The sequence below is a fragment of the Rhinopithecus roxellana genome, chromosome 15 (assembly GCF_007565055.1).
Source record: "Rhinopithecus roxellana isolate Shanxi Qingling chromosome 15, ASM756505v1, whole genome shotgun sequence".
Classification (NCBI taxonomy): domain Eukaryota; kingdom Metazoa; phylum Chordata; class Mammalia; order Primates; family Cercopithecidae; genus Rhinopithecus; species Rhinopithecus roxellana.
The window spans coordinates 84865375-84936993 of NC_044563.1; the positions used below are offsets into that span (position 1 = coordinate 84865375).

A 71619-nucleotide genomic window follows, 5' to 3' on the forward strand; every position below is an offset into this window, starting at 1 on the left:
AAACCATTTGTGCAGTTAACTCAATCATCACAGGGTCCTGAGGTGACATATATCCTCCTCAGCTTGCAAAGAAGATGATGGGACTAAGAGATTAAAGACATAGGAAATTACAAAAGTATTAAAGTAAAGACAGACATAAGAAATTAAAAAGTATTAATTTCGGAGAACTAATAAAATGTCCATGAAATCTTCATATTTTATGTTTTTCTGCTGTGGCTTCAGCCAGTCCCTCCATTCAAGGTCTCTGACTTCCCGCAACATTCTCTCTCCCTTTTTCTCTATATAAATGTGCCATGGCGATGAAGGCTCGTTCATTCTCTCGATTGTGGCATAGGATTCTTTGGCTGGTCCAGCACACTAAAAACAAACCGATTAAACAGAGACACATAATTCCAAAATTTACTGCAGTAGAGTTCTTAATAGACTTAATCCAAGTCGTGGGGTTTAATCCATAAAGAATTTTTTTTTTTTCACTTGATCTAATGCCTCAGTTCCAGGCACAATATTTAAATGACTTTGAGAGGCTTCAAAATTTGTTGTTCTAATTTAGAAATGTCTAAAGTGAGATTATCTCCTCTTCCCTGTAGATGGCGTTTTACCATGTCCCGGTGATGTTTAGACTCATTATAAACTTGGGGTGTAATACAAAAATCTGAAGTATTCCAGTCACACTGTAACTGGAAACAATACCTAATGGAAATATTTATCATCAATTCTTTTTCCTCCAGTTAGGCAGGGCAACAATCATCTGTGGGACCAGGTACCTACACACTATTATTAACATATATTTTAATAGGATTATCCATCCTTGTGACTGCCTGAATTAAGGGCGGGAAAGGCACATAAGCCCAGTAGGTATAATTAGCTGCAGCTGCTCCTGCAGGCATGGGGAGACTTACCACTGTTGATACAACCATTAAAGCTGCAAGCAGCATTTTTTTTTTTCTGAGGTTTGTGTCACCTTTGTGCTGGCTAGGCTTTTTCTAGCTAAGAGTGTCAGCTTCTTTAACTGTGCCCAGGTCGGCAGCTCTGCCTTCCTGGTGCGTGGTGACTTTATCTGTTTTTCTAATATCACCACTTGATTTATCCTGCGAGTCAATGGTGCTCGATTGCGGTGTTTCCGTCTCCGTGGAGGCGCTTTTCTTTGCATCTCCGATGGGTTCATTGTAGAACTTCAAATGTTTAGTGGGTATCCAAATAGGAAGCTGATTTTCTCCTAGTGAAACACAAGCAAAACTTCTTCCCCAGGTTATTACCTTCCTCTATTTCTCATGTCCTATTTTTGTTGTAACAAAGTGAACAGCTGGTTTAACTGATTATCTATGCTATATTTGATTAGAGCTGTCTTAACATCCTTTGTAGCCTGTACTACATATGCAGAATCTGATATAATATTAACAGGTTGATTAAAATCTTTTAACACTGTAATGACTGCAACCAACTCTGCTCTTTGAGCAGATTGATATTGAATTTTGATTACTCACTCTTTTGGCCCTCTGTAAGTCACTTTTTCATTGCTGGAACCATCAGTGAATACTGTCAGAGCATTTTCTAAAGGTTTATGTCTGGTAATTTTAGGTAAAATCCAAGTAGTCAATTTTAAAAACTGGAAGATTTTTGTTTTTGGGTAATGATTATCAATAGTTCTTACAAAATCTGCAAGGCCAACTTGCCATGCACCAGAAATGATAAAGGCTCGTTTAACTTGTTCCTTGGTTAAAGGAACAACTATTTTGTCTGGGTCATTACCACACAATTTTATTATTTGTAATTTTGTCTGACTAATTAATGTAGCCATTTGATCCAAGTACAGTGTAAAAGTTTTAATTGTACTGTGAGGAAGGAATGACCACTCTACAAGATCAGTATTTTGAAAATGATGCCTTTTGGAGAACGCGCAGTGGCGAAAATCAAAAGTTGGAGTGGGGCTAAAGAATCTATTTTACTTATTTGCGCTGACTGAATTTTTTTCCTCTTCCACAATTTTAATTTCTTTTGTTGCCTCTGGGGCTAATATTTTTCTATTATCTATTTGCATCCTTAAGTAATGAAAAGGAGCAGAGGTTTGGATCTTATTAAATGCTATTGTTAGTCCCGCGTTGGCAACCTCTGCTTGCAGAAATGTGTAACAGTCAATTAATTTGTCTCTTGTTTCTGCAGCACATAAAATATCATCAATACAGTGAATGATATAACAATCTGAAAATTTGTCTCTAACTGGTTGAAGGACTTGACCTATGAAAGCTTGACAAATAGTTGGACTATTAAGCATTCCCTGAGGTAAAACTTTTCACTGAAACTTGGTGGCTGGTTCTTTATTATTTATGGCTGGTATAGTAAAGGCAAATTTTTCACAATCTTGCTCTGCCAGAGGAATGGTAAAGCAATCCTTTAGAGCAATTATAATTAAAAGCCAGTGTTTTGGGATCATGGCCGGAGAGGGCAATCTAGGTTGGAGAGGCCCCACGGGTTGAATTACAGCGTTTACGGCTCTTAAGTCCGTTAACATATGCCATTTGCCTGATTTTTTTTTGAATTACAAATACAGGAGAATTCCAGGGTGAGAATGAAGGCTCAATGTGTCCCTTTTCTAATTGTTCCTTTGCTAATAAGTGTAAAGCCTCCAGTTTTTGCTTTGGTAGCGGCCACTGATTTACCCATACCGGTTTTTCTGTTTTCCAAGTTAATGGAATGGGTTTAGGAGGCTCTACAGTGGCCGCCCCTAAAAAGGATATCCTATTCCTTTTCTTTCTTAATTTTTCTCAGTCTCAATTGGGACTTTAATGCCATGTTCATTTTTTCCTAATCCCTTTCCTGGTATATATCCCATCTTAGTCATGATTTTTTTTGACTCATGGGGCTGTATAATGGAGCGGGCATAATGATTTCTGCACCCCTTTAGACATAAGGGAGTGGCTGGACAATAGGATCATTGTAGGGAGGAAATCAGCAGTAAGACGTATAAACAAAAATTCCTGTAACATGAATAAGTTTAAAGGAAAATGCTGTGCCTTGAGATGCATATGCAAACATCTCCATAAACCTTTTAGCAGCATTGCTCCAGCAAGTCCCACCTTATTCCTAAAGGCGGTTTTCTCCTTGCTCCATAAACAAATCACACAATGGGTTTTACACCGAGATGTTCCATTGCCCAGGGACGGGCAGGATTTTTAACCAGCAAGTACTTGCCTTCAAGTACTTGTTTAACAAAGACACATCCTGCACAGCCCAATATCCATTAAGCCTTGAGTCACCACAGCACATGTCTCTTGGAAGGACAAGTTTGGGGGTAGGGTCACAGATTAACAGCATCTCAAATACAGAACCAAATGGAGTCTCTTATGTCTACTTCCTTCTATATAGACACAGTAACAGGCTGATCTCTCTTTCTTGATTATCTGACCCTAAACAATGTAAAATCATTGTACTTTCATACCCTTCTGAAGCTGTGCCTACGCCGACAAGTCTTGTAACAGCCTTTTGTTTAGGCCAATTTTTTTGGCCACTGATTTAAAGCAATGACAGAGATATCTGCTCCTGTGTCTACCAACCCTTCAAACTGTTTTCCTTGAATAATGGCCTTACACACAAGTCTACTCTCAGAGACCAGACTTGCCCAATATGCAGCTTTCCTGCCAGATCAGTGCTTCTGAACCCTCCTGTTCTTGATTATTGTCAACATTTTGCATTGACCGAGCCATTACCAGCTCTGCTACACATTTACAGTGTGAACTTTCTTTTCCTTTCCGGGATTCTATCCCTGCCTCTTTTTCACAATCTACTGCACAGCTTTTAGGGACCTCAGAAACTGGAACGCTATCTTCTTCTGTTTGCAACGGTTCTAAAGCTACTTTACTAATGACCCAATCATTCCATACTGTAAGTGGGATGATTTTACCTTCCCTACTTGCTTGTTTTAATTCTTTGCCAATTTTTTCCCAATCTTTTAGATCTAAAGTTCCCTGTTCTGGAAACCATGGACAAAACTGTTCTATTGTTTGAAAGAGCATATTTAGATTTTTGCTAGACACTTTAACTCCCCCTCTTTTTAAGAGAATTTTTATAAAGCTGCGATAAGAGGCATATTTACTTTTAGTTTGCCCCATTGTTACCCTAGGTTCTTCCGAGCACACAAGCTTACCACAAGGCTGACTGTAGACGTACTCGGGAGTCTCTTGTCGACTTGTCCTCAATGACCACGCTCCAGCGTACCTTCACCTTAGAGAAAAGCTTCCACGTTGGACGCCAGATGAAGGGGTGGTCTGCCCTTCCACACCTGTGGGTGTTTCTCGTTAGGTGGAACAAGAGACTTTAGAAAAGAAGTAAGACCCAGAGACAAAGTATAGAGAAAGAAAAGCGGGGCCCATGGGACCAGCGCTCAGCTTACAGAGGACCCACGCTGGCCCTTCAGAGTTACTTTCCCTTTTAGTGGGTCCGGGTGCGCTGGCCGCCTCCCGTCCGCCTGCTCCCTCCCGTGGCTCAGCCCGGGGGGGCTGAGGCCTGCGGCCCGGAGAGTTACGGAGGGGGTTCTGTGGACAGTGGGTCCCCGCTATCAGGTAAACAGGTCCTGCAAGGGAAAGTGAGTTACAGAATATCAACAAGTTATGTCAGTCGCAGGCGCGCTCCAGAAATCTGGGTCAGAATACATTCAGACAAGAATCAGATGAGAGCCAGGGGACGTCTCCCACCGGTCTCCGCTGGCTGTCCTATAGCGCGTCCGCCAGGACTTATGCCAGCCTTCAGCTTCAGTTACAGACCTCGCGAGTCACAGATTCAGAAAGGAGTCAAACGGGCTAACAGCCTCAGATTCAGAGCGGACTTAAAGAGCCGCAGATTCAGACAGGCTAACAGCCTCAGATTCAGAGCAGACTTAGAGAGCCGCAGGTTCAGAACGGACACAGACAGACAAACAGAGACAAGCCAACTCACCTATTAGCAGATCGATCCTAGTAGATCCGTTGACCAGGGGTCTGGTGGGCTTGGGGAATCCCGGGAGAGCCCCCAAATGTTATGCCCAGACCATTTATTCCCCGAAGAAGGCCACCAGAGTCCAGAGTCAAAGCCAAGCGGCAAGGATCTTTAATGCAAGTTCGAACGTGGTCCCTCCATTCTACAACATACAAGAGGGCGTGGAACAATGCGTGCGCTTGCTTTTTATAGCTCGAGGTAAACAGGACTTGTCAGGTTACAGAGGAACAAGGCATTTCTCTAGGCTACAGCATTACAATTGGTTTACATTTTAAATTATACTTTTAGCAGCTTTCTTACTGGTTCCTGCGCTTTTACAAACAGTTGTAACCTTATCGGAGATTCTCCAGGTGTTGTTTTTCTTTGAGATATATGGAGGAATGTGTTTGTGTCGGGCCCAGGAAGTGGAGGCATTGCTCAAGGCTGTGATGTGTTTGTGTCGGGCCCAGGAAGTGGAGGCATATGGGGGGATGTGATGTGCTCAAGGCTGTGATGTGTTCTTTCACTCTCTGTTAGAAATCTGAAAAGGTCAGTGTGTGAGCCAAATCCTACTTTGATATCTATTTTTGTAAATGTACTTTATTGGAATATCACCATGCTCGTTTATGTATCATCTGTGACTGCTTTCAGGTTACAACAGCAGTGTTGACTGGTTGCAACAGAGACTGCTTGACCTGCAAATCCTAAAATATTTACTGTTTGACCAGGCTGACCAACATGGTGAAACCCCATCTCTACTAAAAATACAAAAGTTAGCTGGGCATGGTGGCACGTGTCTGTAATTCCAGCTATTCGGGAGGCTGAGGCAGGGGAATCGCTTGAACTCAGGAGGCAAAGGTTGCAATGAGCAGAGATCACGCCACTGCACTCCAGCCTGGGCAACAAAGTGAGACTCCGTCTCAAAAAAACAAAAAAAAAATAGTCAAAGTAATGTATAACGCTCAAAATGTAATTTCAGGCCTAATGAAGGAATAGACTCCTATAATTATATTACTCATAAGTGATGTAAGTAATATTAAAGTTGGGGTCTAGCTTATGTTGACCAAGGTAATGATGAAAACTTCAAGTTGAAAGCTTATGTTGAAAAACAAAATAAAATCATTTCATATGCAAATTTTAACACCACATTCAGGAATATCAATGGATATACAGGGTAAAAGAAGAGAGAAAATTAGCCTATGATAAACTGTATACATTGCATATTGATTACTCTATTATAAAACAATGGCACAAGTACATGATTGCTTTGATTCTTGAGCCTTGATTGATTATAGATAACATCAAATATAGTATACTCTGGGGGAGAAAAGATTGGACTATGAGACGAAATTCTATTTGAAGCTTTGTATAATTATAAGACTTAAGGAGGATACAAATCTCATGAAGGGCAGATTTGGGAGAGAAACAATGACAAAACTAAAACCATGACTTATTTGGGAAACATCAGTGTAGCATGATAAGGACAAGCCATTTTAAATCACTCACATGAGCAGGCTTCATGTTCTTGGGTAAAAATTCGCAGTAACCCTGGAGAAAATTAAGAATGTGTGAATCAATGTATTGTGTGCAGATGGTGATATGATGGTAGCCTGAGTCATATGAACTCCTTGAAAAACAGCCAACTTTGTGTAGCAAGTGGACTTTGTACTCCTGTTTTCTAAAAAGAACCTCTGCATGTACTCATTGACAAAAGTTGACATCTACCCTGCATATGGAATATCTGTCCCTGTTTCTTAGGCATTGTACCATTAAGGCCAAGAGATTGCCATTATCAATAATTTGATGTCCCCAAAACAGTTTCAGTGGTAACCACATGACCGTACAAGAATATACCTCCTTCATTCTGTTACCAGAGAAGTGCAGGAATCTTCAGTTCTTTGTCTTACTTGGAGAAAGCATTCTGCTTTCAAGTCTTTTCCAGTGGAGAGTAGGCCTTTGTTATGGGGGATGCTCTGAACATATTTCAGAACGGTCCTTTTACTCTCTCTCTGCCAGAAAAGAAATGATCTTTTTCTTGGCTTTCCCATATGGGAACTCACTTTGGTTTTTGGAGGTAAATTCCAAGAAAGTGGGGCGGGGGTGGGGCCCTAAGTCTAGGTGCTAGGAGTTTCTCTCTCTCAAGCTAGTCCATAATCAGCTTCCAGCAATTTGTCGGAACTGCTGTTTAAGTGTTTCTACCAGTATATGACTCATGCAATTCCTTTATCAAAAAAAAAAAAAAAAATTTTTTTTTGAGACTGAGCCTCACTCTGTCTCCCAGGCTAGAGTGTAGTGGTGCGGCCTCGGCTCACAGCAACCTCTGTCTCCTAGGTTCAAGTGATCCTTCTGTCTCAACTTCTGGAGTAGCTGGGATTGCAGGCACCCACCACCATGCCCGGTTAATTTTTGTAATTTTGTAGACAGGGTTTCGACATGTTGGCCAGGCTGGTCTCGAACTCCTGACCTCAAGTGATCCACCCGCCTCAGCCTCCCAAAGTGCTGGGATTACAGGTGTGAGCCACTGTGCCTGGCCTGACTCATGCAACTTCTGCTTCAGGTAAGTAGATTTAGGCTACTTATTCTCTGTATTTACATGTCTCTAGATTTCGGGGTGGAAATTTTTTTCCTGTGACTTTAATTATCTGATGAGACTTAGGAAAGTCATTGATTTTAGTTGGTTCAACTATTTTTTTTCCTTTTCTTTTTCTTTTTTTTTTTTTTTTTTGAGACTGAGTCTCACTCTGTCACCCAGCTGGAGTGCGGTGGCGGGATCTCGGCTTTTTGCAACCTCCACCTCCTGGGTTCAAGTGATTCTCCTGCCTCAACCTCCCAAGTAACTGAGACTACAGGCACACGCCACCGTGCCTGGGTAAGTTTTTGTATTTTTATTAGAGACGGGATTTCACCATGTTGGCCAGACTGGTCTCGAATTCCTTGACCAGACTGGTCTCTAATTCCTGACCTCGTGATCCACCCGCCTCAGCCTCCTAAAGTGCTGGGATTACAGGCGTGAGCTACTGCGTCCAGCCAAGCTTTGTTTTTCTTGTGAGGATTGGAGTAATGATTCTCAAGCTCTTTACATGTTGGAACTAAAATTGGAAGTTCCTGGTATTCTTTTCTACTTCTGTAGTAATTCTCTTTCTTTGGAAATCACTTTCTCTGTCTGCCCAGTTAAGTCTCCATTTTTCAGGTTACTGGTGCACATTATGCCTTACAGTGGGAGGGTCAGAAGTACTGTCATGGGCTCCCTCTGCAATGGCATTTGTCAGTGTTCTCTTCCTCTAGATTAGCTTCTTCTTTCCATCGAAGTGAGAGGCTCTGGTAGTCCTCAGGAATGAAGTAAAGCCTGTTCTGCTCCTACAGTGAGATAGCTGGGCAAAAGCTGCTGTGCAGTGTTCACTATGTGGTAGAGTCCCTGTGTCTTTTGGGATTTTTGTTGCCAACTATCCTTCCTCTGCTTCTAAACTGGTAAAGCAGTTTCTGCTCTGCTCCCAGCTTTGCTAGAATACTTTTAGTCCCCATATCTTGGTGACCTTTGGTGGAGGAAGGGATTCCGAGTTAGAGACCCACAGTTTCTCTACGTGTAGACACACATCCCTATCTCCAGCACTCATCCATGGCAACTGGAGGAAATCCATTTCTATCCATTTTGCTTTGACCCCTGAATCCCAGTCACCCCTTTATTGCAATGCCCGAGGCTCTGGATCACTACAAGCTGCTGCACTCTCTTAAATTACAGGTAACTCTTTTGGGATATTTATGTCTTTCATTTTCAGAATCTTCAGCCCCCAAGGTCAAGATAGGAAACTGGTTACAAGGAAACAAGGACTTGAAATAGCAAACACAAAAATTAGCCGCCACCACGCCCGGCTAATTTTTTCTATTTTTAATAGAGACTGGGTTTCACCATGTGAGCCAGGATGGTCTTGATCTCCTGACCTTGTGATCCGCCTGCCTTGGCCTCCCTAATTTTTCTATTTTTAGTAGAGACAGGGTTTCACCATGTTGGCCAGGATGTTCTCAAACTCTTGACCTGGTAATCCTCCTGCCTCGGCCTCCCAAAGTGCTGGGATTACAGGTGTGAGCCACCGCGCCCGGCCAAGTTTTTTCCTTTTTAAAAAACTCATTTCTCTGAGTTCAATGGACATGGAACTATGCTATGTCTTTAATGTCTTTTTGTTATTTTCTTAACAACTGTCTAGTGTGAACTCCGAAAATCTGAACCAGATCTCAGATAATTTAGAAAGTTTATTTTAGCAAGGTTGAAGACATGTGTCCCTGGCAGCCTCAGGACGTCCTGACGACATGTGCTCAGGGTGATCAGAGCACAACTTGGTTTTATACATTTTAGAGAGACATGAAACATCAATCAATATATGTGAGATGTACATTGGTTCCATCTGAAAAGGCAGGACAACTCAAGCAGGGAGGGGCTTCCAGGTCACAGGTTGGTGACAGACAACCTGTTGCATTCTTGTGAGTTTCTGATTAGCCTCTCCAAACTAGTCAATCAGATACGCATTTATGTCAGTGAGCAGAGGGATGACTTTGAATAGAATGGGAGGCAGGTTTGCCCTAAGCAGTTCCCAGCTTGGCTTTTATCTTTGGCCTAGTGATTTTGAAGCTCCAAGATTTATTTTCCTTTCATACTACCAACATGTAATATATTAATGGTAAAAAAAATCACCACTTTTGGAAACTCTTAGGCCTTCTTCTGGTGCCTCGCTCTCAGCTGATCTGTGCTTCTGCGTGGCAGAAATGACCTGGACAGAAAAATGAGCAAGTTTAGTCATTCAAGAATATGCAGATATTTCCATGGGCGTGTACTCAGAGCTCTATGTAAACAGAGGAGGGGCTAACAAGGGTGGGCAAGAGTCATATCCTCAAGACTTGTTTACACAGACAGAGAGAGCCAGCTGGGAAATTATCTAGAGACAACAGTGCAGGCGTAAAGTATCTGTCTTCTCAGATCCCTCTGGCTTTACTCACACCATTCTCCCAGGTCCCAAAGCCCTCCCTGAGCAAGGCACAGCAGGGCTGTCTTCTCTGCCAACCTCCACCTGCAGAACTCATTTGGAAGTCGGGCCAGCACAAACATCAATAACTTGGAAAACATCAATATGTGGAAAATAATTTTACATAGCTTCTAATTTTTTCTTGTGAAATGTTTCTGCCTTTTGGTGAATGTTAAATTTTTATTTTTCAAATAATTTTATTACACAGATTCTAAAGTTTATTAGCATAGAGCTGTGCTTTTAAAAAAAGAATTTTACCGGCCACTGCACTCCAGCCTGGGCGACAGAGCGAGACTCCGTCTCAAAAAAAAAAAAAAAAAAAAAAAAAAAAAAAAAAAAAAAAAAAAAAAAAAAAAGAATTTTAAATACTTTAATTACCTATAATGAACCACTTTTCATTTGCAATTTTATTGGTTATGCTACCTTTTGCCTTGCTTAGATATGTGTAAAATGTTCACTCACTTTGTCTACTAAAATTTATTTTAATGTGTTCTATTCATTATTATAGTCTCTCAAAGAGCAAGTCTCTCCTGTATGAGAAGACAGAACAACTTGGAGACAGAAAAGGCTGAGATAACTTCCCCAATCTGAAATCCTCCAGTTGCCTCCTCTTGTGAAACCAGTTAGTGGTAGTCTGGCTCAGAGAGTGAGAATGGCTCAGAGAGGGAAGGGGCAGGCTCAGGTCAGAGGCAATGCTGATAGGGCCACTAATGCAACAGAGCTTGGACTTTCAGGCCTCAGCCCTACAGATGTAGGTAGCTCCAGCCCATCAACCAGTGAAGAAGATCTTTTGAACCTTTTGTACTCAGCAGTACAGAGCAGCACATTTACTGAATGAGAAGAAAAATCTGGGCCGGGCGCGGTGGCTCAAGCCTGTAATCCCAGCACTTTGGGAGGCCGAGACCGGCGGATCACGAGATCAGGAGATCGAGACCATCCTGGCTAACACAGTGAAACCCCGTCTCTACTAAAAAATGCAAAAAACTAGCTGGGCGAGGTGGTGGGCGCCTGTAGTCCCAGGTACTAGGAAGGCTGAGGCAGGAGAATGGCATGAACCCGGGAGGCGTAGCTTGCAGTGAGCCGAGATCCGGCCACTGCACTCCAGCCTGGGCGACACAGCGAGACTCCATCACAAAAAAAAAAAAAAAAAAAGAAAAAGAAAAATCTGGCTGGGCGTGGTGGCTCACACCTGTAATCCCAGCACTTTGGGAGGCTGAGGCCTGTGGATCACGAGGTCAGGAGTTCAACACCAGTCTGGCCAAGATAATGAAACTCTGTCTCTACTAAAAATACAAAAATTAGCTGGGTTTGGTGGCGGGCGCCTGTAATCCCAGCTACTCGGGAGGCTGAGGAAGACAATTGCTTGAACCCGGGAGGCAGAGGTTGCAGCGAGCCGAGGTCGCGCCACTGCACTCCAGTCTGGGAGACAGAGAGAGACTCCATCTTAAAAAAAAAAAAAAAAAAAAGGAAAAGGAAAAGAAAAACTCTAAGGCCTCTGAGAACACCCAAGGGCCACAGATGCCAACTGTGAAGTGTCATCTGTTAACTTTAGCCTTCCTACAATACATTATAAACAATAAAAATGTACTCATATCCCATATTAAATATTAAAATTCTAAAACTGCATGAGTTTGTCAAAGATGACCACTTGAAATAATGGGCTGTTTAGCAGAAACATTAAATTTATCTCTCTGCTGTAAGGTCCTTTCCTTTCCATAACTTGAAGACAGTAGGAGCTTTGTCATTAAGTCTCCAATATTCTCAAGAATAACTTAAAACACATTTAGGGCTTAAGAATAACCAAAAACTGCCGGGCGTGGTGGCTTATGCCTGTAATCTTAGCACTTTGGGAGGCTGAGGCGGGTGGATCACGAGGTCAGGAGATCGAGACCACCCTGGCTAACATGGTGAAACCCCATCTCTACTAAAAAAAATAGAAAAAATTAGCCAGGGGTGGTGGTGGGCACCTGTAGTCCCAGCTACTTGGGAAGCTGAGGCAGGAGAATGGTGTGAACCTGGGAGGCGGAGCTTGTAGTGAGCCGAGGTGGCACCACTGCACTCCAGCCTGGGCGACAGGGCGAGACGCCCTCTCAAAAAAAAAAAAAAAGAAAAAGAAAAAGAAAAATTAGCTGGGCGTGGTGGCACATGCCTGTAATCCCAGCTACTCAGGAGGGGTAGGAGAATCACTTGAACCTGGAAGGAGAAGGTTGCGGTGGGCCGAGATCATGCCATTGCACTCCAGTCTGGGCAACAAGAGCAAAACTCTGAAAACTCTGTCTCAAAAAAAAAAAGAAAAAGAAAAAACTCAAATGAACAAAATAAATGATGAAAAATTGAATGTCATGCACTCAGAACCGATGGGCTAAGGTAATATACACATCTCAACTCATGCTTTAACAAATCTGTCCAATGCTTTACTATTGTAAATGAAAGAGTATCTGAGAAAACTCTCAATCAATTTAGGAAGTTTATTTTGCCAAGGTAAGGATGCACCCATGACAGCCTCAGGAGGTCCTGACAACATGTACCCAAGGTGGTCAGGGCACAACTTGGTTTTATACATTTCAGGGAGACATGAGACATCAATCAATATATGTAAGATATACATTGGTTCAGTCCGCAAAGGCGGGACAACTGAGGCCGGGAGGGGGGTTTCCAGGTAATAGGTAGACAAAAGACAAACAGGTTGCATTAAGCAATAGGGCAAAGGATATAACCAGATATTCATATTTATCTCACCTGAGCAGAGGGGTGACTTTGAGTTCTGTCTGGAGCTTTTTTTTTTTTTATCGTAGTAGCTGTCTTTTTTTGGAATAGAATGGGAGCCAGGTTTGCCCTAACCAGTTTCCAACCTGTCTTTTCCCTTTGATTTTTGGGTCCCGAGATTTTGTTCCCTTTTACACTATCTAAATGTATTAGTTACCAATATTGAAAAAAGGAAAAGAAATCTCAAAGTATTAGGTTGGTACAAAAGTAATCGTGGTTCTTGCTATTATAATACTTTTATTTATTTTATTGATTTTTATTTTTTTATTTTTTGAGATGGAGTCTTGCTCTGTCACTCAGGCTGGAGTGCAGTGATGCAATCTCGGCTCACTGCAACCTCCGCCTCCCAGGTTCAAGCTATTCCCCTGTCTCAGTCTCCCAAGTAGCTGGGATTACAGGCGCCAGCCACCAAGCCCGGCTAATTTTTTTTTTTTTTTTTTTTTTTTTTGTAATTTTAGTAGAGACGGGGTTTCACCGTGTTAGCCAAAGTAGTCTCGAACTCCTGACTTTGCAATCTGCCTGCCTCAACCTCCCAAAATTCTGGGATTACAGGCGTGAGTCACCGCACCTGGCCTTATAATACTTTTAATTTCAAAAGCCGCAATTACTTTTGCACCAACCTAATAATAATTGACTGTCTTAAAAGTAGTCAAAGCATATTCCAAAGGTATTGGATGTGGATACTTTTTATTGGGAAAGTTGTTAAACCTTCAACAAGTTTATAATTGTCCTGCCTGGGAATTGTCCTTGATCGCCATGCATGAGTCAGATGGAGAGGGCAAAAAGGAAAATTGTACCTTGTCAGGTGGTTTCCAAAGGTGGCACCTTTTCCTATGTAACGTGCTCTACAAGAGGTAGAAGACTAGGATTGTTTTGATGCATACGGCCCAGAAAATGAATCTATCAACTTCTATTCCTCACGAAAACAGAGCATGCTGTTTGTGGAGGCACAATGTGGGGTCATCCTGTGACCAAACGAGTGGCAACTCTTGTTCAAGTTTCCTCCTCGTTAGGTTTGATTTCAAGGTTACCTCAGTTTCAAACCAGCCCTTTCTGTCCAGGGCACAAAACTCCTGATTTACTACTTACAACTAGTGGTTCTCAGCCTCAGATTTGCATAAAAATTACCTGGAAGACTTTTCATTTTCAAATAAAGTTACTGATGTATATGTTATGTGCAATAATATGCACCCATTTACCGTGCACAATTTGATGAGTTTTGAAAAAGTTTTACCCCTTTTAAAGATTTAGAACATTTCCAACACTCCCAGAAGTTCCCCAGGTCCTTTGTAGCCAACTTTTCTCAGCACCATCTACCTCTCCGCCACCCATCCTCCATCTCCTAGGGGGTAACTTGGTACTTTGGTAGGTAGCAGGCAAGTAGCATCCCCCTAGTTAAAACGAAATATCTCTTCAGACATTGCCAAATGTGCCTTCTAGTGCAAATTCTCCATTCTGCCTTCGAGAATCACTGGATTAAGAGCATTACCCTTGGGAGGCCGAGACGGACGTATCACGAGGTCAGGAGATCGAGACCATCCTGGCTAACATGGTGAAACCCCGTCTCTACTAAAAAATACAAAAAACTAGCCGAGTGAGGTGGTGGGCGCCTGTAGTCCCAGCTACTCGGGAGGCTGAGGCGAGAGAATGGCGTAAACCCGGGAGGCGGAGCTTGCAGTGAGCTGAGATTCGGCCACTGCACTCCAGCCCGGGCGACAGAGCGAGACTCCGTCTCAAAAAAAAAAAAAAAAAAAAGAGCATTACCTTCTGTCCAGAGGCTCTAAAGGACTGCACAGTTCATTTCACCTGGACGCTCCTTCCACTATTCTCCTCCCGACAGCCCCAAAAATTTCACTTTCATTTCTCAAGGCAGTTCCTCCTCAGGAGGGAGGGACTTCTTCACACAGAGGAACCTCATTTGTTGAATGAATCCTGACCACACCCACCCTGGCTTTTCTTCACCTCTTCAACCAGGAGCCGAGATTTCTGTTGGTCTGAAGGTGTGTGGTGAGGTTTGTGGGGGGTAGAGGGTATGAGACTCCAGGAGAAAAGTTCTCAGTGAAGTTAGGAGAATTTGATTTATGGCCCCAAGGCTGCCCTGCTCTGTCGGGAGCAAAGGCTGGCTTGCAGGCTTCCTGCTTTGAGTGCGCACTGATAGCAGCCTAGAGTCTGGGGAGGGACAGCCTTGAAAGCAGTGTTAAAGAGGCAGAAGGCCGCCTTTGTTTTCTGGAGTGTCTTTTTTTTTTTTTCTCCAGGCTGAATCCAGTTCCATTCCCTTCCTATTGTATAATTTTGATTTTCTACCTTGCAAAGGAAACTGAATTCTCTCTCTCTCTCTTAAAGAGATGAACAGAAGGTCTCTTATTTTCCACTTCCTCCCTCCTCAAAAGAGAAGTTGGTGAGAAGAGGTCTCTGTTTTCCAAGTGTGTGCAGGGCTTAGCTCCTAGTATGCAGCATGAGATAGAATGGAGCCATGGGTGCATGACCAGGGGAATATTGAAGCGGGTTCTTTCTCTGCCCTCCTGGCAACCACTAAGCGGCTTTCTGAGGCCATCCTCACGTATTCTTAGTCTTTGGCCTGCCTGACTAGAGCAGGTTGAGTGATCTGACTGCTGCACACTGCTCTGTTCCCTCTTACCCTGTGTCTTTCTGCAGGTCATCTCAGGGCTCTCTTTGCACATCCCTGAACATACTGTTTACTTTTACTTCAGTAACCCATGTACCACCAGCGTCTTCACCTGTCTCAGAACTTGTTCCTCATCATTCTTCCTCTTAGACACACCTTTGCATTGATTTATAACCTCAATTTCTTATTGTTTTTCTTTGCTCACAACTACTTAACAGAAGTTGTTTATTGTGGGCTCAGAAGGAGCCCACAGATTTAATCTTCTTGTTAAGAATTTGACATACAGTATGTCCTATCTTAAGCTCACTTGTGAGCAATTTGCACCTTGATTGATATGTTACAGATATTCCAACACATGCCATTCTGGCCTCTGCTCTCACGCCTCAGAGTTCACTGAAACTGCCATCCTCCTGGGTAGAATCCATGTCTGCCTACATACTGACGGTCTCCCAGAGGCGTCTAGTCAGGCACGAGGCCCAATATATGGGACAATATTGATTATAAAGGAGGCTGCTGATGTAAAAATGTGCAATTAGCATCCATTCAGCATTCAGTAAATGTGAAATATATGTGGAAGCCTACATTCTAATTAGACAGCAATCATAGACCATATCAATGAAAGATAGAGTACACAAGAAGATGACTAATACTATGGAGTAACATCTATAAGAAGTTAAATTAGGGTAAGGACTCTGTAAAGACCTCATAAAGGCCTTGCAACTTTAAATAGTTTTTATGAAAGTTTTTAATAGTTTTCATTGTAAGAAGAACACTTTTGAATAGAATCTTAAGAATGTGAGGAAATTAAAGTCTTTAATGGTTTTTCCCTGCGCTTAAAAGGAGAACAGTGTGGATACAGAAGGTTGAGATGGGAGTGTGCAGGGAGAGTAATAAAAGGTGAGCTCTGGCCAGAAGTGGTGGCTCATGCTTGTAATCCCAGCACTTTGGGAGGACAAGGCGGGAGGATCAACAGAGATCAGGAGTTCAAAACCAGCCTGGCCAACGTGGTGAAACCCTGTCTCTACTAAAAAAATGCAAAAATTAGCTGGGCATGGTGGTAGATGCCTGTAGTCCCAGCTACTTGGGAGGCTGAGGTAGGAGAATCGCTTGAATCCGGGAGGTGGAGGTTGCCGAGATCTTGCCATTACACTCCAGTCTTCCAGCCTGGGGGACAAGAGTGAGACTCTGTCTCAAAAAAAAAAAAAAAAAAAAAAAAAAAGATGAGCTCTGAGGATTGAGGCAGTGGGAAGGGATGTGCGATGTGGACCTAACTGGACCATTATGAAGTCTGGCCTCACTCTGGATAGCATGGGTTTGAACAGAAGAGTGACATGATTGACATCTGCTTTAAGGTGATCACTCTGTTTACTGATGTAAGAACAGAGATGAGAGCAGAGTGAAGAAGGGCAATCATGGCTGGGCACAGTAACTCATGCCTATAATCCTAGCACTGTGGGAGGCCAAGGCAGGTGGATCACTTGAGGTGGATCATGAGTTTGAGACCACCCTGGCCAAGATGGTGAAACTCTGTCTCTACTAAAAATACAAAAATTAGCCAGGCGTGGTAGCAGGCACCTGTAATCCCAGCTACTCGGGAGGCTGAGGCAAGAGAATCATTTGAACCCGGCAGGCAGAGGTTGCAGTGAGCCAAGATCACGCCACCACACTACAACCTGGCTAACAAGAGCGAAACTCTGTCTCAAAAAAAAAAAAAGGAAGGGCAATGATAGTATCAGCAAGACTAGTTGAAGAACAATTTCCTGAATTCAGGTGATTTCTACCGGAGTGGTGGCAGTTGAGGTGGTTGGAACTAATTTGAAAAAAAAAAAAAAAAAAAACTCTTTCAGCATATTGACCAAAATATATAGATTGAGCCCTGGACTCTAAGGAGTAGCTGAAGCAAGAACTCAGTACATCGAGGAATGGGGAGGAGATGTTACGATGTTTCTGAGCTCTCCAGGCCTCTGGATGTCAAAACAGGCTCTACTTTCCTTACTGGCAGTTCCTGACCAAGGAACCAGAAGAAGTGTCTAGGATATTGTCTAGAAACTTCAAAAGACATCCTCCCCTAAAAGTCACTCTTAGACATACTCTAATTTTACTATCTACCTGCAAAGAGACTTAAAGTTTGCATTATCATATCCAGATGTTAGGAGTCCAGATGTTAGGAGAAGACTCAAAAGAAGGGTACAATCACCTGGCAGCTATGGTAACCAGGTAACCTGGGAGTTCTGTCAGGCCCATGACACTCATGTTCCCTTCTCTACCTCCCTGACTGCTGCTGGGCTTGAGCCACATTGGGAAGTGGTGGGGTCATTTCTCACACGTGGGACCCTGGTCCTCTGCACTTTTCTTATTCTTTTGTTATTATGGTGGCAGCAGCTTTGGCATCAACATGCAGCCTCACTGTGAACATGAAGTCACAGCCCGTGGCAGAATGCATGTTCTACTGCTTCCTCTCCTGGAGTCCCCCAGTATTTCTAACTATTGGTTGGATACTGATTGGAATAAAAGATAACAAAGAACCCCACATCTGTGGTTGGCTCATAGCTTTAGCCATAACCAGGGGTGAATATTATCATATCATGTAAACTCCTGGTCTTACTAGTCATCAGATCCTGGTCTGACCAATGGTCATTGCAGCCAGGGGCTACCAGTATATCTCTTGTATGATTTTTAGTATCTGTACCATTGGCTGGATGACATTCGCCAGCCTACTTTCAGCCTTTTTTCCTCCTTAAGGTCTTTTGATGGATGGTTAGAGGAATAGACAGGTCTCGAGGCCTAGATTTATCTCCATATAGCTTTTTATCGTACCCCATCCTTTTGCCAAGCATAGGAAAGATTCCTAGGTTGTCACATATCACAGATCTTTCTTTCACTATCAAACCTGTTCAATTATATTAGTTTCCTAGCACAGTTGTAACCAATTATCACAAACTAGATGACTTAAATAATAGGAATCTATATCACAGCTCAGGAGTCCAGAAGTCCAAAACCAAGATGGTGGCAAACTTGATTTTTTTCAGAAGGCTCTATGTGAAAATGGGTTCTATTCCTCTCCCCTAACTTCTCGTGGTTTCTAGCAAACCTTGGCATTCTTTGGCTTATACCTGTGCTACTTCCGTCTCTGTCTCTATTGTCACATGGCTTTCTTTCCTGTGTGTTTGTATGTCCTCTCCTCTTAAAAAAACACAGGTCAAGGCCGGGTACAGTGGCTCATGCCTGTAATCCCAGCACTTTGGGAGGCTGAAGCAGGTGGATCACCTGAGGTCGGGAGATTGAGACCAGCCTGGCCAACATGGTGAAACCCCATCTCTACTAAAAATATAAAACTTAGCTGGGCGTGGTGGCATATGCCTATAATCCCAGCTACTCAGGAGACTGAGGCAGGAGAATCGCTTGAACCTAGGAGGCGGGGGTTGCAGTGAGCCGAGGTCGCGCCATTGTACTCCAGCCTGGGCGACAGAGCGAAACTCCATCTCAAAAAGAGAAAAAAAACACAGATCTTTAAATTTAGGGCCTGTCTTTATCCAGTATGACCTCATCTTAACTTGATTACACCTGCAAAGATGTAGTTTTCAAATAAGGTCATATTCATACAAGCAAACATATTTTTGTGGAGGGTATAATTCTATCTACTAGAACAAGTATCAAAATGTTACTCACTGCCTACTGAGAGCCACCCTTTTTCCTTTTGCCTCACAGTTCCTTGTCTAAACTGACCTCAGGTTCCGAGAATTGGCATTGTATCATCATGCCACTACTCTGTGGTGCACCCTCTGGCTGACCACAAGCAATAATTGCAGGTTTCTTTTGCCATTTGCACTCATTTAGCTTAACTCCGCAGGCGGAATACAGGACAGGAGATATAGCATGCAGGCAGGGCTGCTTCAGGTAAGCTCTCAGTGAAGATTTTTTTTTTTTTTTCTTGACAGAGTCTCTCTCTGTTGCCTAGGCTGGAGTGTAGTGGCGCCATCTCGGCTCACTGCAAGCTCTGCCTCCCCTGTTCACGCCATTCTCCTGCCTCAGCCTCCCGAGTAGCTGGGACTACAGGCGCCCACCACCATGCCTGGCTAATTTTTGTATTTTTAGTAGAGATGGGGTTTCACCTTGTTAGCCAGGATGGTCTATATCTCCTGACCTCGTGATCTGCCAGCCTCAGCCTCCCAAGGTGCTGGGATTACAGGTGTGAGCCACCGCGCCCGGCCTCAGTGAGAATTCTTACATTGGTACAAGACCATGTGGATGTGTGTGAAACTAACGTAGCTTAGATAAATCTTACATCAACAGACTGATTCCCTTGTAAAGACCATGAACATAGCTTCCAGAGCCCTACAGAGAATATTTTGTTACAAGAGTCTCAGCCCTCTTACGGAAGATGAGGTCTGTGCTTACCAAAAAAATAAAAATGAAATAATATACCAGGGGATGGTGATGGGGATGTCTTTTTTATAGGAAGGAAGGACTTAAGCCTAATGATATCCCTTTTTTCCCCCACATGTCTAGTCTGACTTCCAATCTTATTTCCTTTACCTCACCCTATTTCCCACCCTCATCTGCTTCTCTCTATTTCCTCTGTTAACTTGTCCTGCATCCTCCCATCCCTGCCCTCACCTCCTATTCACTGGAAAGAGACTGTCACTTTTACTTCATTTAGGAAGTGTCACATATCCAGGTTCCTCTAGGCTCATGTGATGCCAAGGCCTAGGGCTTTTTGCATACCAACCACACATTTAAAAACTTTCGAAGATGTTATGATGCTACGTCCTCCATGAATGGGGCATTCACTTACATAATTCCTTCTACCTAAAATATTTGTTTTCTTTCTCATTCTGTATTCCTTTCTCATTATTCAGCTTTCATTAAACTCTTACTTATCCAGCAAGATATCTTGGATAGTTCTCTACTTAGCAAATTATTTGATTTTCTAAAAACCTATACCTCTCTATGATGGTGTTTTTTACACCTTCATAGGTGTAATTTTTACTATTTTACACTTTATGATTATATAATTAACTTCTATCTTGTTTAGGTGACTATTTACTTTATTCTGGCTAATACCATCTGTTCATACTCAACTTTGAATTTTAATCCATTTCCTAGATTTTAATCACGGAAGATAATATGTCTTCAGTGAGAATTTCCAAAATAAACACAGGAATAATTGGCATTCAATTAGTGGATGTGGATTTAACACAGACAGAACTTCATTGCTCCTAAATGTAGTCTCCCCTTATATATTGGGACATCTCTCCCATGACCGACAGCCATCTCCTTGGTATTTCTATTCCTCAATGATCTGACATTGGTATGAATCTGTAATCTATGTGTAATTCAGCTGGTTACACCCCCTCCCCCAACAAATACACACCTTTGGGTTCCTATCAACCTCTGTAACATCCTTCATGCCAAGATGAAATCCTACCATCTATAAACACAAGACCCCCTAGAAATTATCAGCTTATGTGGTTTCCTCCATTTCTACACTCTCATAACACTGGATCCCAATCTATTTCTTTCAGGCTTTACCTCTGCTTTTCTTTGTTTAAATAAGTGGAGTAGCATGGCGACCTCTGAAAGAGAACTCTGAGGATATTATGGTCACTCCAATTCTACCTATTGAATTGGATGATCTTTGTAAGTCATTTAATTTTATTTATTCATCTGAAGAAAGGGAGTACTCTTATTTCTCAAGAATTTTTGAAGGAGGAACAAATAGGCCAAAGTGATTTTTAAATTGTAACTGGTAATGAAATCTCCATATTATGGTCATTGCTGTTTCTGTGAGTATCTCTGGAAAGTGTGTGAGGGCATGGGAGGATTTTGTGTGGGTGGATGTGTTAGAAGGTGAGCACTTCTTCACGGGAAACCAAATCTGGGGTTCCAAAGTTCAGCTATTGAAGAATTTCCAAATAATGGGAAAGAAAAATGAAACACTGATAAAGTTTTAGTCGTCTATGGAGAGACAGGGATTTTTTTTTTATATATTTATCAAACATTGTGCTTCTCTGTGTTCTAAACACTGAGGCTATAGCAGTAAAAAAAGAAAGTGCCTAATCTATGTGTAGATTATATTTTAGAAAGAAGACATAGACATTTTAAAATAGATAGTGATAATAAGAGAAAGATGGCAAATGTACACTGAATGATGAGTTTGTGGTTGTGCTGTAGTTAAGTTTGTCTTATCAGGCCCTTCTGTGAAGGGACATGTAAGGAGAAAGTTGAAAAATGTATAAACGAAAGTTATGCAAATAGCAACAGGAGGGTAATTCTAGGCTGAGTAATGAACAAGTGCAAAAGCCTTGAGGCATTAACAGCTTGCCCAGACCACTTTCAGCCATTGTTGGTTTCTCTTCCTCATCTTTGTTCTTTAATGTTGCAGTCTTGGCCAGTCTTTGATGTGTGCGCAATTAGAATGCTTTTTATTTGTACCATTCTTATACCATCCCCTTTCAATCTTCTCAGCCATCCAGGGGTCTTTAACCAGAAGAGAGAGGAGAGCCTCAGGAGTTAGGAGCAGAAGAAGCCAGGGAAGCAGTGCAATGGCTTCAAAAATCTTGCTTAACGTGCAAGAGGAGGTCACTTGTCCCATCTGCCTGGAGCTGTTGACAGAACCCTTGAGTCTAGGCTGTGGCCACAGCCTCTGCCGAGCCTGCATCACTGTGAGCAACAAGGAGGCAGTGACCAGCCCGGGAGGAAAAAGCAGCTGTCCTGTGTGTGGTACCAGTTACTCATTTGAAAACCTACAAGTTAATCAGCATCTGACCAACATAGTGGAGAGACTCAAGGAGGTCAAGTTGAGCTCAGACAATGGGAAGAAGAGAGATCTCTGTGGTCATCATGGAGAGAAACTCCTACTCTTCTGTAAGGAGGACAGGAAAGTCATTTGTTGGCTTTGTGAGCGGTCTCAGGAGCACCGTGGTCACCACACAGTCCTCACGGAGGAAGTATTCAAGGAATGTCAGGTAGGGCCCTAGATGGAGGGAGTTGGGGCAGAAGATGGTAGTTGGTGGAAAGTCTCACCCTTTCATCCTTCTTTTTTGTTGTTGTTGAGACGGAGTCTCACTGTGTCACCCAGGCTGGAGTGCAGTGATGTGATCTCTACTCACTGCAACCTCTGCCCTCCAAGTTCAAGAGATTCTCCTGCCTCAGCCTCCCGAGCAGTTAGGATTATAGGCACCTGCCACCGCGCCGAGCAATTTTTTTTTTTTTTTTTTTAGTAGAGATGGAGCTTCACCATCTTGGCCAGGCTGGTCTTAAACTCCTAATCTCACAATCCACCCACCTCAGCCTCCCAAAGTGCTGGGATTCCAGGCGTAAGCCACCACACCCAGCCTTTTTTTTTTTTTTTTTTGTGAGCAATAAAGGTTTTTAATCACCTGGGTGCAGGCGGACTAAGTCAGAAAAAGGAGCCACCCCTTTTCATCCTTCTTTACCCCTTGTGGAATCATAATTCTGAGTCCCTTGATCATCTCCATGTATATCTTTCACCCTGTGCTCAGCTTCCAATGCCCGGGGTACATTCCTGCGTATTCCTTTGGTTTACATAACAGATGATCCTAGAGTACAGTCTCTTAGCCAAGAGTGAGAGATTTTTGTTTTGTTTTTTCCTTTTTCATTGTATAGGTGATAAATTCCTTCCTAAGTTAGCTCTCTTGCTTCTCTAAGCAGGATAATTGCTCAGGAACATTGTGGACTGAACGAGGAAAGAGCATTGATAAGAGGAAAGGACTTTCCTTTCTGCAGGGTAAATACTTACTCTAAGGAAAGAGAGAATCAGGCTACTCCTCTTGAGGGGTATTGATTTTCTTTTCTTTTTCTTTCTTTCTTTTTTTTTTTTTTTTTTTTTTTTTTTTCTGTTGTTGTTGAGACGGAGTCTCGCTCTGTCGCCCAGGCTGGAGTGCAGTGGCCAGATCTCAGCTCACTGCAAGCTCCGCCTCCCGGGTTTACGCCATTCTCCTGCCTCAGCCTCCGGAGTAGCTGGGACTACAGGCGCCCGCCACCTCGCCCGGCTAGTTTTTTTTTTTTGTATTTTTAGTAGAGACGGGGTTTCACCTTGTTAGCCAGGATGGTCTCGATCTCCTGACCTCGTGATCCGCCCGTCTCGGCCTCCCAAAGTGCTGGGATTACAGGCTTGAGCCACCGCGCCCGACCGAGGGGTATTGATTTTCATCACAATGAATAAACAATACATTCATCTCCTCAAATTTTTCCCCATGTCATAGATTCTAATCACCAGCTTCACAGTTTCTGTAAATTGCTTTTTTTCTGGGATCAACTTGATTTTTTCTCTGTTGTCCTCTATCCAGATACTGAGAAAGCTCATAGCTTGACTCTAGTGTGATTCCCTTCTCATAGGAGAAACTCCAGGCAGTCCTCAAGAGGCTGAAGAAGGAGGAACAGGAAGCTGAGAAGCTAGAAGCTGACATTAGAGAAGAGAAAACTTCCTGGAAGGCAAGAGGAGATTCTGAAGGATTTCTGAGACAGGAAGCTTGACAGGACCTTAATCCGAGGAGGCCTCATCCTTTTATTCCTTGACATTGCATGAGTCCTGAAGCCATCTGATTAGTTCTCTTCTCTGTCCTGTCCCTGTTGGGGGTGGAGGCTAGAAAGTGGACATGTTACAATTACACACACATACTGGAACTAAGCACAAAGATGGACTCTATGATGAGGAAGGCTAGCAAATACTGTGTTCCATTGCCCTTTTCCTGTGAGGCTCTACTACTTCTGGTGGAATACACCATATAAAGGACTACAGTTTTCCTCAAGATTCAAGTTAGGAGTGTGGTAAGGCAGGCAGTCATGAATATCCAGGAAAGTGGTCTAGAAGCTAAGCCTTATGTTTTACATTTTGTCTGAGGGTTAGCCTAGATAAGACAGTTTGAGGTCATTGTTTTGGCAAGGACTGAAAGGAAAATAGTAGGAAAAAATAGCTTCCCTCTAAGTACCTCTATTGCTTCTACTCCTTGCTGATTTGAACTCCCTGAAAAAAAAAACATATCTATATATAGATAATATAGGTATATATATATACAGATATACAGATAATATAAATACACACACACATATGTGTCTGTGTGTGTGTGTGTATTTCCCTACTGGCTCCTAATCCCTTGCACAATAGGCCCTTAGCCTGACAAACTTATTACATCTCTCTCTTGTCCATCCTTGCAGTATCAGGTACAAACTGAGAGACAAAGGATACAAACAGAATTTGATCAGCTTAGAAGCATCCTAAATAGTGAGGAGCAGAGAGAGCTGCAAAGATTGGAAGAAGAGGAAAAGAAGAGGCTGGATAAGTTTGCAGAGGCTGAGGATGAGCTAATTCAGCAGAAGCAGTTGGTGAGAGAGCTAATCTCAGATGTGGAGTGTCGGAGTCAGTGGTCAGCAATGGAGCTGCTACAGGTAAGAAGGTTCACTCAATCTGAGATTCTGGGAACACAGTTCCCTTCTGTGTCCTTGCGTTCTCATGCTGGTGGTGACACTAAGGGGTTTCTTTGGCCTTGCGGTGCTGCCTTGTCATCCATTCTAGATGTCATGCACATGAATGACATTTTTATTAATTTATGAAGTAAGGGAATATATTTTACCTTGCAGAGAAGATCCATGATATCTAGTTATAGCCTCTAGGCCCCTGTTATATGTGATCTAGTGTCGGGCATTCACCAGACTTCTCTTTACTCGGATTAGTCACAGGTAAACACATGGATTTTCAGGTTTAAGAGCATACACATTTAAGGAATGTGTTCTATTTAAGTTTAAAATATGCTTATTTGTTATTGTAAATGTTCCCTGTTAATTTTTTTTTTTTTTTTTTTTTTTTGAGGCGGAGTCTTGCTCTGTCGCCCAGGCTGGAGCGCAGTAGCATGATCTCGACTCACTGCAAGCTCCGCCTCCCGGGTTCATGCCATTCTCCTGCCTAGCCTCCCAAGTAGCTGGGACTACAAGTGCCCGCCACCATGCCTGGTTAACTTTTTTTGTATTTTTAGTAGAGATGGGGTTTCACCGTGCTAGCCAGTATGGTCTTGATCTCCTGACCTCATGATCCGCCCACCTCGGCCTCCCAAAGTGCTGGGATTACAGGCCTGAGCCACCGTGCCCAGCCCCCTGTCAATTTTTTTAAAACATAAAGTGATAGAATATTGAGCCTTTTGGGGAGACAGATGGACAAATTTATATAGACAGACAGTGCTTTCCTTTCTTTGCTGAATTTCCAAATATTTCCTTTTTAAGATTTGGAACGAAGCAGCAGAGTAACTGATTTTCATTTGTTGAATTGTTTCCTTTGTCTCTGGTGCTTATATCCCAGCTTTTTAAAAATTCCTTTTTCCTTTTGTCTTCTTTTCTTGTTTAAATTTCAGATTACTCTGGAACAGAAATTTCTAAACATATTTTACACTCATTAGTATGGCTATAATTTAAAAAGATGGACAATACCAAGTGTTGGGGAAGATGTGAAGAAATTGAAACCTTCTTGAATTGCTCATAGAGATGTAAAATAGTAAAGCTACTTAGAAAAACTGCTTGGCAGTTGCTCAGAAACGTAAAGAGAGTTCTCATGTGGCCTAGCCGTTCCATTCCTACCTATATACCTAGAAGAACTGAATACATATATCTGTGCATAAACTTATATATGAAAGTTCACAGCAGTATTGTTCAAAAATAAAAACAACTCAAATCTCCTTAACTGATGAATGAATAAGCAAAATGTGTTATATCCAAACAATGTAATATTGTTTAGCTATGAAAAATAATGAATTAATAATACATGCTATGACATGGATGCACCTTGAAAACATTATAAATGAAAGAAGGCAAGCACAAAGTTCTTTTTTTGTATGATTCCATTTATATGAAAGTCTGTAAGTAGCAAATCCATAATATAGAAACTAGATTAGTGGGCCAGGGCTCTGGGGAAGAATTAATAGGAAGTAATTGCTAATTAGTGGACAATTTCTATTTGTAGAGATGAAAATGATCTGGATTTACTGTGCAACGATGGTTGCACTACATTGTGAATATATTAAAACCTGTTAAATTGTGCACTGTAAAGGGCAAATCTTATGGTATTTGAACTACATCTCAGTAAAAACAAAAGCAAAAAGGTTCCATAGGCCCTTTTTTATGGTTCTTCCTTAAGCTCTTCACAACCCTTTGAATCGCCACCTTCACAAAAGAACAGTGTTTATGTCATTTGTCCACGCATTTGTCCCATTTAAGTCAGTCTTAGTTGCTATTTGGTCACTTGGAATTTAAAAATTATTGGTAGATCAAAAACTATAAATACTGTGGGATTAACATTTCACATCTAGATGTTAGCTTCAGAGAATGGCAAATGGAAAACTAAGGAACTTATTCTTTTATCTGAGTAGGGACTTTGGCTATTTCTTTCAATATGTTAAGATATATGCTGTTGTATTTGTGGTATTTCCCCTCCACAGTCCTGTCTCCTGAGAGTCCCTGTAACAGCTTTCTTTCTATATGGATTCTTATGATGGTGATTGGGATGGATGATGTTATCATATATCCATTGTTTGTTTGCTGGAGGGACTGATGTTCTTTGCATAAGAGCTACATTCAACACTTACTGCCGAAGAATGATCTAGACAGAAAGATGCTAAACTTGAAAATTGATGCAAAGGTTAGATGAGATTTTAGGTTATTTCCCTTATAAAAGAGATACTTTGATTTTTAATGCTTTCTGTAATAGTTTTATTATATTTGACCATTTTTATTTTTGAAAGAATGGAATGGTAGGTAGCTAAATGAGGGAATGAAGATGATAGTTATTATTTTAAAAACTTTTTATCAGATTTTTTAAAATTTTAGATTCAGGGGCACATGTACAGGTTTCTTATCAGGGTCTATTGCACAATGCTAGGGTTTGGGCTACATGGTACTCATTATTTTTGTCTTGTCAATATCCATTCCCCGTTTTTCTGGTAACAACACCTGGAATTACTCTTGAAAGGAAGACTAACATGTCTATTTCTATCCTTGTACTTGTTTAGACCTGAGAAAATCAGCACTATCGAGGATGAATGAGTTAATTATGTGTAAATCAGTGTATCCAATCCTTACGTCCCTACCAGCCACACTGTGATAATTTTTTTTTTTTTTTTTTTTTTTTTTTAAAGACAGAGTCTCGCTTTCTCGCCTAGGCTGGAGTGCAGTGGCGCAATCTCTGCTCACTGCAAGCTCCGCCTCCTGGGTTCACGCCATTCTCCTGCCTCAGCCTCCTGGGTAGCTGGGACTACAGGCGCCTGCCACCACGCCTGGCTAATTTTTTGTATTTTTAGTAGAGATGGGGTTTCACTGTGTTAGCCAGGATGGTCTCGATCTCCTGACCTCATGATCCGCCCGCCTCAGCCTCCCAAAGTGATGGGACTACAGGCCTGAGCCACCACACCCGGCCACTGTGGTTATTTTAAGTTGGGCATCTGACCCAATCCTGAATGCTTATGGGTGACAAAACTGTACTGTCATTACAGTGAAGAGAAGTTGTCCTTTTTAGCAGAAAATAATACCAGTGAAGATAATTCAAATAAAAAGATTCAAGTTGCTATCAATTAAAATCTGAGAATACAGTCAAAATATAGGGAAGAAATGAGAATTAATAGGCACAGAGAGGCCAGAATTTTGACAGAGGTTTGAGCTTCCAGAGCCATCTGTGACTAAAATAATACCTCTCTGGCCACAACCCTTACTTTCTTCCCAGTTAAGGCAATTTTAGTTGTTGAACAACAAAACTATACTAATAAAGAGAGCAAACCCATTTATTTGGTTGTACAGCAGCTGGTGTCATGAAAGAGTAAGGCCAAATATATTGGTACATCTTGCTCAAAACAAATTAACCCATAATGGTGATGATGGGGGAATGCAGATGACTAGCAGAAGTTAAGGATGGACTGCCTTGATAAAATGTTTTAGTGTCTGGGCCAGGGACTGAGTGAATATTGATACCATTTTGACAATAGGGCATAAGAAAGGAAACATGGTTGGTGAATAGCTTATGTTTTAGATATTCTTGGTTACTGGTGCCCGTTTTTTCTTCTTTGTGGAATGTAGTATTGTACCTGTACAAAATGAAGTCTAGCTGCTTTTTCTCATGGTCCAATAATGAGAGGCAGACAGACTTGGAAAAGAAGCGGATTTATTTTTTCAACTGGTTACAGAGAGAAGGTTGGAGTAACTTATCAGACCAACTCAGAGTTACAAGATTTTTTTCTGGAGCTTATATACATTTTAAGCTCTATGCCTTCATGTGGGAGTGCACCTACAAGCAGGAGTGTTTTATTCTTTAACTAGGGTTTGAGGTCTAGAGAGTTTTCTCTAGAATCTTGGAAAGTTTCTTAATCTTAAATGGGCCCTGGTACAAGGTGTATGTGTAAGAATGCTTTTATTATTTGATCAGACTTTAGGGTATGAGAAAACCCAGGCAGGGTCTTTAAAGGCTTTGTTTTCACATTTCAGCCCTGGTACTCAGGCACCAGCTTTTCCAATTCTTTAATGTTTAACTTATGCATTCATCAAAATTATAGTAAAGGGATAAGGGAAACTGATTGTTCTGGTTGCTGATCACACCTGACCTGCCACAGTATTATAGAAACATGATTACAGATAAAAGACAATGATTAGATATGTAAAGGCTGACAAAAAACAGCATCTATATGTGAGCTAAAATTAAGATTGGAGGCTGGGTGCAGTGGCTCACACCTATAATCCCAGCACTTTGGGAGACTGAGGTGGGTGGGTCATGAGGTCAGGAGATCGAGACCATTCTGGCTAACCTGGTGAAACCCCGTCTCTACTAAAAATACAAAAAAATTAACTGGGCATGGTGACATGTGCCTGTAGTCCCAGGTACTTGGGAGGCTGAGGCAGGAGAATCACTTGAACCAAGGAAGTGGAGGTTGCAGTAAGCCGAGGTCGCACTACTGCACTCCAACCTGGGTGACAGAGTGAGACTCCATCTCAAAAAAAAAAAAAAAGATTGGAAGAGGTTACGTATAGGTGGTGGATAGAGTAGGACTTTTCTGTCTGTACATAAAACCATGTCATCTGTAAAAAGAGATAGATTTACTACTTTCTTTCCAATATAGATGCTTTTTAAAAAATTAGTTTTTATTGGTACTTAATAAGTATATATATTTATGGGGTACATAGATTTTGACATAGGTGTATACAATGCATAATAATTACATCAGTCCATCAGGGTAAATGAGGTATCCATCACCTCAAGCATTTATCATTTCTTTGTGTTACCAACATTCAGATTATACTATTTTAATTATTTTAAATGCATAATAAATTATTTTTGACTATAGTCACCCTGTTGTGGTATCAAATACTAAATCTTATTCATTCTATCTAATTGCCAACATAGAGCCTTTTATTTCTTTTCTGTGACTAACTGCCCTGACTAGAACCTCCAATACCATGTTAAATAGAAGCAGTGAGAGCAGACATCCTTGTCTTTTCTGATCTTTGGGAAAAAGCATTCAGGTTTTCACCACAAAGTATGATGTTAGCTGTAGGTTTTTCATAGATGTGTTTCATCAGGCTGAGGGACCTGTCTTCTATTCCAAGTTTGTTACCATTCCTGTTTTATTTTTTTTTTATGAAAGTGTGCTGAATTTTACTGAATGCTTTTTTTTCATGTCTATTGAGATCATCATGTGGTTTTTATCCTTTATTTTATTAATATGGTATATTACATCAATTGTTTTTTTATGTTGAACCAACCTTGCATTTCTGGGATAAATTCTACTTGGCCATCAGGTATAATCTTTTTGCTGGATTGCCAGATTTGATTTTCTTATATTTTTGTTGAAGAATTTTGTATTTATATTCATAAGAGATATTGGCCTATGGTTTTCTTTTCTTGTGATGTCTTTGGTTCTTTTATCAGGGTTCTTTTATCAGGGTAGGATGAGCCTCATGTAGTGAATTAGGAAATGTTCCCTTCTCTTCTATATTTTTGAAATAATTTATGAAGTTTTGATATTATTTCTTTTTAAACCTTTGGCAGAATTCGCCAGTGAAGCCATCTGGGTAAGGCCTTTTCTCCGTAGGAAGTCTTTGATTTCCAACTTAATATCTTAACATGTTTTAGGCCTATTCATATTTTCTATGTGTTCTTTAATCAATATTGATAGTTTCTGTATTTCTAGGAATTTGTCTATTTCATTTAGATTATCTAATTTGTTGGCATACAGTTGTTCATCATTTTTATAATCCTTTTAATTTCCATAAGGTCAGTGGTAATATCCCATCTTTCATTCCCGATTTTTTTTTTCTTGGTGTATCTAGCTAAACGTTTGCCAATTTTGTTGACATTTTCATATAACTCACTTCTGATTTTTCCATTTTTTTTTCTATTGTTCTTCTTTCTTTCATTAGTCTTACACCAGTCTTTATACACTTTGACTCATGTTTTCTCTTTTCTTTCTAGGACATGAGTGGAATCATGAAATGGTGCGTATGGGTGGCCAGGAGTGGTGCTTGTGAGTTATAAAGAAGTGTTTGTAGCTATTAGAGTTATTTGGTGGTCAATCAGAACAAAAAAACCTCCCAGAGCAGTAAAATTTGGATGTAACTTTATCTTAAATTGCTGGTCCCAGATGAGTATTTGAGTGTTCCATAACTACTGAGAATGGACTCGATCCTATAGTAGTAAATTCAGTGATTGAAGTTCAGAGCTACAGCCAGAAAGGATATTACGGATGAGAGCTTTTACCGTCAGACTTCTGTGACTTCACTTGTTTAATTCATCCTCTGTCCCTGCATCCAGCCCTGGATCTTTTATTTTATATGTGTCTGTCATATCACATGGAGGGTCTTGTCAAATCCTAAAATAGGGCATGGAGACAGCTCCTTTATATTTACTTTGCTTACTTAGAAATAGAAGGTACCAGATCATTATGCAAGGTTCTCTTTAGATTTCCAAAAGCAGACTTGAGCCTCAGGATGGTAGCTTTGACTCCAGTGACGATAATTAATCTCTGCCTGTTCACACACTTTAGAAGCTCCTACGGAAAAGTGTAGTCCTTGTTCCTTATGTTGACCGTTGCCAGCCTACTTGGAAACATCAAGTTTCTTACAAACACATAAAATTCTAACATTTTTACTTAGGTGGTCATAACTTCTCCTTTGCCAAGTGTTCATGTTTCCCAGAGAATCCGAAATCTCAAATATGGGCCATCCCACTGGAGTTCAGGCTTTGAACTAGGGCACAGGCTCACAAGATTTCCCTACAGAGCCCCACATCACAGTCAGGATCTACAGTGCAGAATACTACATCTCTGGCCCCTCCCAGAAGACCCACTGAGATGCAGTGAGTTTTGCACATATCACTTACCATTTCTACAGGTAGCAAAGTATTTTCCTATGCATTGTTTTATCCAATTTTTTTATTATTTCCATTAGAGATCAAAGGAGGGTTTAATTATTTTATTTTTAAGGAAGAAACTGTACTTTCAAGAAATGAAGACCTTCCCAAGGCCACCCAGAGGATAAGAGGGAAAGTAGACACAGTCACATTTCTTCTGGATCCAGGGTCAGGCTCTCCCTTCTCCCCCTCCTCAGGCTGAGGGAGAAGGATTCAAGTGCATCAGTGATGTGAAGGAGATGAAACCAGTGATGTGGGAGGGATGGACACAGGATGAAAGATGTGGGGGTCAGACAATTTTTGTCATCCCTAGGAGTGAGATCTGGAGGCTGAAAAAGCCAAAAAAGGTTTCCAAGAAACTGAAGACTGTATTCCGTGCTCCAGATCTGAGTAGGATGCTGCAAATGTTTAGAGGTGAGGAGAAGCAAAGACTGTGGATGTGGGATTGTTGTGGTGTCAGGCAATAAACTGTCTAGGTGGGATAACTTAAAATTGAGGACAGAGAGAGGAGGGAGGTCAGAAAAAAAGCAATATTCTGTGATGAAGAGGATGCATTTACATGTAAGGAAAAATGGCTAGGTCTTTAGTTTATCTTTTAATTCACTAGCTCACAGCTTCAAGGTATTCCCTTCCCCTGTCCCTACTCCAAAGAATATATAGGTATCAGTGCTTACTCCTTTGTTTCTAATCAGCATCACTGAATCTTTTATTATTTCAGAACTGACAGCTGTCCAGTGCTACTGGGGTAAGAAAAAGTTACCGTCTTTAAATAACTGTTCCAATTACCTTCCAGAAGTTTATGGTTTCAATGATATCTTCTGATCTTAGCCTCATGCATTCTTAGCACCTCCCAAAACATTTGCCTAATGCATTTCTCCAGTGTTTTACCCCTCCCACAATTCATCAGTGCAAGTTTTTCAGTCACCTCCCAAGTTCCTTCATCACAATGTCACTAGATAAACTACTCCATATCTGTCACCTAGTCATATATATCACATAGTTGATTATATTCATATACATATATATACACTTTTTTTTTTCTTGCAGTGGATGTCACACTGAATTCAGTCAACCTAAATTTGAATCTTGTCCTTTCAGAAGATCAGAGACAAGTGATGTCTGTGCCAATTTGGCCTTTTCAGTGTTATAATTATGGTGTTTTGGGATCCCAATATTTCTTCTCTGGGAAACATTACTGGGAAGTGGATGTGTCCAAGAAAACTGCCTGGATCTTGGGAGTATACTGTAGAACATATTCCCACAATATAAAGTATGTTGTTAGAAGATGTGCAAATCATCAAAATGTTTACTCCAAATACAGACCTTTATTTGGCTACTGGGTTATAGGGTTACAGAATAAATGTAAGTATAGTGCCTTTGAGGAGTCTTTGTCCTCTGATCCCGAAGTTTTGACTCTCTCCATGGCTGTGCCTCCCTGCCGTGTTGGGGTTTTCCTAGACTATGAAGCAGGTATTGTCTCATTTTTCAATGTCACAAGCCATGGCTCCCTCATTTACAAGTTCTCTAAATGTTGCTTTTCTCAGCCTGTTTATCCATATTTCAATCCTTGGAACTGTCCAGCTCCCATGACGCTATGCCCACCAAGCTCTTGAATTTTCTCATTTCTTCACCTACAACTTTTTGTCTTGACTTATCTCCTGCAACTGACTCATCTGCAACATTCAGACCATTGCTTCCTTGTGGTTTCCCTTCTTTAGAACTTCTACTCATCTTTGAGATGTACAGTATATTTGGCTTGAGTCATGAGAGATGCTTATTTATTCATTTACTCTTTTTCATATTTTCAGAGAAAGTTACCTAATCCTTCCTAAAGACACAGTAGTATTGGTATAACATCTTTGCCTTCCCATTTGTCTGTATTTCGCTTTACCACTGATGTGAAGAGGCCCAAAGCCTGTTAGCCACCATCCATGCTACCTAGGTAGTCCATAGGAACCACCCCCATGACCACCACCAACATCAACTAAAGGTTCTTGGAGGGTATGTCAGTGTTTTGCTCAGGATATCCCAGATACATCAAGGAATCAAGGAGAGGAAAATACGAGCAATATGTGTGTTCAGAGTGAAGATTTTATGTCCAGAATATTTGAGCTCAAACCCTGTCTCTTGTTTTCTAATCATGATGAATACTTTCTCAGTTTCTTTTTCCTGAAATATAAATTGGGATTTAAGACTGTACTTCACTATTAAAATCATTGTGTAAAACTAAGTGTCGCTGAATGTAATGCACCAATTTAGTGTCTGGAACATAATAAATATTTGCTCTCATGATTACTAAAAAGTGTGAGCTGTGGTAATGTCCTGTGCAATAGTTTTGTGACCTTCAGAGGAATAGTAGTTGATTTTACTGAAGTCTCATTTTTCAAGTTCCCAGACTCCACTGTCAAGACCACTCCAATTTTAGTTTTGTTTTATAGAACTTTTTATGCTGAGAGTAGGACTCTTCTTTTTCTTTTTAATTGTACATATTTAAGATATATATATACTATTATGTTTTGATATATAATTTCATGGTAAAGTGATTACTACAGCCAAGTAAATTAATACATCCACTATATCATATAGTTACTGTGTGTGGGAGGGGGGTGGTGGTAAGTGCATTTAAAATCTACTTTCTTAGTAAATTCCCAGTATACAATACAATGTTAACGATAATCCTTGATATAGTTGGAATTTTTGTCCTTCCCAAATCTCATGTTGAAATGTAATCCCCAGTGTTGGAGGTGGGGCCTGGTGGGAGGTGATTGGATCATGGAGGGCCTAGCACCCATGGTAATTAATACATTCTTGCTGTGAGTTCATGGGAGATCTGGTTATTTAAGAGTATGGCACTTCATCCTCTCTCTCTATTGTTCCCACTCTTGCCAGTGATGTTCCTGCTCCTGCTAATGTTAGAATAGAAAAGTGATTATATTTGACAAAAAAAAAAAAAAAAATTAAGTTAGTACAACAATAAAAAAGTGTGATAGGCTGGGCACCTTGGCTTGTGCCAGTAATCCCAGCCAGGCACTTTGGGATCCCAGCCAGCACTTTGGGAGGCCGAGATGAGAGGGTTACCTGAGGTCAGGAGTTCAAGACCAGCCTGGCCAAAATGGCAAAACCCTGTCTCTACTAAAAATACAAAAATTAGCCGGACATGGTGGTGAGCCCCTGTAATCCCAGCTACTTGGGAGGCTGAGGCATGAGAATCGCTTGAACCTGGGAGGTGGTGATTACAGTGAGCCGAGATTTCACCACTGTACCCCAGCCTGGGCAACAAGAGCAAAACTCTGTCTCAAACAAAAAAAAAGTGTGAAAAAAGTGGTTTGTTGTAGATCACCAAAAAATTATGAAACATTGTTATACAATTCAATGCTAAGTTTTAAATCTCTGTAAAATGAATAGGTTAAAATTAACAACCTTACAATCAGGAAGAAGCAGAAAATTTCATAGAACCACAATAATAAAATGGTGTAAAAATTATAAAATTATATGTGTTCAAGTGCATAGAATGAGAGTACTTTTAAAGGGGGTCAGTTCTACAATCACGGAGAAAAAAAGACAGCCCTACCTTTCCTTCTTCAGAAGAGAGTGGGGACAGAGGAGACTTGATGAGGGTCAAGTCTAGGAAAAACTTCACTTTTACTCCTTGTATGTTGATTCTCTAGATACATTCCCACCTGTTCTTTGCCCTGATGATGGGACTTTTACCCAGATCTGACAACTGCTCTCTTCATCAAACCTAGTCTTCTGGTAAAAAAAAAAAAAAAAAAAAAAAAAAAAAATATATATATATATATATATATATATATAATATGTATGTATATATAACATATGTATATTAATATGTGTATGTATTTATAATATGTGTGTAATTTATAATTATATAAATACATAATACATATAAATACATGTGTATAATACATATAAATAGATTATCTATGTATAATACATATAAATGTATACATTTTAATATACATGTATATTATATAAATATACATATACACACACACACACATATCCACAAATACACCAACCACCCTCATATTTCTTCCCAGAATTCCAACCAGAGGCACAGCTTATCTGGAAATATCATCTTACCACAGTAGCACCGGATGTCCACTCAGAAATGATAAAAATTCATAACATTGACTATATGCAAAGGAGTCAGCACTGATGTCAATATTTTCTCCAGAATAGAGGAAGTGGAGGGCACTATGGTAGGGCAATGAATTTGTGAATAATAGCATGAAACAGTCTCTTGGCTATTCCCCATCAAATATGACCACATCATCAGCACACAACGTCCTTCCTCCCTTATCTCTTCCATCTACACCTAGAAACTGCTCTCTTCCCTATCTAGCACCTGCTACCACTAGACTACTGTAGATCTAGTTGTTCTAGCTCTTCTCACCTTTACACAGTTGAAGCATTCCTCTTAGACGAGAAGCTCAACACACTTCCCTTTATTCTGTGGGAAACGTTTTTAGCTTAAGTCAAATTCTCACTCCCACGAATGAAAATAAAATTGACTCCTGAACCTCTGACTTTGTAACCCTCGACACCACTGATTTCTTATCATTTCATCCCATTGATGTACTTGAACTCTGTTCCCTGAGAAGGGAGATGGCAGACTCTTGACCCTAGAGCCAGACAAAATGTACTCATGTCCCTTACTCTGTATGACAATGGGACAGTTTTAAACTCTCAGAAGCACTGTTTCTTTCTTCCAAAATGAAATAATTAATCTCTCCCTCTCTGCCTTCCTAAGCTCATAGGACATGAAAAAATAATGGATTATAAAACATACAAAAAAAAATTTGATGCCTTCAAAAAAGATTTAATGTGTGAAAACATCATTGCTATGGATGTGGGTTACCAGAAAGATGGTTAGAAAGTGAGTTTGCAGAACCTGGCTCCTGGGTGTTTGAGACATACCAGGAGAGGAATCCTGTCTGGAGAGGCCTAAGACCTTCAAAGCCTATTTCCACCAGAGAAGTGCTCTGAGGTTCCAAGTTTTTTGGGAAAAATTACCAATACTTGGCAAAGGAGATTTTATGAATACCAAACTAATAGTGGTCTGAATTTCCTGTGTTCAGAAAAGCTCTATATTGTCAGGTGTACAATTTTGGACACAAAGATGTCACCTTTTCATACTCTTGTAAAGTATCTGACTGAGATGAATCAATTGTTTACACCAAGAAAAAAATATTATTCCAGAAATGCATATGTCTTTTTTGAAATCTAAATAGAACCACAAGGAAGGATCTGTTCTCTTCTATACCCACAAGAAAAATATAAATATGTAGGAGTTGTCCAGATGAACAATTTGGGGTGCTTGGCAGACAAAGATGTAATTCTCTTATAGCAAATGAGATACCATTTTTTTTTTTTTTTTTTTGAGACAAAGTCTCACTCTGTTACCCAAACTGGAGTTCAGTGGTGCGAGCTTGGCTCACTGCAACCTCCACCTCCCAGGTTCCAACAATTCTCCTGCCTCAACCTCCTGAGTAGCTAGGATTACAGGTACACACCACGATGCCCGGCTAATTTTTGTATTTTTAGTAGAGAGGGGATTTCACTACGTTGGACAGGCTGGTTTTGAACTCCTGACCTCGTGATCCACCCGCCTCAGCCTCCCAAAGTGCTGGGATTACAGGTGTGAGCCACCGCGCCTGGCCAAGACACCTATTAAATACAAAATCAGAGCTAGATGGAGGTAATGAAATGGTGATGTCACAGGGGTCTGATACTGCAACACCTTATCCCTAATACCACTATTGATCCACACACTCTGTGACTCTCCACCACTCAAATTTTATACCATAGAATGCAATTTATTCTCAATAGTTTTAGAACACTCAAACCCTGAATTGTGACCAGAAATTTGCAATAATATTATATCTAAATTCCCTGTCCTGGGAGATGTTTTATTCTGATTGAACCCCAGGCAATTCTAATGGCTACACATCTTTTCTCACAACACAAAAGAACAATCTCTGTTCTCCCACATATACCACTTTATGATGCCATCCACATTCTAGGAAGAAGAAAGAAAACATAAATTAAGAAATAACAGCTTCTCCTCACATACAAGGCTTCATCACATTTCCCCCAGTCCCTGAGGTGCTGAGAATGGAGATAGGCCCAGTGTGAAAGCCAAAAAAAATCAGCGTAAGACGCAGAGCAATCATTCCAGTAGAGTCATGTGAGGCTGTCAAGTTCTCTAAAAGGTAGAAACAGCTTTCATCCTTGTAGAAGAGGCTTTTGGTATCTGCAGATGGGACATGCTTATAAGGAAAATAATATATCTACAATTACTTTTCTCCAAACGTATATGACTCCTCATGAAGTGATTTAAAATTTTAAACAATTAGTGTTTCTTTGATTTATTCAACAAATTTGCAAAATTATTTGTCAGGTATTATGCCAGGATTCAAAGAATCAAAAATAAATAAAAAGTTGTCCTCAAGAAGTTTACATGGCTTTTGCTGAGAGTATAAGCAAGCAAGTGTACTAAACAAGTATAGGTGTTTGTTTCTGAAGCCCCTCTCTTCATTTTAGATATAAACTGTAACTGACCTCATTCCTTTCCTCAAGATCAACATATACATATCTGTACTTGATTTCCGACTCTCTATTTTTACTCAGTTTTCACTGAAATGCAATTTAATATATTCAGTAGTGAAGGAGCCACAAGGACCAGCAATTCAGAATGTCTATTATGTAACACCAACCACACCGTTTTCTTATACCAGATTATCTTTAAAATGTTACCAATATCTATTCAGAATACACCTTCTTCCACTAACCATTGCATATTCTCTTTGCTCTCAGCAAGCACCTCGAGTGATAACGATTTTTACCTGATGGAGTGACCCAAACTTTCATTTCTGAAGGGCTTAGCCATTTGTCATCTTGTCTGAGCTGAGTTGTTGTCTCTTTTTATTGACTGTAATCACAGGGCACAATAATACTAAGAGATACCCTAAGGGATCTCCAGACATACATTTTCTTAGCCTACATTGTGGAGTAATTGTTCTAAGTATCCTTGATAGTCAGGATTACATCCTAGCAAGCACAGTAATTCCTGTCTTTTTGCCTGTTGGTTCAGAGGCATGAGCACCCAAAGTGGCTGGGCAGCTGTCTTAACTTCTAGTTCAATGAAATCATTGTCATGTCTGCTGGTGAAAGCATTCTTCCTTTTGGAACTAAGATCACTAAGCCAGCAGAGCATAATGTTGCAGAAGTAGAAGGCAAAATTTGCTAGTGGAGCACTAGGAATAGTAGCGAGTGGTATCTCACTCCTACTCACCCCTTGATTTATAGACCCATGAATTCTAGTTATGGGAAAAATAACACCATGTGTTGGATACTGATTTAGAGGATATATGGCCTCCTAAAGAACTTTGCTCCAATCCTGGAAGATATTGCCACTTAACTGGTGCTTTTAATTTTTCTTGTAAGGGCCACTTTTCTATCAAGTTAATTGCTCAGGATGATGGGGAGCATAGCAAGTTCAGTAAATTCCATAAACATGGGCCCTTTGCTACACTCTATTTCCTATGAAGTAAGTTCCTTGATTGGAATCAATGTTGTGTGAAATACTATGCTGGTAAATAAGGTATTCTATAAGTCTGAGGATGGTAGTTCTTGGAGAAACGTTGTGTGTATGGAAGGCAAATCTGTATCCAGAGTAAATGTCTATTCCAGTGAGGAGAAAATGCTGACTTTTCCATGGTGGAAGCAGTATGTAGTCAATGTGCAACTAGGTAGCTTTCCAATTCCTTCACCATCTATTCAAACCATTGGCCATTGCCCATGATTCAGTATATAATCATACATCTGGCTATTTCTCTTTCTAAGCAATATGAACAATTTGTTGCACTACTTTTTAAAGTTCTGCCCATTGGGAGGGCTTTCCTTCACCATGGTACTTCAGGGATATCCCAGAAAAAAGCTTTAGTGCTGTAGCTGTCTCCTCCAGGTGATGCCTTAATATCATACAGAACCATCTGTAAACTGGATCTGAGTTTTTTCTTTCTTCATCAGCTAATTGTAGATAACTTTCCATAAGGCCATATCTGCAGGCTGAGTGAGAGTAGATAGTGTAGCAGAAGTGAAGACCATGGACATTTGAGCCACTTCTTTGTGTGACTTGTGTTTTGTTTTAGGGCCTGCTCATGGCCAATCATGTAGATAACACTTCTGTTTTTTGTTGGAGTGCTGCTGCGCACATCCAAATTTGTTGTTTCATGGAACAGCCAGGTAGGGTCACATAGTAACTTCGTGGCCCATAGTTCAGTGTTCAGTCTCCCCCAAGGCTCAATAGAAAGCCAAAAGCTGTTTTTTAAAAAGATAGTAGGTATCTACAGAAGATAGCACCTATAGGGTCCTGCCAAATACTCCAAAATCTTCCTTATCTGCCACTGACATTTCAAGCACCATTGTATTGGCTTGATCATATGGTCCCAGTGGCAGAGCAGATTTGGCAACAGCCTGTATCCACTGCAGAGCATTATCTTATTCCAGCTTTCACTCAAATCTTACTCTTTTCAAGTAACTTAGTAAATGGATGGGAGTGACACCTCATTGCCTCCAGAATCCAAAGAGGCTCACTAGGTATTGTGTCTCTCTTTTGGTTATAGGCATGGCCAGATGCAACAATTTCCTTTTCACTTTAAAAGGGATATTTCCATACACCTCACACCACTGGATCCCTGGAAATTTCACTGAGAAGATCCTTGCAGGTTTTTAAAAATTTTATTTTAGGTTCAGGGGTACATGTGCAGATTTGTTATATAAGTAAACTGTGTGTTTTTGGGATTTGGTGTACAGACTGTTTCATCACCTTGGTAATAAGCATAGCACCCAGTAGGTAGTTTTTCAATTCTTACCCTCCTCCAAACCTCCACCCTTAAGTAGGCCCTGATGTCTGTTGTTCCCTTCTTTGTATCTACATCTACTCAATGTTTTGCTTCCTCTTATAAGTAAGAATATCCAGCATTCCATGGTATATAGGTACCACATTTCCTTTATCTAGTCTATCACTGATGACCATTTAGGTTGTTTCCATGTATTTGCTATTTTGAATGGTGCTGTGATGAATGTACATGTGCATGTGTCTTTATGGTAGAATGATTTATATTCCTTTGTGTATATATCCAATAATGGGATTGCTGGGTCTAATGGTAATTCTGCTTTGGGTGCTTTGAGAAATTGCCAAACTGCTTTCCACAGTGGCTGAACTAATTTACATGCCCACCAGTAGTGTGTAAGCATTCTCTTTTCTCTGCAACCTCCCCAGCATCTATTATTTTTTGACTTTTTGATAATAGCCATTTAGACTGGTGGGAGATGGTATCTCATTGTGGTTTTGATTTTCATTTCTCTAATGAGGAGTGATGTTGAGCATTTTTTTCACATGCTTGTTGGCCACATGTATGTCTTCTTTTGAGAAGTGTCTATTCACTTTCTGTGCCCACATTGTAATAGGGTTGTTTGTCTTCTGCTTGTAAATTTATTGAAGTTACTTATAGAACCTATATATTAACTGTTTGTCAGGGGCATCATTTGCAAATAGTTTCTCCCATTTTGTAGGTTGTCTAGTTGTTGTTGTTGTTGTTGGGTTTTTTGTTTGTTTGTTTGTTTTTTGGCTGTACAGAGGCTCTTTAGTTTAATTAGATCCCATTTGTCAACATTTGTTTTTGCTGCAATTAGTTTTGGAGTCTTTGTCATGAAATCCTTGCCAGGGCCTATGTCCAGGATGGTATTACCTAGGTAATCTTCCAGAGTTTTTATAAGTTTTAGATTTTATATTTAATTCTTTAATCCATCTTGAGTAGAATTTTGTATATGATATAAGGAAGGGGTCCAGTTTCAATCTTCTGCATATGGCAAGCTAGGTCTCTCAGCCCCATTTATTGAATAGGGGATCCTTTCTCTATTTCTTGCTTTTGTCAACTTGGTTTAAGATCAAATGGTTGCAGGCTTGCAGCATTATTTCTGGGCTCTGTATTCTGTTCCATCAGTCTATATGTCTGCTTTTACACCAGTACCATGCTGTTTTGATTACTGTAACCTTGTAGTGTGGTTTGAAGTCCAGTAATGTGATGCTTCCAGCTTTGTTCTTTTTGCATTCTAATTCCTTGGCTATTTGGGTTCTTTTTTGATTTCATATGAATTTTAGAATAGCTTTTTTCTGGTCCTGTGAAGTTTGATAGCAGTAGCACTGAATTTGTAAAGTGCTTTGGATAGTATGGCCATTTTAACAATGTTGATTCTTCCAATCCATGAGCATGGAATGTTTTTCCATTTGTTTGTGTTAATCTCCGATTTCTTTGAGCAGTGTTTTAAAATTCTCATTATAGAGATCTTTCATCTCCCTGTGTAACTGTATTCCTAGGTATTTTCTTCTTTTTGTGGCTTGTGAATGGGATTGCATTCCCGATTTGGCTTTCAGCTTGGATGTTGTTGGTGCATAGGAATGATTTTTGTACATTGATTCTGTATCCCGAGACTCTCCTTAGTTGTTTGTCAAATTAAAGAGCTTTGGGCTCTTTTTCCGGCTGGAACCATGGAGGGTGCAGAAGAGAAGAAGAAGAAGGATCCTGCTGTGCCAGAAACCCTTAAGAAAAAGCGAAGGAATTTCGCAGAGCTGAAGATCAAGCGCCTGAGAAAGAAGTTTGCCCAAAAGATGCTTCGAAAGGCAAGGAGGAAGCTTATCTATGAAAAAGCGAAGCACTATCACAAGGAATATAGTCAGATGTACAGAACTGAAATTCGAATGGCGAGGATGGCAAGAAAAGCTGGCAACTTCTATGTACCTGCTGAACCCAAATTGGCGTTTGTCATCAGGATCAGAGGTATCAATGGCGTGAGCTCAAAGGTCCGAAAGGTATTGCAGCTTCTTCACCTTCGTCAAATCTTCAATGGAACCTTTGCGAAGCTCAACAAAGCTTCGATTAACATGCTGAGGATTGTAGAACCATATATTGCATGGGGGTACCCCAATCTGAAGTCAGTAAATGAGCTAATCTACAAGCGTGGTTATGGCAAAATCAATAAGAAGTGAATTGCTTTGACAGATAACGCTTTGATTGCTCGATCTCTTGGTAAATATGGCATCATCTGCATGGAGGATCTGATTCATGAGATCTATACTGTTGGAAAACACTTCAAAGAGGCAAATAACTTCCTGTGGCCCTTCAAATTATCTTCTCCACGAGGTGGAATGAAGAAAAAGACCACCCATTTTGTAGAAAGTGGAGATGCTGGCAACAGGGAGGACCAGATCAACAGTCTTATTAGAAGAATGAACTAAGGTGTCTACCATGATTATTTTTCGAGTCTCCTCAGCTTAATAAACAGTACCTGCTCTCAAAATGAAAAAAAAAAAAAAAAAAAAAAAAAAAAAAAAAAAAAAAAAAAAAAAAGCTTTGGACAGAGACTATGTGGTTTTCTAGATATGGAATCCTATCATCTGTGAAAAGGAATAAATCGATTGACTTCCTCTCTTCTATTTGGATGCCTTTTATTTCTTTCTCTTACCTTATTTATCTGGCTAAGACTTCCAGTACTATGTTGAACTTGAACAGGAATGGTGAGAGACAGCATCTATGTCTTGTACCCATTTTCAGGAGAAATGCTTCCACCTTTCGCCCATTCAGTATGATGTTGGCTGTGGGTTTGTCATGACTGGCTTTTATTATTTTAAAGTGTGTTCCTTTAATGCCTAGCTTGTTGAGGGCTTTTTACATGAAGGGACGTTGAATTTTATTAAGAGCCTTTTCTGCATCTATTGAGATTATTATGTGGATTTTGTCTTTGGTTTTGTGTGGTGAATCACATTTATTGATTTGCATGTATTGAACCAAACTCGCATCCAAGGGATAAAGCCTACTTGATCATGGTGGACTAGCTTTTGGAGGTGCTGCTGGATTCAGTTTGCAGTATTTTGTTGAGGATTTTTGCATTTATGTTCATCAGGGATATTGGCCTGAAGTTTGTGTGTGTGTGTGTGTGTGTGTGTGTCTGCCAGGTTCGAGTATCAGGATGATGTTTACCTCACAGAATGAGTAACAGAGGAGTGCTTCTTCAATTTTTCACATTGGTTGCAGTAGGAATGGTACTAGCTCTTCCTTATATATCAGGTAGAATTCTGCTGTGAATCCATCTTGTCCTGGGATTTTTCTGGTTTATAGGCTTTTTATTATTAATTCAATGTCAGAACTCATTGTTGGTCTGCTCAGAGATTCAATTTCATCCTGGTCCAATCTTGGGGGGTTGTGTGTTTCAATGAGTTTATCCATTTCTTCTGAGTTTTCTAGCTTGTGTGCATAGAAGTGTTCATAGTAGTCCCTAAGTGTTTTTTAAATTTTTCTGTGATGGTCCGTGGTAATATCCCCTTTGTCATTTCTGATTGTATTTATTCAGATTTTCTCTCTTTTTTTTTTTTCATTTATTATTCTAGCTAGTGGTTTATCTATCTTACTAATTATTTCAAAAACCCGACTCCTGGATTTGTTGATCTTTTGTACAGTTTTTCACATCTCAATTTCCTTTAGTTCAGCTCTGATTTTGGTTATTTCTTGTCTTCTGCTACCTTTGGGTTAGTTTGCTCTTGTTTCTCTAATTCCTCTAGTTGTGAGATTAGGCTATTAATTTGAGATCTTTCTAACTCTTTGATGTGGGCATCAAGTGCTATAAACTACCCTTTCAACAATACCTTTGCTGTGTCCCAGAGATTCCATTATAGTATATCACTGTTCTCATTAGTTTCAAAGAATTTCTTGATTTCTGCCTTAATTTCATTATTTACCCAAAAGTTACTCAGGAGCAGATTGTTTAATTTTTATGTAATTGTATAGTTTTGAGTGAACTTCTTAGTATTGGTCTCTATTTTTATTGTGCTGTAGTCTTAGAGTACGGTTGGTATGATTTCATTTTTTTTTTAATTTGCTAAGGACTGTTTTATGTCTGATTATATGGTCAATTTTAGAGTATATATGCCATGTGCAGATGAAAATAAAGTATTTTCTATTGTCTTTGGGAGGAGTGTGTTGTAGATGTCTCAGGTCCATTTGGTCACATGTTGAGTTCAGGTCCTGGATATCTTTGCTAGTTTTCTGTCTTGGCGATCCATCTAGTATGTCAGTGAGATGTTGAAGTCTCCCACTATTACTGTATGGTTATCTAAGTTCTTTGTAGATCTCTAAGAATTTTCTTTATTAATCTGGGTGTCCCTGTGTTGGGTGGGTATATATTTAGGATAGTTAGGTCTTCTTGTTGTACTGAACTTTTTACTATTATATAATGCCCTTGTCTTTTTTGGTATTTGTTGTTTAAAGTCTGTTTGGTCTGAAATTAGAATAGCAAACCCTGCTTTCTTCTAGGTTTTGTGGGTGTGTGTGTGTGCATGTGTGGTTGTTGTTGGTGGTGGTGGTTTGTTTGTTTGCTTGCTTGGTAGATTTTTCTCTGTCCCTTTACTTTGAGCCTATAAGTATTGTTGTGTGTGAGATGGGTCTCTTAAAGACAGCATACCATTGGCTCTTGCTTCTTTATTCAACTTGTCACTTTGTGCCTTTTAATTGGACATTTAGCCCATTTACATTCAAGGTTAGCATTGCTATGTTTGGATTTGATCCTTTCAACATGTTGTTAGCTGCTTATTATGTTGACTTTGTTTGTGTAGTTGCTTTACAGTGTCATTGGTCTGTGTACTTAAGTATGTTTTTGTATTGGCTGGTAATAGTCTTTCCTTTCCATGTTTAGCACTCCCTTTAGGATCTCTTGTAAGACAGATCTGGTGGTAATGAAATCACTTAGCATTTGCTTGTCTAAAAAACATCATATTTCTGCTTCACTTATGAAACTTAGTTTGACTGGATATGAAATTCTTGGTTGGAAATTCTTTTATTTATGAATGCTGAATATAGGCCCCTATTCTCTTTTGGCTTATAGGGTTTCTGCTGATGGGTTAACTGTTACCCTGACTGGATTCCCTTTGTAAGTGAACCTTCTCTCTAGCTGCCTTTAACATTTTTTCTTTCCTCTCAACCTTGGAAAATCTGATGACTATGTGTCTTGGAGATTGTCTTTAGTAGTATTCCACAGGAGTTCTCTGTATTTCGTCAATTTGAATGTTGACCTGTCTAATGAGGTTGGGGAAATTTTCATGAACAATACCTTGAAACATATTTTTATCAACTTGCTTTCTTTCTCTCCCTATCTTTTGAGGATGCCAGAGTCAGATTTTTGTCTCTTTACATGATCCCATATTTTTCAGAGGTTTTTGTTCATTCTGTATTGTTTTTCTTCATTTTGTCTGACTGAGTTATTTCAGAGAGTAGGTCTTTGAGCTCTGAGCTTCTTTTCTCAGCTTGGTTTACTCTGCTGTTAATACTTGCAATTGTATTCTGAAATTCTTGAAGTGAGTTTTTCACCCTAATCTGCTCAGTTTGGTTCTTTCCTAAAATGGCCATTTTATCTTTCCTCTTCTGTATCACTTTATTGCATTGCTTAGAATCCTTGGATTGGGTTTCATCTATCTCCTTAATGTCAATGATCTTCATTTCTGTCTACATTCTGAATTCTATTTCTGTGATTTCAGCCATTTCAAACTGGTTAAGAACCATTGCTAGAAATTAGCGTGGTCATTTGAAGGTAAGAAGATAGATACCTGCACAAGAACTCTGAGTTTCCAGAGTTCTTGTGCTAGTTCTTTCTCATCTTGCAGGGAGGTTGTTCCTTCAGTCTTTGAAGTTGCTGTCCTGTTTTTATTGTTGTTATTGTTTTGTTTTGCTTTTATCTTCTTTGATGCCCTTGAAGATTTGATTATGGTATAAGTTAGGTGTGCTTGACTGATTTGAATTCTAGTCCACTCCTGGGTCTTGGAGGAGTTCCCTCTGATTACTGTTTTCATCCCGATTTTTTTTTTTTTTTTTTTTTTTTTTTTTGAGACAGAGTCTGGCTCCGTTGCCTAGGCTGGAGCTCAGTGGTGCGATCTTGGCTCACTGCAACCTCTGCTTCCTGGGTTCAAGAAATTCTCTGCCTCGGTCTCCCAAGTAGCTGGGATTACAGATGTCCACCATCACGCCCGGCTAATTTTTGTATTTTTAGTATAGACAGGGTTTCACCATCTTGGCCAGCCTGGTCTTGAATCCTGACCTTGTGATCCACCTGCCTTGGCCTCCCAAAGTACTGGGATTATAGGCATGAGCCACTGCATGTGGTCTCTTTTGTTGGATGTTCTGTTCCATGGGGCTCCCTCATGTAGGTCCTATAGTTGGCAGAGAAGCTGCATCCTTGTTTTGTCAGTCCTAATCTGCTGTTCATGTGCTTCCCAGGGAAACATGGAAATGTGTCTGCCTGCAGAGTTCAGGCAGAAGTGGGACCACTGGGCTAGAAGTGATAGTGGGTGTGGCCCATCTGGCTATGAGAGGTGAAAGTGGGTGGAGTTGCCATCCCTGCCATCTGGGTGTTTCCAGGGCAGCAGGAGGAGGTTGTACTCCTCAGCAAATTCAGGCAGAAGTAGGACCAGTGGGCTAGAAGCTCTAGCAGGCATGTCTTGCCTGGCTACCAGTGGTGGGGGTGGGTGTGGTCACCTGCTCTGCCATCTGGGTGCTTCCTGCAACAATAGTAGGCTGTGCTCACTGAGTTCCCACAGAAGCAAGACCACTAGGCCACAAGCTCTGTCAGGTGTTGCTTGCCTGGCTGTCAGCAGCAGGCATGGATGGGGTTGCCCACCTGCTGTCAGTTGCTTCCTGGGACAAGAAGGGACTCTCCCTGGCTGAGTTCACATGGATGCTGGAGCACTGGGTTGGAAGCTCTATCAAGCATTGCCCACTTGGCTACCTGTAGCGGGGGGGTAGGGGTAGGGTCAAGTGGGATCATGTTTTCCAGGACACGGGGAAGCTGTGCCCTCCAGTTGAGTTTACACAGAAGTGCGGCTGCTGGCCCATGAAGTTTTTTTTTTTTTTTTTTTTTTTTTTTTTTTTGAGACGGAGTCTAGCTCTGTCGCCCAGGCTGGAGTGCAGTGGCCGGATCTCAGCTCACTGCAAGCTCCGCCTCCCGGGTTTAGCCATTCTCCTGCCTCAGCCTCCCGAGTAGCTGGGACTACAGGCGCCCGCCACCTCACCTGGCTAGTTTTTTGTATTTTTTTTTTAGTAGAGATGGGGTTTCACCATGTTAGCCAGGATGGTCTCGATCTCCTGACCTCGTGATCCGCCCGTCTCGGCCTCCCAAAGTGCTGGGATTACAGGCTTGAGCCACCGCGCCCGGCCCATGAAGTTTTATTTAACTTACTTTTCACCCTCTGAGACACAAGTGTCTTTTCAATAAGTTTAGAGTAGCTGCTTCGTATTGCTTACTAGATCCAGTCAGCATAATGTCATTAGTGTAATGGGTCAGTGTGTTATGTGATGGAAGGAAAAGATGATCAATGGCCTGGGGTGGTGGCTCACGCCTGTAATCCCAGCACTTTGGGAAGCTGAGATGGACAGATCATGAGGTCAGGAGTTCAAGACCAGCCTGGCCAATAGAGTGAAACCCTGTCTCTACTAAAAATACAAAAAATTAGCCAGGTATGGTGGTGGGTGCCTGTAATCCCAGCTACTCAGGAGACCGAGGCAGGAGGATCGCTTGAACCCAGGAGGTGGAGATTGCTGTGAGCCAAGATCATGCCATTGTACTCCAGCCTGGGCTACAGAGCCAGACTCGGTCTCAAAAAAAAAAAAAAAAAAAAAATTAAGATCCCTGTGCACTAAATTATGTCATAGTCCTGATGAATTAATATACCTCTTAGGACATCCTATATCTGGCACTGACCATCTGAAAGCAAACTGCTTATGGTGATCTTTACTATCAGATATGTAGAAAATAAGCATTTGCCAGTTTAACAGTGCCTATCAAGTACCAGGAGATATGTTAATTTGCTCAAGCAATCATAGCCCATCTGGTATAAAAGCTGCAATTAAATTCATCACCTGACTAAGCTTACAATATTCCCATTATTATCCAAAATGCATTGGTCTTTTGCAGAGAACAAAAAGTCAAATGGGGATATGGTGGGAGTCACCACCTCTGGTTGCTCTAAGTCCTTGATTGTGGCACTAATCTCTGCAATCTCTTCTGAAATATGGTATGGCTTTTTGCTTACTATTTTTCTAGGTACAGGCAGTTCTAGTGGCTTCTACCTCTTCTACCACAATAGTTCTCACTCCATAGGTCAGAGAACTAATGTGAAAATTCTGCCATTTGCTGAATACATCTATTCCAATTTTGCATTCTGGGGACTGGGGATATTATCATAGAATGGGTTTGGGACTCACTGGACCCCTGGTTAAGGTGAAACTGTGCGAAAACTTTGTTGTTTACTTGATCACCATAAGTTCCTAGTCTGTTTGGTGGGCCACAGTGACATTTTGTGTCTCTTGGAATTAGTATCAGTTCAGAACCAGGGTCTAATAAACCCCAAAGAGTTTATTTAATTTTCCCAATGCACAGTGACTCTAGTGAAAATTCATAGTTCCCTTTGGGGGAGGTTGAGAGAAAGATCAACAGTGTAAATTTTTGGCAATGTAGTGGGGTTCTTCCTCAGGATGACTGAAACTTTTCTTCGTTAGTGAAGTTCTGAGTCTGGAAACTGGCTCAAATTTGGAAATTGATTGGGAGCCTATGATACTCCATTTTTATAATTCCAGCTGAATTTTTGTTCAAATGACCTGGAACTCTTCCGCTTTTCCAGATGATGTAATAGATTTGGATAGAGTTCCCAAATTGGTAGAGTTTCCCAATTATTCTGATTGCTGCTTTGACTCTATTGTCCATTATGGTTACCATGCCCAGCTTGCTTTAATGTTTAATTGCCGCCATTTAGCCCCTAAACCTCAGGATCCAATTACCTCTATTGCATCTAGGTTCCCAGTTCAGTGTCAGCAAGTTTCCACTGTAATTTCTGACCTACAGCGAAGAGCAATCACAGAGCTGGGGCTCCCTTCACAGTACTGGTAAAAGATGTGTCCTCTTAATCTACTCAGGGTATGTGACCAGGTCTTGAATAATAAATCCACTTAGGGATATTCAATATCCCTAAGATTTTGAATACTTTTCTTTACAGTATACCAGCTTTTCAAGTCTCTGGGCAAATGGACTGGATTGGCATTTCATTTTTATTTAGTGGAGGACATCCTCTGGTCTATGTTTCAGCCAGTCAACCAAACTGTTTAAGTCCTTTTTAAACCCCTGAGCTGACATACTAAATCTGTTCTTTCAACCATTATCTCACAACCTTAATATCTGTTTCTACACATATTCCCTAGATTTCTGTTTATGTAAGTTGGAAAAAGAATGTGATTATAATGGAGTGTAACATACCTCCTCATAGATCACACTTTGTATCTCATCTTTGGCACTTTCTGTGACTTGACTCTAGTTACAAGTGTAAAAGCAAACAGGGGTGTTGAGCATCAATTCTTAGGAGAATTGGCTGTGTCTTACAAGGCAACTACCTCAGGGAAGGCCATTAGAGTTACCTCAGGAAAAGCAAGCTTAATCTTCTGAGATGGGGTGGCAGTGGAGCGGCTTCTTATACCGGCAAGGAAGACACCATAATTTAGGGGTTCAATGTTCCTAGCTTCAGTAGGACCTTTTCATATGTCACCATTCTGAGTTGTATGTTCTTATTCCTTTCCAATCAGTGCCTTCATTTAAACAGCAGATACCCTGCAAGGATGGAAATTCCATTCGTGTTGTAATTTAGCCACTCACAGAAAAAGAGGGTGGGTTTTGCTTTTAGCAATCTCATCTACAGTAGATAAGGATCTCTTCAAGGCAGATATAGTAATTCTTGCATTATTTATGTAGCCCCTGAACAGGCTATTGGAATCCCTGAGTGCCTCCTTTTCTGTCTCCACATTGCCCAGTAACATTAGGAACAACCATCCAATGTCATTATACTTGCTAGTTTGACAAGATGTTCAAAGGTATGATACATGGTTGCCCTATAAATATTTTATTTACAGTACCTAGTGGTGATATTTTGCATATGTCTACTGATACATTATGCCAAGAACTATCAGTGCTTTCTTTACAGGGAGAAAAAAAAAAGAAAATATTAAGGTATGACTGACATACCAAAGCTTACATATATCCAATATATACAACCTGCTGAGTTTGAACATAAGCATATACTTATGAAACTGTCACCACAACTAATGCCATAAACATATCTATCACCACCAAAAGTTTTCTCCTACTCTCTCTCTCCACCTACCCCCCTTCTCTCTCTTTTCTTATAGGAACACTTTTATTTATTTTATTATTATTATTATTTTTGAGATGGCGTTTCGCTCGTTGCCCAGGCTGGAGTGCAATGGAGTGCAATCTCAGCTGATTGCAACCTCCGCCTCCCGGGTTCAAGCAATTGTCCTGTCTCATCCTCTTGAGTAGCTGGGATTACAGGGATACGCCACCACGAACAGCTAATTTTGTATTTTTAGTAGAGACACGGTTTCTCCATGTTGGTCAGGCTGGTCTTGAACTCCCGACCTCAGGTGATCCCCCTGCCTTGGCCTCCCAAAGTGCTGGGATTACAGGCGTAAGCCACCGCGCCCGGCTACTTATAGGAATACTTAACATAAGGTGTACCCTCTTAGCAAATTTTTAGGTATGCAATATAGTCAGTGCTGTCTTTAATACTGAAAGTAGAATTATTAATGTCATTAAATCTGATCATATTTTTTAAAAAATTTAAGAAATCCCCAAACCAATTCAGAAAACTCATCCTTAAGATTCTGTTTATCTAGAGCCACTCTTGCTACCAAAATCTAAATTAGTCAGCATTCTCCAGAGAAACAGAGCCAATAGGGTATGTGTGTGTGTGTGTATATGTGTGTATGTGTGAGAGAGAGAGAGAGATTTATTTTAAGAAATTGGCTCACACAATTGTTGAGGCTAGCAAAAAAAAAAAGTAAAAAGTAAATCTGCAGCCAGGAGGCTGAAGATCGAGGGAAGAATTGATGTTGCAGCTCAAGTTTAAAGGCACTCTGGAAGCAGAAATCTCTTTCTCAAAGGGCCTGTGTCTTTTTTCCCTTTAAGGCCTTCAGCTGATTGGATGAAGCCCAACTACAGTATGGAGAGTGATCTGCTTCACTCAGACTCTACTGGTTTAAATGTTGATCTCATCTAAAAAAAAAATCACTTTTATAGCAATATTTACACATTCTGACCAAATACCTGAGCACTGTGGCCTAGTCAATTTGACACATAGAATTAACCATCACAGATGCTAAGTGTTATCCGTTCTTTCTGAGAATATTGGAAACTTAATTAAAAAGCTCCTATTATTTTCATGTAATGGGGTAAAATCTTTTCATAGTAGTTAAATCAATGCTAATTAATACAATTAGCTCTCAAACATGCTGTTATGCTGCGTAATCATCTTTATCAAAGTTATACTCTCTTATAGTACACTTATTGAATATGAGACCTGAGTCCATTTTGGGTATTAAATATGTTGTAGGAAAGCTGAAGTAAACTGATGATGTGTTAAAAGTAGTGTCTGCTACTTAGGTGTTCTAAGAAGCCTCAAGTCTTCCTGTTTATCAAACAACTCGTTACATTGGTCTTACTTAGAACAAAAATACATTGGTTGTCTTCACTGACAGAGTGGTGCTGCGGCTATGGGACTTGGAATGGAAAATTCTCAAGACTATGTTGGTTTAATTGGCTCTAATAGCAGTTTCTTCCCTTCCCTGAGCCTGCCCCTTTTTCTGTGAGTCTTCCACTCTTAAATTACCACTAGTTAGGGTCACAAGTGGAGGCAAAGGGAGCAGCATGTGGTCTTCTTAAAAACCAGGCCAAATATTTCAGATTTGGGTAGTTATCCCAGCCCCTTCCTTTCTCCAAATTGTTGCCTCCTTTCACATATGGAACACTTGCTCTTTAATACAATTTAAAAGGAAATAAAATATACTAAAATAAGTTATTATAGAAGGATAATTTAACATAAATGTGATAATTTTACACAAATTTTAGTAAAAGCACAAGCAACTAATAAAAGTATGAGTGAAATCTGGTTTAAAAGGAAATAAAATATACTAAAATAAGTTATTATAGAAGGATAATTTAACATAAATGTGATAATTTTACACAAATTTTAGTAAAAGCACAAGCAACTAATAAAATTATGAGCGAAATCTGGTTCATTAGTAATCAATGAAAGAAATTATTAAAGTTATACCATTCTATGCTAATATCTTTAGAATCTCAATACAATAGATAATTTTGCGAATATAAAAATGTCTCACAATCAGGAAGAAGCTGAAAACTTTGTGGAACCGTAACAATGAAAGTGTGTCTGGAAATGGTGGGTTCTTGGTCTCACTGACTTCAAAAATGAAGCCGTGAACCCCCACAGTGACTGCTGCAGTTCTTAAAGATAGTGTGTCCAGAGTTTGCTCCTTCAAATGTCCAGATGTGTCTGCAGTTTCTTCCTTCTGGTGGATTCGTGGTCTCGTTGACTTCAGCAGCAAACCTTTGCGGTGAATGTCACAGCTCTCAAAGATGGCGTGGACCCAAAGAGTGAGCAACAGCAAGATTTATTACAAAGAGTGAAAGAACAAAGCTTTCACACTGTGGAAGCGAACCCAGGCGGGTTTCCAGTGCTGACTGGGGCAGCCTGCTTTTATTCCCTTATCTGACCCCTCCCACATCTTGCTGATTGGTCCATTTTATGGAGAGCTGATTGGTCTGTTTTATAGACAGCTGATGGGTCCATTTTGACAGAGTGCTGATTGGTTTGTTTACAATCCTTTAGCTAGACACAGAGTGCTAGACAGAAAAGTTCTGCAAGTCCCCACTAGGTTAGCTAGATACAGATTGGTGTATTTACAAACCTTGAGCTAGACACAGAGTACTGATTGGTGTATTTACAACCCCAGAGCGAGACACAGAGTGCTGATAGGTACCCTTACAATCCTTTAGCTAGACACAGAGTGCTAGACAGAAAAGTTCTCCAAGTCCCCACAAGGTTAGCTAAAGAGTACTGGTTGGTGTATTTACAAACCTTGAGCTAGATACAGAGTACTGATTAGTGCGTTTACAATCCCTTAGCTAGACATAAAAGTTCTCGAAGTCCCGACTAGACTCAGGAGCCCAGCTGGTTTCACCTAGTGGATCCCGCCCTGTTGCTGCAGGCAGAGCTGCCTGCCACTCCCGTGCCCTGCGCCCGCACTCCTCAGCCCTTGGACGGTGGATGGGACCAGGCACCACAGAGCAGGGGGCGGCACCCATCGGGAGGCCTGGGCTGCCTAGGAGCCCACGGTGGCTGAGAGGTTCAGACATGGCGGGCTGCAGGTCCCGAGTCCTGCCCCTCGGGGAGGCAGCTGAGACTGGGCGAGGATTGGAGCACCTCTGCAGCTGCTGGCCCGGGTGCGGAGTCCGTCACTCTCCTGGGCTCGCCAGCTGCTCCAAGTGCAGCCCGCAGGCCCCCACTGGAACTGGCACTGGCCTGTGAGCACCGTGGGCAGCCCCAGTTCCTGGCCCCTCCTCTCCCTCCACACCTCCCTGCAAGCACAGGGAGCCCGCTCCGGCCTGGCCAGCCTAGAGAGAGGCTCCCACAGTTCAGTGGCTGGCTGAAGGGCTCGTCAAGTGCACCAGAGTGGACACGGAGGCCAAGGAGGCGCCAAGAGTGAGGGCTGCTAGCACATTGCTACCACTCACTGGGATTACAGGCGTGAGCCACCGCGCCCGACCAGTTCGTTTCTATTTAACTTTTTCTTTTCTTTTTACTTGACAAAAAATTTTGTATATTCAAGAGATACAGTGATTTTTAATACATGTATACAATGTGTAATGATAAAATCAGGGTAATTATATTCATCACCTCAAATATGTGTCTTTTCCTTGCATTAAGAACATTAAAAATCCTTTCTTTTTCTGGGCCCCGTGGCTCTCACCTGTAATCCCAGCACTTTGGGAGGCCAAAGCAGGCAGATCACAAGGTCAGGAGTTTGAGAACAGCCTGGCCAATATGGTGACATATCATCTCCACTGAAAATACAAAAACTAGCCCGGCGTGGTGGTGGGCGCCTGTAGTCCCATCTACTTGGGAGGCTGAGGCAGGAGAACTGCTTGAAACCAGGAGGCGGAGGTTGCAGTGAACTGAGATGTGCCACTGCACTTCAGCCTGGGCGACAGAGCAAGACTTCATCTCAGAAAAAGAAAAAAAAAAAAAAAAAAAAAAAAAAAAAAAAAAAAAAATCCTTTCTTCTAGCTTTTTGAAAATATGTAACAAATTATAGTTAACTGTATTCACCCTACAGGGATGCAGAACACCAGAACTCATTCCTCCTATCTAACTGTAATTTGTTCTTCGTCTACCTGCCTCTCCCCGTCCTTCCCTCGCCCTACATTTCCTACCCTCTAATATCCACAATTCTACTCTCTACTTCTATAGGATCAATATTTTTTTAACTTCCACATATGAGTGGGAATATGTAATATTTATCTTTCAATGCCTGACTTATTTCACTTAACATAACATACCCCAGGCTCATCAATGTTGCCAGAAATGGAGATCATGGCTGACAGGAAACAGGACTAGATTGCAGCTCCCACTTGGATGGACGGAGCAACATATGGAGTCTCAGGTCATGAACTTTTGCTCCAGAATGACTGCAGGAATACATAAGGAAAGCCAAGAGAACTCATAGATCCTTTGAAGGAAGCGGATTGCTCCTGCGAAACCCCGGGGACACCCCAAATACTGTGAGGTCCAAAGCGTGGAAGTGGGAAAGGGAGACTACGGAGAAGATTCTGACCTTACTTGGAGCTGAATCAATTTAGAGAGCCAAGTGAAATACAGAAGTAGAGGAAGTAGTGGGAAAAGCCCTGTGGGCTTGCTGGGCCCCCCAGTAAGCAATTTCCCCCTTGCCTCACAGGGGTCCTTTAGGAGGGCTGCCAGAGGCACTGGGAAAAGGCCACAGGAAGAAGGAAACCTCCAGCCGAACTTTGTATCAATTTGAACCCATTGAGAAATCTGGCCAAAACTCGGGGAAGGGCATGAATCTATAGTGCAGATTCCACAGGAAGGGGAAGAACTAAAGCCCTACTTGCTTTTGCAGCAGTGTTGCCAGCAATGACAGGATTTTATACTCTTTTATGGCAGAAGAGTAATCAATTTTGTGTATATATGTATATTTATCTATTGATGAACATTTAGATTGATTCTATATCTTAGCTATTGTGACTTGTGCAACAATAAACATGGTGGTCCAAGTAATTCTTTAATATACTGATCTTTCTTTACTTTGGAAAACTACCCAGTAGTGAGATTGTTGGATTATATAGTAGTTCTATTTTTAGTTTTTTGAGAAACATCCACACTGTTTTCTATAATGACTGTAATAGTTTATATTCCCATCAACAGTGTGGGTGTTTCCTTTCTTCCACATCTTCACCAGCATTTGTATTTTGTATTGTGATAATATCTAATCTATCTAGGGTGACATAATATTTCATTGTGGTTTTTGACAGAGCAGGGGCATCACCATCTTGGACAAGCCCCTCATTCTAGAGTTCACCTTAATTAAAAAACCACCTAAATCCAAAGGGCATTAGCCTAATAGCTAAGGTCAGCATAACCATAAACAACAAATAACATCTCCAACCAGAAACAGTCCAAACTCCTCCCTGACCAGAGATATGCTAGCCCTGAGATAAAGCCCCGCTCCGGCCAGGGAAGATGCTAGACCCAATATGACCCCCCTCCAGGCCGGAAAGATTTCTGCCCCAAAACAACCTCCCCTCCTCCCAGAGAGATTCCAAGCCCCCCATAAACTTCTCCACACACATAAACATTCCAAGCTTCTCATAAGCCCCCTCACCCTAAAACCAATATATGCTCTTAGTCTATAAGAAAGCGCTCATGACGGAAATGGCCAAGAGCACCTCTCGGGTTTTATGTAAAGAAAACCTGTATTTAACTGCCAGCCATGTTTTGTGTTTCTTTCCTCTTTCTTCAACTCTTACAGTTTTAATTTGGCATTTTCCTGATGATTAGTGATGTTTAGCATTTTTCATATATTTGTTGGCCATTTGTATGTCTTTTTTTGAAAAATGCTTACTGTGATTCCTTGCAGATTATTATTTTTTTTGCTGTAGAATTGTTTTAGTTTCTTTTCTATTTGAGGTATTAGTTCCTTGTTGAATGAAGAGTTGGCAAGTATTCTCTTCCATTCTACACATTATATTCTCACTGTTGATTATTTCTTTTCCTGTACAGAAGCTTTCTTTTTCTTTTTCTTTTTTTATTTGAGACAGAGTCTGGCTCTGTCACCCAGGCTAGAGTGCAGTGGGGCAATCTCGGTTCGCTGCAAGCTCCGCCTCCCGAGTTCAAGCCATTCTCCTGCCTCGGCCTCCAGAGTAGCTGGGACTACAAGCACCTGCCACCAAGCCCGGCTAATTTTTTGTATTTTTAGTAGAGATGGGGTTTCACTGTGTTAGCCAGGATGGTCTCGATCTCCTGACCTTGTGATCCGCCCGCCTTGGACTCCCAAAGTGCTGGGATTGCAGGCATGAGTCACCGCACCCGGCCCCTGTACAGAAACTTTCTAATTTAATATAGTCTCATATATATGTGTGTGTCTATGTGTGTGTGTGTGTGTGTATATATATATATATGTATGTATATATTTTGGGGTTATGTTACCTGTGCTTTTAAAGTCTCAGCCATAAAAGCTTTGCCTAGTCCAATGTCCTTAAAAGTTTCCACTTATATTTTCTTCTAGTTGTTTTATAGTTTCAGGTCTTGTGTTAAGTCTTTAATTCACTTGGGGTTGTTTTTTTTGTATAGTGAGAGATATGGCTCTACTTTTATTCTTTTGCGTGTGGATATTCAATTTTCCCCATACCATTTATTAAAGAGAATGTCCTTTTCCCAATGTATGTTATTAATGACTTTGAGGAAAATCAGTTGGCTGTAAATATGTGGATTTATTTCTGAGTTCTATATTTTGCTCCATTGGTAAATGTATCTGATTTGATGCCAGTACCTTGCTGTTTTTGGTTACTCTAGCCTTCTATTATACTTTGAAATCAAGCAGTATAATGCCTCCATCTTTGTTCTTTTTGTTCAGTATTACTTTGGCTATTCAGGGAATTTTGTGGCTCCAAACAAATTTTAAGATTTTTTTTCTATTTATGCGGAAAATGTGATCGGTGTTTTGATAAGAATTGCATTGAATTTGTAGATTGCTATGGGCAGTATGGTCATTTCAACAGTATTAATTGTTCCAATTCATGAGCATGTGATATCATTACATTTGTGTTTTCTTCAATTTATTTCATCAGTGTTTTGTAGTCTGCTTTGTAGAGCTCTTTCACCTCCTTGGTTAAATTTATTCCTAGGTATTTTATTTTATTTATATTTTTGTAGCTATTCTTTTTTTTAATTTTTTTTTTTTATTATACTTTAAGTTCTAGGGTACATGTGCATAACGTGCAGGTTTGTTACATATGTATATTTGTGCCATATTGGTGTGCTGCACCCATCAACTCGTCAGCACCCATCAATTCATCATTTATATCATGTATAACTCCCCAATGCAATCCCTTCCCCCTCCCCCCTCCCCATGATAGGCCCCGGTGTGTGATGTTCCCCTTCCTGAGTCCAAATGATCTCATTGTTCAGCTCCCACCTATGAGTGAGAACATGCGGTGTTTGGTTTTCTCTTCTTGTGATAGTTTGCTAAGAATGATGGTTTCCAGCTGCATCCATGTCCCTACAAAGGACGCAAACTCATCCTTTTTTATGGCTGCATGGTATTCCATGGTGTATATGTGCCACATTTTCTTAATCCAGTCTGTCACAGATGGACATTTGGGTTGATTCCAAGTCTTTGCTATTGTGAATAGTGCTGCAATAAACATACGTGTGCATGTGTCTTTGTAGTAGAATAATTTATAATCCTTTGGGTATATACCCAGTAGTGGGATGGCTGGGTCATATGGTACATCTAGTTCTAGATCCTTGAGGAATTGCCATACTGTTTTCCATAATGGTTGAACTAGTTTACAATCCCACCAACAGTGTAAAAGTGTTCCTATTTCTCCACATCCTCTCCAACAACTGTTGTTTCCTGATTTTTTAATGATTGCCATTCTAACTGGTGTGAGATGGTATCTCATTGTGGTTTTGATTTGCATTTCTCTGATGGCGAGTGATGATGAGCATTTTTTCATGTGTCTGTTGGCTGTATGAATGTCTTCTTTTGAGAAATGTCTGTTCATATCCTTTGCCCACTTTTGGATGGGGTTGTTTGTTTTTTTCTTGTATATCTGTTTGAGTTCTTTGTAGATTCTGGATATTAGCCTTTTGTCAGATGAGTAGATTGCAAAAATTATCTCCCATTCTGTAGGTTGACTGTTCACTCTCATGGTAGTTTCTTTTGCTGTGCAGAAGCTCTTTAGTTTAATTAGATCCCGTTTGTCAATTTTGGCTTTTGCTGCCATTGATTTTGGTGTTTTAGACATGAAGTCCTTGCCCATGCCTATGTCCTGAATGGTACTACCTAGATTTTCTTCTAGGGTTTTTATGGTATTAGGCCTAACATTTAAGTCTCTAATCCATCTTGAATTAATCTTCGTATAAGGAGTAAGGAAAGGATCCAGTTTCAGCTTTCTACTTATGGCTAGCCAATTTTCCCAGCACCATTTATTAAATAGGGAATCCTTTCCCCATTTCTTGTTTCTCTCAGGTTTGTCAAAGATCAGATGGCTGTAGATGTGTGGTATTATTTCTGAGGACTCTGTTCTGTTCCATTGGTCTATAGCTCTGTTTTGGTACCAGTACCATGCTGTTTTGGTTACTGTAGCCTTGTAGTATAGTTTGAAGTCAGGTAGCGTGACGCCTCCAGCTTTGTCCTTTTGACTTAGGACTGTCTTGGCAATGCGGGCTCTTTTCTGGTTCCATATGAACTTTAAAGCCGTTTTTTCCAATTCTGTGAAGAAACTCAATGGTAGCTTGATGGGGATGTCATTGAATCTATAAATAACCTTGGGCAGTATGGCCATTTTCACGATATTGATTCTTCCTATCCATGAGCATGGTATGTTCTTCCATTTGTTTGTGTCCTCTTTGATTTCACTGAGCAGTGGTTTGTAGTTCTCCTTGAAGAGGTCCTTTACATCCCTTGTAAGTTGGATTCCTAGGTATTTTATTCTCTTTGAAGCAATTGTGAATGGAAGTTCATTCCTGACTTGGCTCTCTGCTTGTCTGTTACTGGTGTATAAGAATGCTTGTGATTTTTGCACATTAATTTTGTATCGTGAGACTTTGCTGAAGTTCCTTATCAGCTTAAGGAGATTTTGGGCTGAGACGATGGGGTTTTCTAAATATACAATCATGTCATCTGCAAACAGGGACAATTTGACTTCTTCTTTTCCTAACTGAATACCCTTGATTTCTTTCTCTTGCCTGATTGCCCTAGCCAGAACTTCCAACACTATGTTGAATAGGAGTGGTGAGAGAGGGCATCCCTGTCTTGTGCCAGTTTTCAAAGGGAATTTTTCCAGTTTTTGCCCATTCAGTATGATATTAGCTGTGGGTTTGTCATAAATAGCTCTTATTATTTTGAGGTACGTTCCATCAATACCGAATTTATTGAGCGTTTTTAGCATGAAGGGCTGTTGAATTTTGTCAAAAGCCTTTTCTGCATCTATTGAGATAATCATGTGGTTCTTGACTTTGGTTCTGTGTATATGCTGGATTATGTGTATAGATTTGCGAATGTTGAACCAGCCTTGCATCCCAGGGATGAAGCCCACCTGATCATGGTGGATAAGCTTTTTGATGTGCTGCTGAATCCGGTTTGCCAGTATTTTATTGAGGATTTTTGCATCGATGTTCATCAGGGATATTGGTCTAAAATTCTCTTTTTTTGTTGTGTCTCTGCCAGGCTTTGGTATCAGGATGATGTTGGCCTCATAAAATGAGTTAGGGAGGATTCCCTCTTTTTCTATTTATTGGAATAGTTTCAGAAGGAATGGTACCAGCTCCTCCTTGTACCTCTGGTAGAATTCAGCTATGAATCCATCTGGTCCTGGACTTTTTTTGGTGGGTAGGCTATTAATTGTTGCCTCAATTTCAGAGCCTGCTATTGGTCTATTCAGGGATTCAACTTCTTCCTGGTTTAGTCTTGGGAGAGTGTAAGTGTCCAGGAAATTATCCATTTCTTCTAGATTTTCTAGTTGATTTGCGTAGAGGTGTTTATAGTATTTTCTGATGGTAGTTTGTATTTCTGTGGGGTCAGTGGTGATATCCCCTTTATCATTTTTTATTGCATCTATTTGATTCCTCTCCCTTTTCTTCTTTATTAGTCTTGCTAGTGGTCTGTCAATTTTGTTGATCTTTTCAAAAAACCAACTCCTGGATTCATTGATTTTTTGGAGGGTTTTTTGTGTCTCTATCTCCTTCAGTTCTGCTCTGATCTTAGTTATTTCTTGCCTTCTGCTAGCTTTTGAATGTGTTTGCTCTTGCCTCTCTAGTTCTTTTAATTGTGATGTTAGAGTGTCAATTTTAGATCTTTCCTGCTTTCTCTTGTGGGCATTTAGTGCTATAAATTTCCCTCTACACACTGCTTTAAATGTGTCCCAGAGATTCTGGTGTGTTGTATCTTTGTTCTCATTGGTTTCAAAGAATATCTTTATTTCTGCCTTCATTTCATGATGTACCCAGTAGTCATTCAGGAGCAGGTTGTTCAGTTTCCATGTAGTTGAGCGGTTTTGATTTTCTTATTCCTGAGTTCTAGTTTGATTGCACTGTGGTCTGAGAGACAGTTTGTTATAATTTCTGTTCTTTTACATTTGCTGAGGAGTGCTTTACTTCCAATTATGTGGTCAATTTTGGAATAAGTGCGATGTGGTGCTGAGAAGAATGTATATTCTGTTGATTAGGGGTGGAGAGTTCTATAGATGTCTATTAGGTCTGCTTGGTGCAGAGATGAGTTCAATTCCTGGATATCCTTGTTAACTTTCTGTCTCGTTGATCTGTCTAATGTTGACAGCGGAGTGTTGAAGTCTCCCATTATTACTGTATGGGAATCTAAGTCTCTTTGTAAGTCTCTAAGGACTTGCTTTATGAATCTGGGTGCTCCTGTATTGGGTGCATCTATATTTAGGATAGTTAGCTCTTCCTGTTGAATTGATCCCTTTACCATTATGTAATGGCCTTCTTTGTCTCTTTTGATCTTTGATGGTTTAAAGTCTGTTTTATCAGAGACTAGGATTGCAACTCCTGCTTTTTTTGTTCTCCATTTGCTTGGTAGATCTTCCTCCATCCCTTTATTTTGAGCCTATGTATGCCTCTGCATTTGAGATAGGTCTCCTGAATACAGCAGACTGATGGGTCTTGACTCTTTATCCAGTTTGCCAGTCTGTGTCTTTTAATTGGAGCATTTAGTCCATTTACATTTAAGGTTAATATTGTTGTGTGTGAACTTGATCCTGCCATTATGATATTAACTGGTTATTTTGCTCGTTAGTTGATGCAGTTTCTTCCTAGCCTCGATGGTCTTTACATTTTGGCATGTTTTTGCAATGGCTGGTACTGGTTGTTCCTTTCCATGTTTAGGGCTTCCTTCAGGGTCTCTTGTAAGGCAGGCCTGGTGGTGACAAAATCTCTAAGCATTTGCTTATCTGTAAAGGATTTTATTTCTCCTTCACTTATGAAACTTAGTTTGGCTGGATATGAAATTCTGGGTTTAAAATTATTTTCTTTAAGAACGTTGAATATTGGCCCCCACTCTCTTCTGGCTTGTAGAGTTTCTGCCGAGAGATCTGCTGTTAGTCTGATGGGCTTCCCTTTGTGGGTAACCCGACCTTTCTCTCTGGCTGCCCTTAAGATTTTTTCCTTCTTTTCAACTTTGGTGAATCTGGCAATTATGTGTCTTGGAGTTGCTCTTCTCGAGGAGTATCTTTGTGGTGTTCTCTGTATTTCCTGAATTTGAATGTTGGCCTGCCCTACTAGGTTGGGGAAGTTCTCCTGGATGATATCCTGAAGAGTGTTTTCCAACTTGGTTCCATTTTCCCCCTCACTTTCAGGCACCCCAATCAGACCTAGATTTGGTCTTTTTACATAATCCCATACTTCTTGCAGGCTTTGTTCATTTCTTTTTCTTCTTTTTTCTTTTGGTTTCTCTTCTCGCTTCATTTCATTCATTTGATCCTCAATCGCTGATACTCTTTCTTCCAGTTGATCGAGTCGGTTACTGAAGCTTGTGCATTTGTCACGTATTTCTCGTGTCATGGTTTTCATCTCTGTCATTTCGTTTATGACCTTCTCTGCATTAATTAGTCTAGCTGTCAATTCTTCCACTCTTTTTTCAAGATTTTTAGTTTCTTTGTGCTGGGTACGTAATTCCTCCTTTAGCTCTGAGAATTTTGATGGACTGAAGCCTTCTTCTCTCATCTCGTCAAAGTCATTCTCTGACCAGCTTCGATCCGTTGCTGGCGATGGGCTGCACTCCTTTGCAGGGGGAGATACGCTCTTATTTTTTGAATTTCCAGCTTTTCTGCCCTGCTTTTTCCCCATCTTTGTGGTTTTATCTGTCTCTGGTCTTTGATGATGGTGACGTACTGATGGGGTTTTGGTATAGGTGTCCTTCCTGTTTGATAGTTTTCCTTCTAACAGTCAGGCCCCTCAGCTGTAGGTCTGTTGGAGATTGCTTGAGGTCCACTCCAGACCCTGTTTGCCTGGGTATCAGCAGCAGAGGTTGCAGAAGATAGAATATTGCTGAACAGTGAGTGTACCTGTCTGATTCTTACTTTGGAAGCTTCCTCTCAGGGGTGTACTCCACCCTGTGAGGTGTGGGGTGTCAGACTGCCCCTAGTGGGGGATGTCTCCCAGTGAGGCTACTCAGGGGTCAGTGACCCACTTGAGCGGGCAGTGTGTCCGTTCTCAGATCTCAACCTCCGTGTTGGGAGATCCACTACTCTCTTTAAAGCTGTCAGACAGAGTCGTTCGCATCTGCTCAGGCCTCTGTTGCTTCCCCTGTTGTTTTTTTAGCTGAGCCCTGCCCCCAGAGGTGGAGTCTATAGAGACAGGCAGGTTTCCTTGAGCTGCTGTGAGCTCCACCCAGTTCCAGCTTCCCAGTGGTTTAACTACTTAAGCCTCAGCAATGGCGGGCGCCCCTCCCCCAGCCTCGCTGCTGCCTCACGGTTAGATCGCAACTGACCAGCACCGATTGTCCGGCACTCCCTAGTGAGATGACCCCAGTACCTCAGTTGAAGATGTAGAAATCACCGGTCTTCTGTGTCGCTCGCGCTGGGAGTTGGAGACTGGAGCTGTTCCTATTCGGCCATCTTGCGCCGCCCTTTTTGTAGCTATTCTTAATGAATTTGCTTTATTTCTTTTTCAGCTAGTTCACTAATGGTGTATAAAAATATTACTGATTTTTATACATTTATTTTGCATTCTGCAACCTTACTAAATTTATTTACCAGTGCTAAAAGGTTTAGATTGAAATTTTCATGATTTTCTGTACATGAGATCATGTCATCTGCAAAGAGGAACAATTTGGCTTCCTCTTTCCCAATCTGAATTCCTTTTAATTCTTTCTCTTGCCAATTGCTCTGGGTAGGAATTCCAGTACTATGTTGAATAAGAGTAGTAAGTGGACAATCTTGCCTTATTTTAGTTCATAGATAGAAGACTTTGAGTTTTTCTGTGTTCAGTATAATGTTAGCTGTGAGTTTGTTATACACAGCCTTTATTGTGTTCAGGTATGGTTAATCTATTTCTAATTTGTTGAGAGTACTTTTTAAAATCATTAATTGATGTTAAATTTTATCAAGTGCTTTTTCAGCATCTAGTGAAATGATCATATGGTTTTTATCTTTCATTAATTTGTGGTGATGTATCACATTTATTGATTTGCTTATGTTGAACCATCTTTACATCCCTGAGGTAAATCCCAATTAATATTGTTGTCTTATCTTTTTGATGTATCATTTGATTTGGTTGGCTAGTATTTTGTTGAGAATGTTTACATCCATGTTCATCAGATATATTGGCCTATAGTTTCCTTTTGTTTTTTGTTTTGTCTTTATCTGATGTGGGTATCAGTGTAATTTTTGCCTTATAGAAGGAATCAGGAATTTCCTTTTGTTTTGTTTTTTGTATTATTTAGAGATGAATTGATGTTAGTTTTTCTTTAAAGTTTGGTAGAATTCATCAGGAAGGCCACACAGTGCTGAGATATTCTTTGTAAAAAGACTTTTTATTATTGACTCAATCACATTACTTATTATTGTCCTATTCAGGATTTGTGTTTCTTCCATGTTCAATCTTGATTTTTATATGTGTCCAGGAATTTAGTTGTATTCTTTAAATTTTCCATTTTGGTGGTTTATAGTTGCTCAAAGCAGTAACGATCTTTTGTATTTCTGTAGTATCAGCTGTGATGTTTCTTTTTTCATTTCTATTTGTATGTATGTAAAGAGTCATCTCTTTTTTATTCTTAGTGTAGCTAGCCAAGATAAATCCCAATGGTTATTATTGCATTATCTTTTTGATGTATTGTTTGGTTCAGTTTGCTAGTATTTTTTGTTTAGTGCCATGTGAAATTGATCTTTTCAAGAACTTTTTGTACCATCAATCCTTTCTACTTTTTGTCTATATTTTGTTTAGTTATGGCCTGATTTTTATTCTTTTTTTCTCCTAATTTGGGGATTTTTTTTTTTTTACTTTTCTAATTCTTTGAGGAACATCATTTATTAGTCTTTTCATATAAAATAATTATACGTTTCTGAGGTAAGCATTTATTGCTATAAATTTCTATCTAAGCACTGCTTTTGGTGTATCCCTAGTTCTCTGGGTGTTGTGTTTCCATTCTCATTTGTTTCAAAAAGTGTTTTTATTTCTTCATTGACTCATTGGGGGTTCAGGAGCCATGTTGTTTAATTTTTATGTACTTGTATGCTTTCCAAAGTTCTGTGGTTATTGATTTCTCATCTTATTCCATTGTGACTTGAAAAGATAGTTGGTATTATTTCAATTTAAAAAAAATTATTGAGACTTCTTTTGTGGTCTAACATGTGGTCTGTCTTGGAGAATGTTTCATGTACTGATGAGAAAATGTGTATTCTCTGACTGATGGATGGAATGTTCTTTGAATATCTGTTAGTTCCGTTTTTTCTATAGTGCAGACTAAGTAGAAAGTTTCTGTGTTAATTTTCTGTCTAGATAATTTATCTGATATTGAAGATGAGGTGTTGAAGTCCTCAACTACCACTATATTGGGTTCTATCTCACTCTGTAGCTCTAATAATTGCTTTATATATCTGGTGTTGGTCATATATATATTTATAGTTGTTATATCCTCTTTTTGAATCAATTCCTTTGTCATTATATAATAAGCTTCTTTTTTATGTTTACTGATGTAAAGTCTTTTTTGCTTGATATAAGTACTCTTATATGCTTTTGGTTTCCATTTGCATAAAATGTTTCTTTCCATCCCTTCACTTTACATTTATTTGTGTCTTTATGGGTGAATTGAGTTTCTTGTAGGCGACATATAGTTGGGATTGTTTTCTTTTGGGGTCCATTCAGTCAATCTATATCTTTTGTTGTTGTTTTTATTTTGTTTTTATTTCATAATCATAAACTTAACTCAACTTTGCAATCCAGCTAGGCATGGAAAGGAACAAGGAAAATATGGAACCCAAAGGGAACTGCAGGGAGAGCACAAAGATTCTAGGATACACAAGCAAATGGGGTGGAGGGGTGCACTCCTGAGCTACAGAAGGAATGGTCTGGTGGCTAAGATAAAACACAAGTCAAACTTATTAGAGTTGTCCACAGTCAGCAATGGTGATCTTTCTGGTCTTGCCACTCCTGGACTCAGAGGGCTCTATGGCCTCCACAATATTCATGCCTTCTTTTGCCTTGCCAAAGATCACATGCTTGCCATCCAACCACTCAGTCTTGGCAGTACAAATGAAAAACTGGGAACCATTTGTGTTGGGTCCAGCATTTGTTATGGACAAGATGCCAGGACCTGTATGCTTTCAGATGAAATTCTTATCATCAAATTTCTCCCAGTAGGTGGACTTGCTGCCAGTGCCATTATGGCCTGTGAAGTCACCACCCTGACACATAAATCCTGGAATAATTCTGTGAAAGCAGGAGCCCTTATAACCAAATCCTTTCTCTCCAGTGCTCAGAGCATGAAAGTTTTCTGCTGTCTTTGGAACTTTGTCTGCAAACAGCTCAAAGGAGACTCGGCCCAAGAGCTCACTGTCAACGGCGATGTTGAACAACACAGTGGGGTTGACCATGGCTGATTGTACAGGGCTCCTGGTGGCGGCAGCGTCTGTAAAAAAGGCAATCTATATCTATCAATTAAGGAATTTAAACCATTTATTCTTAAGTGCTTTTGATAGGTGAGGACTTACTCCTGCCATTTTTTAAATCGTTTTGTGATCAATTTGTATATTTTTTGTAATTTTCTTCCCTTTTTATTGTTAACTTTTATGACTTTGTGGTCATAATTGCAGTGTTGTTTTTGCATAATTGTTTTTGCAGTGATAATTTTGTATTCTTTTTGTTTCCTGATTTGTGTCAGCACTATCAGTGAGTTTTACGCTTTCTTTTATGACAGTAGATATTGTTCTGCTTCCACATGTAGGACTCCTTAAGCAATTTTTTTTTTTTTTTGAGGTGGAGTCTCATTCTGTCACCTATGCTGGAGTGCAGTGGCATGATCTCGGCTTACTGCAACCTCTGCCTCCTGGATTCAAGTAGTTCTTCTGTCTCAGCCCCCTAAGTAGCTGGGATTACAGGTGCACACCCCTCGCCTGGCTAATTTTTATATTTTTAGTAGAGATAGGATTTCACCACTTTGGCCAGGCTGGTCTCGAACTCTTGGCCTCAGGTGATCCACTAGCCTCAGCCTCCCAAAGTGCTAGGATTACAGACGTGAGCCACCGGGCCCGGCCAAGCATTTCTTATAGTGCTGATTTAGTGTTAATAAATTCTCTCAGTTTTTGCTTATCCAGAAAAAATTTTATTTCTCCTTCATTTTTGAAGGATAGATTTGCTGGGTATAGCACATTTTTTTGTTATTGTTATAGTTTTTTAGTCCATTGAATATATATATATATATATATATATATATATAGTGTGTGTGTGTGTGTGTGTGTGTGTGTGTTTGGTACAATGAATATATCATCCCATTCTTGCCTGCCCTGTAAGGTTTCTACAGAGAAATCTGTTGTCATTCTGATGAGGATTCCCTTATATGAGACTAGAAACTTTTCTCTTGGTGTTTTTAGAATTCCCTCTTTCACTTTTGATAGTTTGAATCTAATGTGCCTTGAAGACGACTTTTTGGATTGAACATATGTATTAGTCCTTGGGCTTCCTGTATCTGGATGTCTATATCTGTTGCAAGACTTGGGAATTTTTCAGCAATTACTTCATTAAATAGATTTTCCTTGCTTTCTCTCATCTATCCTCCTTCTGGAATTTCCAAAATGGCAAACTGTTTTTTTTGTTTGTTTGTTTTTGTTTGTTTGTTTTTTGAGATGGAGTCTTACTCTGTTGCCCAGGCTGGAGTGCAGTGGAGTGATCTTGACTCACTGCAACCTCTGCCTCTGGGGTTCAAGTGATTCTCCAGCTTCAGCCTCCTGAGTAGCTGGGATTACAGGTGTTCACCACCACGCCCAACTAATTTTTGTATTTTTAGTAGAGACGGGGTGTTACCATGTTGGTCAGGCTGGCCTCGAACTCCTGACATTTTGATCCACCTGCCGTGGCCTCCCAAAGTGCTGGGATTACAGGTGTGAGCCACCACACCCGGCTGAAACTGTTTTATTTAGTACAGTTCCACATGTCCTGTAGCCTTTCTTTATTTTTAGTATTGTTTTGTGTTTTTGTTATCTAAGTAAATTACTTTAAAAGACCTGTGTCAATTCAGAAATTATTTCTTCTGCTTGATTTAGTCTATTGTTAATGCTCTAGATTGTATATTTTTTTAATCTCATTCCTTGAGTTCTTCAGTTCCAGGATTTCTGTTTGGCTCTTTTTATGGTGTCTATCTCTTTGTCGAATTTCTCATTCAGATCATGAATTGTTTTTCTTATTTCTTTTTATTGCTTACCTGTATTGTCTTGCATCTCACTGAGTTTCCGTAAAATCATTATTTTGAATAATTTTTCAGGCATTTCATAGATATTTTTCCCTTGAAACCTTTTATTGAAGAATTGCGTTCCTTTGGAAGTGTCATGTTTTCTTACTTTTTTTGTTTATTTTGTTCTTACATTGATATCTACACATTTGGTTAGCAGTCAATTAATTTTCATAGAAAAATACTTTTTCCTTTAGATGACTCTATAGTTTTGATTGAGTAGGGTGCTTAGGCTTTGACTGGGTAGGCACAGTGGTATAATGTTCATATAATTTATATGGCTGTATTCAACATCAGTAGAGTCTGGACATTTCTCAACTGCGTAGGCTGTGGTTGTTAGTGGAGGTTGTGGTAGGGCAGGCAGGATGTTCCTTGTGACCCTGGGTAGCACGTGTGAGTACCAGTCGTGGTGCCAGGGGCCAGGCATGCTAGTCTTCAAACCCCTGGGCAGCATACATGGGAGCTGGTGGTGACAGATGGGGGTGAGTGTGGGTTTGTACCAATGACTGTTGACTATTTCTAGTTTCAAACACTATGCGGCACAGGAAAAATGTGCTTAGAGCATTGTGTTGTGTTGTGGATAGATTAACCACATGCATTGAAGTAAGTATCCAGATAAATTTCAGGAACAAAATGGAGATGTGAAAAATTGTAGGTTATATTTGTCAAAAAGGATTACCTAAATGTTAATAATACCACAAAAATAGCAGAATTTCATTATGTACCACAGCATTTATGTTGACTGCAATCTAAGAAATGGCCTTTTTCTGGCTGGGCGCAGTAGCTCATACGTGTAATCCCAGCATTTTGGAAGGCTGAGGCGGGTGGATCACCTGAGGTCAGGAGTTCAAGATCAGCCAAGCTAACATGGTGAAACCTGATCTCAACTAAAAATACAAAAAATTATCTGAGCATGTTGGCGGGCACCTGCAATCCAGGTACTTCGGTAGGCTGAGGCAGGAGAATCACTTGAACCTGGGAGGTAGAGGTTGCAGTGGGCCGAGATTGCACTATTGCATTCCAGCTTGGGTGACAAGAGTGAAACTCCGGCTAAAAAAAAAAAAAGAATTTTTTTTTTTTTTTTTTTTTTTTTTGCCTTTAGGAAACTTACCATTGGTTGTAGAGCTGGGTAGGAACAATATTCAATGATAGTAGTATGTGATAAATAAAGAAAAAGACTTCCTGCCTCCCAGAATAATATTTATCTAAAATTTAAATAATCATTTAATTTGAGAAACATGATGAATTTATTATTTGTTAGAGCAAACTTCACTCAACCAAGAAACTGAAATTGTTAAAAAAAAAAAGAACGAAACTGAAATTGTTATATAAATCATTATACCAATATGATTTTAAGTTCCTCCAAATAGAAATAAGTAGGCAAAAAGGATTTTATGAGCCAGGATTAGTTTATTAGTCTGTCGGTAATGAAAGATGCCAATATATGTACTGTTTCAGTAAGAAACATTCATTTCTTGGTCATTCTACATGAATAGCATTTGTTAAGGTGTGAAGATTGCCATGCTCCTCAGCGTCAGTAAGGGACCCATGTTACGGAGTCTTCATCAGTTTTTAGTGGCGTCATCTGGCAGATGCAGTCAAAAAAAGAATAAGATAGATAACAGGGCACAAAAGTATGTGCAGGACATATAAAATCATTCAGTGCTACATTTTAATTAATTGTGTAAAAATGAACAAACTTCCATTGGTCTATATATCTACAGAACAGAGGCCTCAGAAGTAGTGTCACACATCTACAACCATCTGATATTTGACAAACCTGACAAAAGCAATGGGGAAAGGATTATCTGTTTAGTACATGGTGTTGGGAAAACTGGCTAGCTATATGCAGAAAACTGAAACTGGACCCCTTCCTTATACCTTATACAAAATTTAACTCAAGATGAATTAAAGACTTAAACAGAAGACCTAAAACAATTAAAATCCTAGAAGAAAATCTAATACCATTCAGGACATAAGCATGAGCAAAGATTTCATGACTAAAACACCAAAAGCAATGGCAACAAAAGCCATAACTGACAAATGGGATCTAATTAAACAAAAGAGTTTCTGCACAGCAAAAGTAACTAACATCAGAGTGAACAGGCAACCTACAGAATGAGAGAACATTTTTGCAATCTATCCATCTGACAAAGGACTAATATTCAGAATCTACAAGAAACTTCAACAAATTTACAAGAAAAAAACAACCCCATCAAACAGTGAGTGAAGGATATGGACACTTTTTTTTTTTGAGACAGAATTTTGTTCTTGTTGCCCAGGCTGGAGTGCAGTGGTGCGATCTTGGCTCACTGCAACCTCCACCTCCCAGGTTCAAGCAATTCTCCTGTCTCAGCCTCCCAAGTGGCTGGGATTACAGGCATGCGCCATCATGCCTAGCTAGTTTTGTATTTTTAGTAGAGATGGAGTTTCTCCATGTTGGTTAGGCTGGTTTCGAACTCCCAACCTCAGGTGATCCACCCACCTCGGCCTCCCAAAGTATTGGGATATAGGCATGAGCTACCACGCCCGGCCATGAACAGACACTTCTTAAAAGAAGATATTTATGCGGCCAACAAATACTTGAAAAAAAAACTCATCATCACTGGTCATTGGAGAAATGCAAATCAAAACCACAATGATATCTCACTCCAGTTAGAATGGTGATCATTAAAAAGTCAG

At 40.3% G+C, this 71619-nt stretch overlaps 2 protein-coding genes and 1 long non-coding RNA gene across 5 annotated transcripts; 2 read left to right on the plus strand and 1 right to left on the minus strand.

Moving 5' to 3' along the window:
• Window positions 1-5055: 5055 nt before the first annotated feature.
• Window positions 5056-14583, minus strand: LOC115893578. 2 transcript variants are annotated; one of them, XR_004053613.1, is made up of 4 exons: window positions 14493-14583; window positions 9635-9710; window positions 6454-6495; window positions 5056-5110 (listed from the first exon to the last, which is right to left on the minus strand). It is a non-coding gene; the product is annotated as an uncharacterized LOC115893578 (long non-coding RNA). The 2 variants fall into 2 exon arrangements; XR_004053612.1 differs by lacking the exon at window positions 5056-5110 and having other exon boundaries at window positions 5779-6495.
• A 61-nt stretch (window positions 14584-14644) lies between these two features.
• On the plus strand, window positions 14645-34052 carry TRIM34 (tripartite motif containing 34). Of its 2 annotated transcripts, XM_030918049.1 has the most exons (9): window positions 14675-14728; window positions 20880-20994; window positions 21823-22322; window positions 23716-23811; window positions 24535-24765; window positions 30815-30837; window positions 32064-32164; window positions 32469-32495; window positions 32798-34052. In XM_030918049.1, exons 2-9 carry the CDS (start codon window positions 20955-20957, stop codon window positions 33361-33363), a joined length of 1584 nt encoding a protein of 527 aa, XP_030773909.1. In that variant the 5' UTR covers window positions 14675-14728; window positions 20880-20954; the 3' UTR covers window positions 33364-34052. The 2 variants fall into 2 exon arrangements, with proteins under 2 accessions (XP_010362846.1, XP_030773909.1); XM_010364544.1 differs by lacking the exon at window positions 20880-20994 and having other exon boundaries at window positions 14645-14728.
• Window positions 34053-42309: 8257 nt separating this feature from the next.
• On the plus strand, window positions 42310-43185 carry LOC104663390 (60S ribosomal protein L7-like). Its single transcript, XM_030918051.1, has 2 exons — window positions 42310-42615; window positions 42754-43185. The coding sequence occupies exons 1-2, from the start codon at window positions 42327-42329 to the stop codon at window positions 42822-42824; spliced, it is 360 nt and encodes a 119-aa protein (XP_030773911.1). The 5' UTR covers window positions 42310-42326; the 3' UTR covers window positions 42825-43185.
• Window positions 43186-71619: the final 28434 nt, after the last annotated feature.

Excerpts from the sequence above, each read along its gene's own strand:
- TRIM34 (XM_030918049.1), top strand. The coding sequence starts at position 20,955 with ATGGTCACTCCAATTCTACCTATTGAATTGGATGATCTTT. Across the intron at positions 23,812-24,534 it reads AAGAGAAAACTTCCTGGAAG|TATCAGGTACAAACTGAGAG; the intron begins GCAAGAGGAGAT and ends CCATCCTTGCAG. Across the intron at positions 32,165-32,468 it reads GATGCTGCAAATGTTTAGAG|AACTGACAGCTGTCCAGTGC; the intron begins GTGAGGAGAAGC and ends TTATTATTTCAG.
- LOC104663390 (XM_030918051.1), top strand. The coding sequence starts at position 42,327 with ATGGAGGGTGCAGAAGAGAAGAAGAAGAAGGATCCTGCTGTGCCAGAA. Across the intron at positions 42,616-42,753 it reads GTTTGTCATCAGGATCAGAG|GGTACCCCAATCTGAAGTCA; the intron begins GTATCAATGGCG and ends ATATTGCATGGG.